At 38.9% G+C, this 72,089-nt stretch overlaps 4 protein-coding genes and 1 pseudogene across 5 annotated transcripts in view; all 5 read left to right on the forward strand.

Annotated features, from left to right (window-relative positions):
• LOC149223232 (uncharacterized) overlaps positions 1 to 2,992 on the forward strand; it is a 4,257-nt gene extending 1,265 nt beyond the window's left edge. The window contains exons 2-3 of the mRNA XM_089387839.1: positions 1 to 348; positions 517 to 2,992. The exon at positions 1 to 348 is cut by the window's left edge and continues 847 nt beyond it. Of these exons, the coding sequence (XP_089243965.1) occupies positions 1 to 348; positions 517 to 2,992 (2,824 nt within the window). The remainder of the gene's footprint in view (positions 349 to 516) is intronic.
• Positions 2,993 to 10,513: 7,521 nt separating this feature from the next.
• On the forward strand, positions 10,514 to 13,534 carry LOC149223233 (inorganic pyrophosphatase TTM2 pseudogene; annotated as a pseudogene). Its single transcript, XR_016249463.1, has 4 exons — positions 10,514 to 12,537; positions 12,679 to 12,853; positions 13,204 to 13,247; positions 13,346 to 13,534. The product of XR_016249463.1 is annotated as an inorganic pyrophosphatase TTM2 pseudogene (transcript).
• On the forward strand, positions 12,900 to 20,742 carry LOC149223234 (omega-6 fatty acid desaturase, chloroplastic-like). Its single transcript, XM_089385786.1, has 11 exons — positions 12,900 to 12,991; positions 13,204 to 13,247; positions 13,346 to 13,546; positions 13,654 to 13,797; positions 13,939 to 14,090; positions 14,858 to 14,983; positions 15,246 to 15,423; positions 15,598 to 15,716; positions 15,841 to 15,955; positions 16,119 to 18,524; positions 20,334 to 20,742. The coding sequence occupies exons 1-10, from the start codon at positions 12,967 to 12,969 to the stop codon at positions 16,278 to 16,280; spliced, it is 1,266 nt and encodes a 421-aa protein (XP_089241912.1). The 5' UTR covers positions 12,900 to 12,966; the 3' UTR covers positions 16,281 to 18,524; positions 20,334 to 20,742.
• A 1,854-nt stretch (positions 20,743 to 22,596) lies between these two features.
• On the forward strand, positions 22,597 to 23,214 carry LOC149223235 (uncharacterized). The gene has a single exon (XM_089383253.1). It carries the CDS (start codon positions 22,803 to 22,805, stop codon positions 23,085 to 23,087), a length of 285 nt encoding a protein of 94 aa, XP_089239379.1. The 5' UTR covers positions 22,597 to 22,802; the 3' UTR covers positions 23,088 to 23,214.
• Positions 23,215 to 30,397: 7,183 nt separating this feature from the next.
• LOC149223236 (uncharacterized) lies at positions 30,398 to 31,160 on the forward strand. The gene has a single exon (XM_089383254.1). It carries the CDS (start codon positions 30,637 to 30,639, stop codon positions 30,919 to 30,921), a length of 285 nt encoding a protein of 94 aa, XP_089239380.1. The 5' UTR covers positions 30,398 to 30,636; the 3' UTR covers positions 30,922 to 31,160.
• Positions 31,161 to 72,089: the final 40,929 nt, after the last annotated feature.

Raw genomic sequence — 72,089 nt, forward strand, 5'->3', positions numbered from 1 at the left:
AATGGATTTAATTCCCAATAGCGTTAAGGATTCGGACAATGTCATGCTGACTGCTCCGATCAGCTTGGATGAAATTAAGCATATTCTGGACTCTATGGACCCTGATAAAGCCCCAGGTCCTGATGGGTTCACTGTTAGGTTCTTCTTGGCCTGCTGGTCGACAATCAAAACAGATTTACTGAGAATGGTCAGAAAATCCCAAAATTGTGCAAAGCTGGGCGGTGGCATCAATTCGGCATTTCTAGCATTGATCCCAAAGGAGAAAGGCGCTGCCGACTTTAGCAGATTTAGGCCCATATCATTGTGCAACTCTAGCTACAAGCTGGTCTCCAAAATAATTGTCAACAGGTTAAAGAATATTTTGCCAGCCATCATCCCTGAAAATCAAGGTGGATTCATAAAAGGAAGGAAGATTTTGGATAACATTGTGCTGGTGCAAGAAGCTGTCCACTCAAGTTGTCAAAGGAAAGAGAAAGGTATGGTTATAAAGCTCGATCTGGCCAATGCTTTCGATAGGGTAAGACACGATTATTTGTTCAATGTAATGAAGAATCTAGGTTTCTCTTCCGATTTCATAAACTGGGTGAAAGCCTGTATTGCCTCGCCATGGATCGCTCCTCTGGTCAATGGCCGCTCATCAGACTTCTTCCAAGCCTCTAGAGGCCTCAGACAAGGCTGTCCCTTGTCTCCTCTCCTTTATGCTATTCAGGCCTCGGTTTTCAGCTTCCAGCTTGATCACAATCAGAAGACTCAAATTCTTCCTGGCCTTAGAACGACTCAGAGGGTGAAGGATATCAACCATGCTCAGTTTGCAGATGACACTTTGCTGCTTGGAGGAGCCAGCCTGATCTCTGCCAGATCCTTTAAGAAGGAGCTGGACATTTACAAATCGACCTCAGGAAGCAAAATTAACTATCGGAAATGTTCAATCTATGGCTGGAACTGCACGACTAAGGAGCTGTCTGACATTGCAAGGCTGTTAGAAATGGATGGAAATCGTAATTGGGAGTCCTTTAAATATCTCGGGATCCCAATCTTCAAATCCAAACCCAAACTGGCCCATTGGATGCCGCTGCTCGATAAGTTAAAGAACAGAATCCAAGTTTGGGGTGCCTCATGGCTGAATAATGCAGGAAAAGTCATATTGATGAAGTTAGTCCTTATAAGTATGCCGCTTTACCAAAACTCAGTCCTCCTCGCCCCCAAATCCTTTCTCAGCAAAATGGACAGTTTGTTGAGAAGATTTCTATGGGAAGGTGGAAACAACAATGACAGAAGGATCCATTTAGTGAACTGGGAGACCATCAAGAAACCTCTTCTGGAAGGCGGCCTCCATCTTCGTAATTTGGCTGCTCAAAACCTCGCTTTGGGAACCAAGATCTTGTGGAACTTAGTTTCCGGTAAATCTAGTTGGAGCAAAAGAGTCATCTGGAAGAAATACTACCAAGGACAACGCTTGAGATGCCTGGATAGGCCTCCAAGAACCTTAAAAGGATCTCCAATCTTCAATCTCTGCAGCCATGCTATGGAGCATTTCAGCAAGCATCTTTACTGGATCCCAGGTAATGGGAGGAAAATTAAAATCTGGGAAGATTCAATTCTGGGAGACCAACCTTTGATTCAAGTGGAGGGGCTGGAAAATATCAGAGCTTGGCTTCAGTCCTCCAACTTGTGCACCTTATGGGACATTTCCACCTGGAAGAACGATACTGATAGGCTCTGGGACAGTTGGAATTTGGGAGAGATTCCTCATATGTTGCAGGGGGAAGCTTCACTTCTGCTGGATCTGCTTCAAGGCAAGTCCCCCTCAAAGGCCAACTCTAAAGACAAAAGAGGCTGGGGCTCCCTCTCAGGCTCTTACACAGCTGCCGAAGGATACAAAAGAATTCTGGCTGTCCCTTATGCTCCTCCTAACCCAGCTATTTGGAAATTTATATGGGACTTCCCCTCTCTCCCCAAAATTGACTTTTTCTGCTGGACTGTTGCGCACAATAGCATCCTCACCAGAGACAATTTGAGAAGAAGAGGGATGGAAGGCCCCTCCAGATGCCCACTTTGTTTGGCTGCTGAAGAAAATGTAAATCATCTGTTGCTGCTCTGCCCCTTTGCTCAGGTAGTATGGAGGGGTGTTCTGAGGTTAAACCAAGCAAATTTTGTTCTGCCAGAAAGCACTCCTAATCTGTTCCGAAACTGGGTCATTCAATCTCCCTTTTGCCTTAAAAAAAAAGGTCTTCTCAAAATAAGCTGGATGTGGATCCCCAAGTTTATATGCTGGAAGCTGTGGTTGGAGAGAAATAATAGGATTTTCAGAGGAGAAAGCTGCAATCCTACACGGGTAATCTCTAAAATCAAAGCTCTGCTAGCCGAGACTTTGGAGGCCAATTCCACATCCAGGAATGAATTGAAGTTAGTCGAAGAAGAGGAGCATTGGCTCCGAGAGCTGGTACCAAACCTGAACGAAAGATCCACACCTTCTGCTCCTATCCATGCCAACTGGGAGATCAGACTGGAGGAACAGGAGTTTATAAAGTGGAGATCAACCTTGGATGAATATTGTTTGTTCTTTGATGGGGCTTCTAAAGGAAACCCTGGGGCGGCAGGCAGTGGAGGGATTCTCTTGAAACCTGGAGGAGCAACAGAATTGCTATTCCACTGGGGCCTGGGCAGCGAAACCAATAATAGAGCAGAGGCTCTAGCATTGTGGCAAGGGCTGAACCTGGCAATTAATCAAAACATCCTCTCTCTCTGTGTATTTGGAGACTCTAGGCTCATAATCCAGGCAATGTCTTCTCATAAGACTTCTCATCAGATCCATTTAGCCTCTGTTATCAAAAAAATTCAACTTCTTCTGCCAAAGTTCAGGAAAATCTCATTTTTTCACATATTAAGGGGGCTCAACTCTCAAGCAGACTTGGAGGCCAACCTTGGCTCCCTCTGCAACAGAAGAGCTCTGGTGGTTAATTCGAGGGAATCCTTCTGTCCTATTCCTTAAGGTTCTAGCTGTTCGATTTGCTGGTTCTGATCCAAAGGTTTTCAATGCTCTGTTCTCCTCTGCCTCCCTGGTCCTTCCTACAAGGAAGTTTCAAAGCTGTAAGAAGTCTTGATTTCAGGTCAGACAGCCCTCTTATCAAATCCTCAATTCTCCTCTAAAGTCATCTCAGTTCCAGACCTGAATCTACCCAGCAACAGCACAATGTTTTCCGCCCAAATCTGAACATTCTTAAAGCTCTGCATCCCATTATGGAGGCACCTGCTCTGTAGTTTCAAAGATCGCATTTTTGTGCGATGAAGACTTTCAAGCCACCTGTACAGACACCGATGATCCTCTTAAGCCCGATTGCAAGCTGGTACAGGGATGGTCCAAAGAAATCTGTTGACCTTAGTTGTTTCAACGCTCACAGCCGGGCAACTCACTCATCTAAGCGGATTCTTCTATTAATCTAAGGCTCTGTAATGATTCGTAGTGGCGCTAAATCCTGTTCTCGGCGTTAGCTTGACAGAACAGCTTTGATCTCTCTCCTTCAGACATGAACAGCAAGGTGCAGCTTTGACCTATCTCCTTTCTGAAATGTAATCGCCAGCGGCAGGCAGTTTGCCGCCTTAAATAAAAACCATAACCGTTAATGTCAAAAAAAAAAAAAAAAAACATTGTCTTGACGCTTATCGTAACAATTTTCTGTACGATCATTTGGGCAGGTAGCTAGTTCCTCAACTTATGAGAGGAATTAGAGCACATATGTTTTCATCCATTCATTGAAGAGAAATAGGTTGGGATCAAAGAAGGTTGAAAACTTAGTATACATTCATAGTACACTTTGTCTCATATCGTGTAAAGACCCAGCGTACAGGGAGGGTCCTTTCACGAGATGGGACCAATACACAGATGTTGCTACATGTGTGGACAAGGACACACAACCAAATGGTCTTATTGAGCTACCTCCAGTTATTATGGATGAGCAGGAGGCTCCATATTAGAGTGATTCCTCCCTAGAGAGCTTGTTGGCTGAAGATCTTAATGATGTTGATGACATGTATACTGTAGACATGGCTTAAAGAAGCCTAATCTTGTTCATTGTTCAGTTTTTTTGGAATTTTGAAAATTTGAAAATTCTATTTCATGTTTGGAAATGCCTCAGGAAATTTTTTAATGTAGTATAAAATGGACATATACTTATGATTCGAATATCTATTAATATCATGATTCACATCAATATGTAAATTGCAATTTTCAGTTGATATCAAATTTGAAATTTCAAAGTGAATGTTCATGTTTAAGTCCTTAAATGATTTATTTTTGTTGTTGTAAGTTGGAAGATTTCAAAATTCATATATATTATAATTTATAAAATATATAATACATATAAATTATAATATATCCCTGACGAACCCACGTACCCTGTTTGAAAAAATGACGCACATGTCTTGTACTCGTCCATGAACCCACATTTCTTGGCAATGTGTGTGTGTGTATCACAAATAAATTATTAGAATAAATTTTAATACCACTTTGTATAAGATCTTCTATTTTTATCTCTAAAGGACTAGTGTTGAGCCTAGCTCTCATACCACTTTGTAACACTCCATCGCATCTCTGTGTACTATCTTGAGTTGCAAGAGGTGTTATTTATACAATTGAATCAACCTCCAAGGTCTATTATGAAGATGGGGTCATAAAAACCTCCATTTTCTAAAGTTTGTGGAATTAAAATTTTGATACCACCATCGTATCCAGTGACATACATTTTATCTCAATCTGACTCCTGGATTGAAAATTATGCTCAATTGAATTTTAACCAATTAGATAATGTCACATCAACAAGTGACTCCCATTGTCATCCACAAGTAACCCATGTGACTTTGTCATGTCATTGCAAGTAGTCTACATCATCTTGGCTCTTATGTGGCATCCACGTGGCTCTATCATGTCAACACAAGTTGTTCACATCACCTAGTCCCATACATGGCATCGATGTGACCACTACCGAGTCCCCATGGCACTTGCCATGTCAATTCCAACACATGGATCTCATTGGGCCGTGACTTTATGATTTTTTCTTATATTTAGATTTGGATTCCCAAAAACTGGAGTGGATTCAACATCAATGGTTCCCTGTTTTATAACGCACCCCTTCCCCAATAGCTTACAACTAACCCGGGGGGGCCTAGGGTACACGATAAGATTTAAACCTCTTACCATAATTGTGTTTTTTCATTTGCATCCATATCTATGCCTATAGACACGCATCTACAATTTAACTTAACTAAATTAATGAAATTAATTACGTCATCTCCAAAATTTTCCTTCCTTACCGTAGAGGTGGCAGCCCTTCTAGCGACAGTTTTTCCTTGAGAATGGGTATATTTTTCTGCTTTACTCTCTTCATCTCTATTCGAGGTGGCCACCCTTCTAAAGGATTCGTATATTTTTCTGCTTTATTCTCTTCATCTCGCTTCGACGTAGAATTTGAAGATCTATTTTCACAATTTCAAAGAAGAATATCAATAGTCGTCTATTGTTAAATTTTATTATATTTAACAGAGAAATCGTCAGATGCACATTTGTTTCAAATTCGTTCATCGTACATTAACAACTCATTGTTCTCGTTTCTCATTTCTCATTTGTGCCGCACAATCAATGGCATACATATTAAAAAAATTGTGGTGGAAATAATTAAAGGCGTCGTCATTTTTCGGCATCCCAGAAACGTGGGGGGCCGGGGGCGTGCATAAAGTAATGAGAAATGCATGCAATACGTGTGACAACTTGTCTGAATTTTGTTGCGTGGGTTAGTTGGATGGTACTTGTGCCTCACGTCGTGGACTCATTCCAAACAAGTGTTTTGAAAGGCTCCATTCAGTGGAACAGTGAGCAACGACACTCCCCTTCAGATGTACAGACCCAAATTCATACTCGCAGTAAATAGATTAATTTAAAGAAATTTGATAAGAAATGTGAAAATGGAAATGTTCAATCAATTTTCCAAGATACCAGGAACGTGGGCGCTAAAGTTACAGGCCTCCGTTTGATAGTTTTTCTTCTCTCTCTGGTTTTTCTTACAGTCTATGCGGATCTTCTCTCATAGAATCATCTCTTTTTTGGATGGTTATCATGAACATGTTTTGATCTATGTTATGGTTTTTTGGACCTCTTTTGTATCAGCTCATTTTTTTTATCTGCTCAATACATCCACATCTATATGTCCCCATCTACTATCATCATCAGCACTATCATCAGGATCTGACGGCTAGATTTTTGGCCTTTTATGTAACAGCTCATTATATTTTCTTAATATAATATACATGATGATTTTCTCTCTGAAAAAAAGTTACAGGCCTCAGTTTGTCAAATTAACCTGTCACAACTTGGTTAGTTGGCGAGTTGAACTTGGTTAGGTGGGTGGGCAAGTTGCTCGTGTGCTCATTCCAAAACGGAAGTCAATTCCTGTAAAAAGTATAGTAGTCTTTAATTGTGGGTAGATTTTTGGCCGGAATCTATATAAAAAAATTATGGACAAATCAGTTTAAACTGTGTTTTTAATTGGATCAGTATTTTAAGAAATATCTGGGTATTGTTTGTCAAATTTTTGTTTTTAATGAATTTTTGTTAAATTTTAAAAAAGTATGGGCAAATTTTTTAGTTTATTTTATTTATTTATTTTTTTCCAATAAATCTGGTCAAATTCTAAATAAATTAGATTAGAAAATAAATCAGAAAAACTTTCCAAAAAATCACATTTAAATACTAGTCCAAAAATATATCCCAACAAGAAATCTCATATGCCAAAACCAAATTCAGACTTGTAATCCAATTTATCAGCGGAGCTGTCGAGATGGCGAAATACACAGAAATGGTAGATGCAGGTATAAGGATCGCCGCCAGGTTTAATTCTCATTGACCCCAGACATCACGTTTGTATTATCATCCAAATTCTTCCAAAAATGAGGCCGAGGCCGAGGCCGCCTCCTCTGGACAAGCACAGATCGCTACCTCTCGTGCCCTGCACCTCTCTGCATCTTGTGCCAATTCAATGTTTGAGATGCAGGGAAAGCAGGGAGATGGGGAGTGGCCCCTCATTCTATTCCCTAATTACTCTTATTTTTCTTTTTATATTTGATCATATCATGACAATCAAGATCAAAATATATGGCAGATGCTTCTATTCTTATCATTGAAAATGCTGCTATTATATGGCAAATGCTTTTGTTCATATGATATGGACTCGGGCTCATATATCGGGGACTTCCCTTATGGAACATATTTTGGAAAAGTTGGGCATCCTTCGAAGGGAAGTAAAAACATGGCAAAAAGAGAAGGCTAAGGAATAGCAGAAGGATCTAAAGGATATCCAACAAGAACTGGACTCGTTATTGCCCTGGGTGACTTCACATTTTCTTCGAGAGGATATTAGGACCCGTATTCATGAATTAGAACACAAGAAAAAGGGTATCTTAACTGCTATAGAAGCCACATGGCATTTGAAGAGTAGGGCAATATGGATAAAAGAAGGTGACAGAAACACAAAATTCTTTCATCGCTATGCAAATCATAGGCGCAATATCAATTCCATTTGGGAAATATATGATGCGGATGGTAAGTGCTTCCAGTGACAAGAGGAGATAAGTGGTGCCGCTGTTGCACACTTCCAAAATGCAACAAACCCACACTTTCAATCTCAACACAATCCCAAGCCTTCAATGTCCCTTCAACAAGCCTCAATAATGCCCAACAAACCTTTAATTTATGCTTCAAATAATTCCTAAGGATGCTCCTTTAAAGATTGCTCATAAGTTCTTCAAAGGTTCTCTAACTCTACCCTACTTTGTTCTCAAGAGAAGACTTCAACAAGATCTAAAGTTTCCAATCCCAATAAATCAACACCGATAGCTACAACAACTTTGACCACGAAAACTTAGACAACTTCGATCACGACAACTACAACAATTTCGACCACGACAACTATGACAAATTCAACCATGATAGCTTCAACCACGACAACTATGGTAACTTCGACCACGACAACTATGAAAGCTTCAACCACAACAACTACAACAAATTCGACCACGACAACTATGGAAACTACGAAAACTTCGACCATGGCAACTACGACAACTTCTCTTCTCCTAGCTTGAACCCGTGGGAGACTATTTAACCCAAAAACAATTCCACAAACTTGTCTTCCTTGCTTTTCTAGGTTGTGACTGCTTCTCTACCTCTTATCTTGTCTCCACCGAAAAATATGAGCTTGAATGGACGAATTGAGGTTTATATTTATAGTGATTTGTCTATATTCTGAAGGGACACATCTCTTTGCCAAGGGTTATGAGCCTACTCAAGTTGGCTTGGACAGTTTGACAATTTTTGACATATGTTGAATTCAAAATTTAATTTCTCTTCAACGATAAGGAACTAGGAGGCAAGTGAGTACTCATTGGCAATCTTATTACCTCCTCAATAATCTGATATAGTGTTCCCTTCAAGATATGACCTCTAATGATGGAAATTTAATTTTTCTTTCATCATATACATATTTTTTCATAACAACCCTATTAAAGAATTTCTTTTATGGAATTAGAGCATCAAGTGGATTAGATTTTTTCCACTATTTTGACATGCTAGTGCATGTGATCTTCATTCATTAGGATTTGCATAAGGAGAATCTTCAATAAGGTCAGGGAAACATCACAAAAGGGTTATTCATCCATCGCAAGTTTTAGGACATTTGCCATCTCCCAACAATGTCATATTAACATCAATAACAACTTTGACCAACAATGTCTATTATGAAGATGGGGTTATAAAAAGCTCCATTTTCTAAAGCTCGTGGAATTAAAATTTTGATACCACCATCGTAACCATCTTGTCAAGAAATTTCCATTGATATACATTTTATCTCAACCTGACTCCTGGATGAAAATTATGCTCAATTGAAGTTTAACTAGTTAGATAATGTCACATCAACAAGTGACTCCCATGTGTCATCCACAAGTAGCCCATATGGTTTTTCCATGTCATCGTAAGTAGTCCACATCACCTGGGCCCTTATGTGGCATCCATGTGGCTTTACCATGTCAACACAGGTAGTTCACAATTTTTTGGTCCTATATGTGGCATCGATGTGACCACTACCAAGTCCTTGTGGCACTTGCCATGTCAATCCTAGCACATTGATCTCATTGGGTTGTGACTTTATGATTTAGGCAGTGATTCCATGTTATATCTAGATTTGGATTCCCAAAAACTAGAGTGGGTTCAACATCGGTGGTTACCTATTTTAGACCCTTCACCGCCCCCATCCACCCCCCCACCCCCCCAATAACTCACAACGAAAAAGGGGGGACCCTAGGGTACACATGGGTTGTTGATTGGGCCCTGACTATGATTGCACCGCCATAAGGTGGCACTTTTTTAACGTTTGATCCTAAACAAGAATCCCCATGTCACCCCCGACCATCCACCTCGTTAACTCACAATGGACCAAAGGAGCCTGAAGTGAATAAGGGTTGTTGATCTGACCATGCCCCAATCATGTCATCTGATGAAGACCTCTTGTGAATGAGGGCCTAGAGAGGTCGATTAAACCTGTAGTGAGTGATCTCGTCAGTTAATGACCTCGAAAGACAAGAATATTTCACATAATTTTTTCGCTATCTACCGCCATTGATCCCCACCGCCACCAACGGAGAGCGGTCAAGATTGAATGTTGTTGAGGAATGATGAACTATCCTGTTAGTTGACAAGTCAGACAAACAAAACCATTTTACAATATCTTCCACCACCCCACCATTATTGTTGCCTATATCTTGGTGCAATGCATGTGTTACGGTGGTGAGTAGTGGGCAGTGAGCGGTGGTAAGGTTCCACCTCACCTCACCTCTACCATGTGGCACAACCACATCATATTGGCACATGGGCCCCTCCACCAGGCCCATTTCATGTTTTGTGGAGTCACTCTCGTTATAAAAGTTTTGGATTATGTCTCTATCTTAGTGAGTCCCACAGGGCACATCACATCGAACCGACCATCACCTCATTGATTTCCCCTTTGTAATTTTCAACAAACATGATGATTGTGGCGGTGTGTGGTCTATTGATCCAAAGTTCTGAAGAGGTGAAACCATGACTGGATCAGTGGATCGATATCACTCAAAAGAAGTGATAGAGTGCAAGGTATAGGCAACAATTAATAAACAATAGGTGGAGTAAAGAAAAAATAAAAAATAAAAAATAAAATAAAATATTAATATGAGAATAAAAACATTATTCTAATTATTAAATCATTAAAAACTAAATCAATTTAGAATTTATCTTTTTGCTTTTATTTAAAATTAAATAGTTAAAAAATATAAAATAAAATTTTGTTTTTAAATAAAATTGCTGAAATTAATTAGGCCGATAGGCCTTCCTTTGAAAGGGACCTTTCGTCGTCCTTCTCCTTCTGACGCTGACACCTGGCGAACTTCGTCTTTGTTCAGGAGACGCTGACACCTGGCGACTTTTTTCCTCGTTCAGTTACTCGTCATGGCGTTCATCCTTCAGTTACGGACGGAACATGGCGGAACATGGCCTTCATTTCTGTTATGGGCAGAGGGTTGTTATGGGCGGAGAGCTCTAGAACCATCGTCTTCGCCGCATATTTCAATTCGTTCGAGCCATAGGAAGGGCGGAGGCCTCTTGAAGAACCAGGTTGAGCTTGTGAAGAGGAAGGACTGCGACAGATAAGAAATTGCGATGATTCCTGATAGTCTGTCGTTTGAGAAGGGTTTCTATATTTTTATCAGGGCGTGCCAGCTCCTGACACAGAGGAATGGGGGGTTATATTGGTGGGATTGGCCGGGCCTTCTGGTGCAGGGAAAACGGTCTTCTCTGAGAGGGTTTTGAATTTCATGCCGAACATCATCTCTATTTCCATGGATAATTACAACGATTCCAGCCGAGTAATCGACGGAAATTATGATGATCCCAGGTTAACAGACTATGATACTCTGCTTCAAAATATTCATGATTTAAAGGCTGGAAAATCTGTGAAGGTTCCTGTCTATGATTTTAAACTCAGCAAACGCACTGGGTACAGGGATATTGACATTGCATCATCTAGGATTGTGATTATTGAAGGTATCTATGCTTTGAGCGAACGGTTACGCCCTTTCTTGGATCTCCGCGTGTCTGTCACTGGAGGAGTTCACTTTGATCTTGTCAAGAGGGTTTTGAGGGATATAAATTGGTCTGGTCAGGCACCGGCGGACATCATTTATCAAATATCAGAGACAGTTTATCCTATGTATAAGGCCTACATTGAGCCTGATTTGCAGGCTGCCCATATTAAAATTGTGAACAAATTTAACCCTTTCTCTGGATTTCAAACACTGACTTACAGTTTAAAGTCTAGCCGTATTGCCACAGTAGACCAAATTAAAGAAATATTGTGCAGATAATCCATTTATCATATCTCCAAATATTGCATTTGAAGTTAGTGTTCGTCTGCTTGGAGGCTTGATGGCTCTAGGGTACACAATAACAGCCATGTTGAAGAGAACAAGCCGTCTGATGTAGTTTAACTATTGTCCAACTGCATATCTTGAGATGAAGCTCTCTCTCATCCATTTTGCGAGCCCGTGCGCATAACCCCCTTAGATATGAGTTTTGCCTAATTTTTCTGCATACCTTGTTCTGCAACTGTTTTCCGTTCTAAGTTTATTCTGCATAACTTGTTCTCCAACTGATTTCCGTTCAGTCAGTGAATAACTTGCTGCAAATCTTGCAATGGAAACATCTTAAATGCAAATAATTTTTTCTATAACTGTTTGTAATGCAATTTATCCGAGATCTATATGCATCCTCTGCCCTGAAATCCCTCTCAATGCATTTTGTCACCATTTCATATGGCTATCTTGCACTGGAACTATTTGCAGGGTATTTTGCGTATGCTCTATATGCATATATTTCAATGAAACTGATCTTATGCAGTTTGTCTGTGCCTCTGGTTCTGCTGTATACTTTTCCCCTATGACGTGTCTCAGAGATTTGCTCTAAGTTTTAATTATGTCTTTACTCCGTATGCTGTGTGGTCAGTTTTTCGTCAAAGATTGGCTCATTTTATATTTTTATTTGGTTGGTAAATATTAACTCTTCCCCTTTGCTCATCAAGTCCCTTGGGATGGACAATACGTTTTCAAGTTTGTCACTTTGAGGTGTATTTGGATAGTATTGATATGCCTTGTGTGGAATTTTAGCTGTCTGGTTGCTTTGACCGCTTAACCATGAACTGCTGTCCCTTTATTTTGACCATTTTCTATACCAACCAGAGGCACTGAATTTTTGGTGACAAATGAGTAACTGCATATTGTTTGGCCTGATGGTATGTCTAATTTCAGGCAAGTAAACTTGTTTGCCTTAATGACTCTACTGCTTTATGTTTGCAGAAGTTGAAATGATGAAAGAAAGATTTTCAAAGTTGTTGCTGGGTGAAGACATGTCAGGTGGTGGTAAAGGAGTATGTACAGCCCTGGGAATATCTAATGCTATTACAAACCTCTCAGGTATAACATTTTTAATTCTGTTCTGGAATCACACAGGATTTTATGCAAGTCTTAAGACACAATTTTTTACTTAATCTTAAGACATAAATTTTCACTTAATTTCAAGATACTAACCCCTAACATGGGGATCTCTTGTGGCAGCTACTGTTTTTGGACAGCTTTGGAGATTGGAACCTCTGGTGCAGGAGACATTTCAAACAATCTATATAAATAGAAAGATGCAGAAAATGACAGTCAAATTTTGTACTCACAATTATGACAAGAAAGCCCCAAAGCTCCTCATAGATGAGAATATTTGCAGGATGTTAATATTGTTGTAAGTTTGTAGTAGTTGTGGAAAATCTCTGGTCACTTCTGATTTTGAGGATGGTAAACGGGGTGAACTGGCCAGTTGCAATTTTTGGCAACCTAACCTAGCCCGGACATTGAATGAGGCCCAATAATATACACAGAGGTAGCCATCCCGGGGACTTGACCCCATGACCTCCTGCTTGTAATGCACAGCACTCAACCACTTGAGTTAACCCACTGGACTAGATTAAAAACTAAACATGCAATACCTTATGTGGGGTTTTGCCCATGCATTCAATTTCCTCTTGTTTTGTTTTGCACTAATGCCCACTTTTTGTGATATTGATGTGTTAATAAAAGAGAGCTGATTTACAGGTATCATTTCAGGAAGGCATTTGAGTCATTCAATCAATAACGAAGTACATCTCTGTCTCCGCTGTTCCCAGTATTTGAATTTTCGCTGATGCTTGCTATTCTTTAAATGCCATAAACGTTACTTTGTTGGTAACCTGAACAGAGAACACCAACCCAACTATGTGGGTTAAGGAAGAAGGCATTGAGATTCATCTCAGCTGTGGCTGTTCCTATTCCTCCACCTCCAGTTAATGACAAAGAGGAAAGAATGCACCTTGCTGAAGATTATGGATTTACCCAAATTGGGGAGCCTGTTCCTGATAATGTGACATTGAAGCATGTCATTGATACACTACCTCAGGAGGTATCTCGTTGTCTCAGTTGTTTTGACATGTAATTACAAATCCTCTAGACGTGCAAGTTGTGGTGTATTTTAAGGTCACCTAATTCTGCTTTGTAATACCTGGACAGGCATTTGAGATTAACTATTTTAAGGCTTGGAGAACTGTAGTTACATCAGTTACTGCTTATTCACTAGGGATTTATATCATATCAAGAGCACCTTGGTACCTCCTCCCTCTTGCTTGGGCATGGGCTGGGACTGCAATCACCGGGGTCAGTTTATTTTTATATATCAAACGATGCTTTCATGACAGTGAGCATGTTAATTTTTGAAAAGAGGAGTTGTACAATTTGGGAATTTTGTCATCATGCCTTTTTTGTTTGTATTCTTCTGCTAATTGTTTTTGTTTGTAGTTCTTTGTGATAGGACATGATTGTGCACACAAGTGCTTTTCAAAAAACAAGATGATAGAGGATATTGTTGGGACGCTGGCCTTCTTACCTCTAATCTATCCATATGAACCATGGCGAATCAAGCATGACAGACATCATGCCAAGACAAACATGTTCTCTCTCTCTCTTTCTCTCTCTCTCTGTATGTGTGAAGTTTGAACAGAGGGAAATTAGTGAAGCAAATGGTATTTGTTTAATTTGGTTAAAATGCTGACTATAATTCATAACAAATAGTTTCATTTCTTTCTCATTTGCATGTAAGGAAGCAAATTATTATCGAATCTGCTAGTATGCCTAGAGAGGATCTACTTTGGATTTTTCTAGACAATGATGAGTCCTTTTAGTTGTTTGTATTTAGCCTACATTCCAGAAAAAGTTACAGTCTATATGATAACTCATCTGAGATTAAATGGACCTGATGCAATTATGTGAGAGTGGAATTCTTACTTGAGTTTATTATTTTTTCTACAATATTAGCCATTGGATAAATAGTTGCTACCAGTTCAGCCTGTAGAATGGTTTGGCATAAACAGTTATTAAATAACAAAAACCTAAGTGAAGAACATATCTGCCAAGCCTCAACTTATGGACAAATATGTATCTAGCATACTCAAACGAAAATAAATATTTGGTGTTTGTGCATTATTCCATGCATGTCGACCTGGAGGCTGGCTCTATATGTGTGTGAGAGAGATTTCCTGCAATCCACCTAGAAAAAGATGAGAAGTGAAGGTTCCTCCTTGACAGCGGATCACTAATTTTACACTTATAGTCCAGTAATGGCACGTTGACAAGAACAGTTACTAATATTTGGATATTGATATGATCTGTGACTAATTTCTTTGCACCTTGACATAAGTTGTGACTCTTTTGTGCCTAGGCTAGGTGAAGACACTGCATGGCACCCATTGCTAAGGGAAAATTATGACTGTTTACTGCTGTCTTTGAGGCCATTGTTTGATGCTGGATTTGGTCCATTACGTCAATGGTTATCAGTTGGTCACTGGTATGCATCTATATTAAAGGACTATCTTAATGGTCTCGGATGTCCATATTACAGTACGATAGGGCATGATGTACCATTTAATTCAAGATGATCTTTGACAAATAAGATTAAATGAATGTAGTTGACGTTTTCTATTTGTTTTTCCTTTGTTATGCTGAGAGCTTCACCTAGGAAGCATGAAAAACGATGAATCCAATCTCGTAACAGCTTTTGTCTGTATCATACTCTATTATACCCACACACATTTTCTGCTTTATGACAGGTTGAATTGCCACTTTGATTTGAACAAATTTAGAGCATATGAAAGAAAGAAAGTTCTTATAAGTTTGACTTGGGTCTTTGCATTCATGGCTATTGGATGGCCACTGATAATATACAAGACAGGAGTTATAGGCTGGTTCAAGTTTTGGCTCATGCCATGGCTTGGATATCACTTTTGGGTAAACTTCTCTTCTCTCATATTTGTCATCAACTCTATTCAAATGGGCATGTTCGTCCTATGATTTTCTACTGGTTATGTAGTTTATTTAATTTACTGCTTCTGAAATTGTACAAGGATTCGTTAAAGCTTGTGGCATTCTTTGTGTGCCTTTTTCTGACATGAAATTGTGCAGATGAGTACTTTTACTATGGTCTATCATACAGCACCTCATATACCTTTCAAACATCCCAAACACTGGAATGCTACACAAGCTCAATTAGGTGGAACAGTTCATTGCAGTTATCCACATTGGTGATGCTCAATTTTACTAATTCATCCTTTTTCTATTTTCATTCAATTTGTTTTTCTTCATCTTATTATTTTGTGTGTCAGGATAATGAGGCCTTTGCAGATCACCCATATATTTATTTTGCAGGATTGAATTGTTGTGCCATGACATTAATGTTCATATTCCCCATCATATTTCTCAAAGAATTCCAAGCTATAATCTACAGTTAGCTCAGGATTCCCTTCGCCAAAACTGGGGCAAGGTATACATTTTTTCAAATTAAAATTAAAAATGTACACTATATCTCATCCGTCATTCTTTTTGACTTGTATGGCTTTTAGAAAGGTAATGTGTGGCGGACAGATCCTTAGATTCATTTTATTTTCTTCATTAATGGGTTTTCTTTGGGTGGTATGTATGACCAGTATCTTAATGAGGCCCACTGGAATTGGCGATTAATGAAGACAATAATGACAAAGTGTCATATATATGACGAGGACAAGAATTATGTGGCTATGGATGAAGGTGCACAAGAGGAGTCAAAAGTCCTCAGACTTTTAAGGAGATTGATGCCAAACTCATCATAAGATGTAATGATAGTTCTATTACACCAATGACCTTGCCGACAACCTACGAATTGATGTTTGCTCTTGTTGAACAGGATCATCATACACTAAAGCATAAGGAAATTAGGAGGAATTTCCATGCTATAGGTAGATGAAGGTTTTTTCCATAGAATTCATGTGCCCAAGGGAGCACCCCACTTGAGCCCCCAACTTTCGTTGATTTAACAGATTCTTCAAAATGTTTGCGATATTTATGAGTGATGATTATGAAATATATTAATTGTTTTATTGTGATTAAGAGTATGATCTGTTTTCTATACCTAAAGAACAATGGTATCTTCATATACTGTGTTTCGGGATAAGTGCAAAGCAATGAATGATCCACGTGGATAATAATTTGCATTGAAATGCAATTAAGAGAAGATGCATATTAGCTTCAAGGGATAGCTCAGTTGGTCAAGTTTTTGTTGCTAAGTATCTTGCCAATTGGCAGGGTGGAGTCAAATCTCCTTGACGTCCTTGGGGTTAGCCCTGGCATATTAGGCTAGCGGGTAGATCCCTTCAGGTGGATCTGCCTGGATTATTGCTCAGGGATATTGTGATGTAGCGGCCACTTAGTGTCTGTGAACCACAGTGAAAAAGACAAGATGCACGTTGAGGATTTGCTCAAATTAGGTTCAAGATGACTTCCTTTCTTCTTTTTTGCACTTCGGAAATAGATGAATTTTATTTCACTCTTCAAGATTATGGTCATATACCAACATCCTAAAATCTTGCTCATGTTCCGCTTGTGGTCGTATATCAATAACAAAACATCAAGAAGAAGGAAGATCTCACCTCAACCTTTTCCCTTTTTCTGGAGCATAACTACCCTTAAATATAGTCCCTTACAACAGATTTTACAGACACAGTTCCAGCGATCAAATTCAGCCCTATGAGATGAGAAACGGTGAACGACATAGAAACGGTGAACCTTACATTGAATAAGCCCCTTAACTTCTTCCTCCTGACAGATTTTTGACTAGGCTTGAAGGGGATGTCCTTCCAAATCCAACCATCCTCAACAAATGAGAGGGCTTCTCTTTATATAGAATTTTAGCTCAACCTCTCTTACAATAAAATAAGAATAAGTGAATCCTAGATCCACATTCTCTCCTAGAACAATGTTAAATTATACATCATAAATGCTCTTCAAGGCAGGTCACTCTTTAAAAACAATGCATTATGCATGAACACGGGTTTGAATGAGTCCTTATGCCACTTGTTAGTCTCCTAGGAAAAGCACTTCCTGGCCTGCGTGAAAAGTTTAAATATTTAGTCACAGATAAAGAGCATTTAACTCCAGCATGTGGTTATCAGCACATAGTGATTACAAAGCAGTTTGCTTCTGTAAGATGATTGAAAAAATTGGACCAAACCAAAATAATATAAAAAACGGGAAAGGTCAAATATATAAAAGGGAAACTAATCAAGCACATGAGATAAGGAAAATGTTGCGAAAAAAAGGAAGAAGTTAGAAGTATACATTTTGTGTGGATGACTATAAGAATACCTCTTTCAATATGTCGATGTTAATATCAGAAATGTGAAAACCATCTTTTGCACATGGTTTGACACATTCCATTCCTAATTTTCCTTCCCGACGGGTTACCTTCATGTAGTTAGAAGTATACATTTTGTGTGGATGACTATAAGAATACCTCTTTCAATATGTCGATGTTAATATCAGAAATGTGAAAACCATCTTTTGCACATGGTTTGACACATTCCATTCCTAATTTTCCTTCCCGACGGGTTACCTTCGTGTAGGGAACTGTTGTGGATGCATAAGGATCAAATTTAACACCACGAGTTTGGACATGTTCCTTGTTCATTGTGAGAACCATTTGATAACCAGTGGGATCATCACCTACTTTACCCATAAATGCTACTCTACCTCTTAACCTTACAAGTGCAATAGTAACATTGGATGGTGGTCCTCCCGGTGCCCTGAAAAATTCTGGAGGACTCATCAGCCCAACCATACAAGGCCTTCAGTTTCTCTACTGCAACCTACGACTCTGGTTGTTGACTTTTCTTTCTTTATACACCAAGCCATAGATTTGTATTGAATATAAATGTCTGTCTAAATGGATGCTTTCATGGGTTGCATATAGGTACAACATGGCAGAGGATAGCGCAGATGATGATGATGATAAATCATCAATCAATGAGCTACAAAAAGCGACTGAGGAGGAGCTCAATCTGCACAATTCCTTGGCTGAGGTACAATTACATACTATGTTTTGCTGAGTTGTGCTTTTCTCTAAGATCAGATCATTATGTGTAGTTTCTGTTACATAAGCTTCCATATATCTAGTGCGATGCCTTGTATCTGAAGTTAAATGTGACTTTATGAGTTAATTGGTATTTGGATTCTGTGCTAGCTCAATGTGGTTTCCAGCAGGAAAAACGTTTTTAAACTAATTCCCCTCTCTTTAGGGTCGGTAGTCATCAAGAAAAAATAATCTGAATTGTATTCCATGCTTAAGACTACTTTAAAAACAGAGATTTCTGTTTTATTTCCGTGTCAACCCTTTCTTTAATATATATCTATATGTGCCCTCTTTTGCCCAATTATTAGTAATGAAATTGTGAGTTTAAAAAAATTTATGTTCTGGACTTGCATGTTTTGTAATGTTATGTTGTTTAATTTGAAAGATGGGATTTTCTCTGAAGCTTAGAGTCTTCATGCTTTGGCTTCATAAATGTGACAAAAATTGTTTGCAAAATCTTTTTATATTATTGTCTGTGATTATTGTCTGAAACTTACACTCTTCATGTTTTGGCACGATGAAAGTGACAAGAAGTTTTTCTAGATTGCAGCATGCAAAAGCACATCTGAATGAGAGGGTTCTGCTAGAAGGAAAAAACAAAATTTCATTGAGAGTTTAAGAAAAACTTGATTCCCTTGAGTGTAGTTGGCAATCTTTATTGGATGTTGAGAGTTTTCCCACGGAAACTGGGATCACAGGGAAATTGGGAAAGAGACCACAGCTTCTTCAGCAATCTCCCATTCACCAACCCTCTGATAAATCCAGTGCTCTCATATATATGTGTGTGTGTTGTGCCATACATGAACTCTTAAGAAATTTCAAAAGCCTTCACCTAATGCAATCCTCCAGGTTTTTCAAGACACCAGAGAAAACTACTTACGATCAGTTTCTTAAACATGGAAATTTTACAACACACTGCTTCCAAAACAGCCATCCAAAAGGTCATTACTATAATAGCTTGATTAGAAATAGATTGAATGAGAAGGTCCAGATGGTGTATTCAATCATCTCCATCCATCTGTTCTGCATCCTCAGTGCTTACTTGGACAATATAACAGCCTTCATATTTATCCCTTGCAGACGTGCTGAAAGGATAATGACATGGAAATTTTCCTTGCTTCTCTGATTCCGTCCAATGATGGGCCAGCTGCAAATTTTCCTGATTGAAATTTCCATTTGACCTCTTTGCAATGTGTTTGGAATCTCTTATCACCTGTAGACAATTTAAACCTTTCTCTATTGCTATTTTCAGAATCTACCAAAAAGCATAAAGTTCTGCTCTGTTGTTTGATCCATCTCCTACAACGCTTCTTTGAAACTGATCTCGTAATTGTCTCTTAAAGTAATGCCTCATGATCCACAATAGCTGGGATTACCTTGACAAGCCTCGTTGAAATAACTCCACACTATTGTTATATATATATATCTGGGGATCTTAGTATTATTGGTTTCTTTTCCTTTAAAGGTGGCTGTGTCCCTTAATATGCATATCTATTCTTGTGTCAAACTTGATTAGTAATAACATCTTTGTTTTGAATTCTTTTCATTTCTTGCTAGCCAAATAGCTTAAGTCACTGTACAAGGACAGTCTGATGCCCACACGCAGTTAATACAGAATGTATTTTAAAAACTAGAATTTAGCTTTGTAGTGCTTGAATCATCATTTCATGTTGGTTTTCATTTGTTAGTAGCCAGATCATTTCTCTTACAATATGATTGTAATATCTTTTGTTTCTCTTCTGTGGGAAATTTTGTACAGGAGTTCAAACAATGTATATAAATAGAAAGATGCAGAAAATGACAGTCAAATTTCGTACTCAGAATTATGACAAGAAAGCTCCTGCAGGGTTTGTGAGGAAAGAGAGCTTCAACACCAGTTCTGTCTCCAACCGCCAAGATGATCAGTGTGCTACTAACATGTTTAGTGAAGAATTTCTGCTATTCTCTTGTAATCTATAGGCCCCCAAAGCTCCTCATAGATGAGAATATTTGCAGGATGTTAATATTGTTGTAAGTTTGTAGTAGTTGTGGAATGGCTTACTTTTGTGTTGCTTCTCATCTTCAACAACAAGAGTTTCTGTGGTGAATAAGCAGAATCCATGTCTTGCCTTGTGACGCAGCTCTCCATTGTGATAGTGTTCTTTGTAATGTCTCTGATAAATCCTTTAGACTTCTATTTCATTCTGTAATATGATGAGATTCACTCTACAAGATTCGGGGATTCACTCTACAGAGTCCATGTCATACCTTCTGAATCAGCTCTCCACTTGTGCTAATTTTCTCTGTAATGACCCTAATAAATCCTATATAATGAGATTTCATTTTATAATATGATGGGATTTCACTCTACAAGATTGCTTTCAGTTTTACTTGTATTGTGGTATATGAAATTTCTCAGTTTTACTTGTAATAGGATGGGATTTCATTCTGTAATATCATTAGATTTCCCTCTGCAATATTTGCTACTAAATTTTACCATTCCAAATTAATAATCCTATCGGCCTCTCTTTGTACCTTTTGGGACAATTGCTAGTTATTAATTATGTTCATAAATGTATTTATTTAAAAGAGCGAGTGTTCAATTTTATTTCAAATATTATCGGTATATTTTAGATTCAAGAAGAACAAAAGTTTAATAAAAATTTTGTGAGTACATTTATAAATTGCATTTTATAAATAAGAATTTGTGATTATTTAAATTATTAAAAAGTTTTCTTTTGCGACTACTACCAACCATCAAATTTAAATCTCTTATCATAATTGTCTTTTTTATTTAAATCTCTTATCATAATTGTCTTTTTTATTTGCATCTATATAAATGCGAAATGCGAAATACAAATTTGTGATTAATTAAATTATTAACAAAATTCTTTTGCCAACCCTAAAATTTAAATCTCTTACCATAATCTATTTACATCCATACTCCATCAACATGCATGTACCATTTAACTTAATTAAATTAATGAAATTAATTGCGTCTACCTCCAACTAATTTCCCTTGCTAATCGTGGCGACCCTTCTAGCGACATTTTTCTGTTAAGGATGGGTTTATTTTTCTGCTTTACTCCATTCCACGCGGCCGCCCTTCTAGGGACATTTTTTTTGTCTAAAGGATGTGTATATTTTTGTGCTTTACCCTCGAATTTGAACACGTATTTTCACAATTTCAAAGAAGAATATCAATAGTCGTGTATAATTTTTAATTATATTTCACTGAGAAATCGTCACATGGCGACTAATGAACACACTCAAATTTGTTTCAAATTCGTCCATCGTACATTAGCTATTCATTGTTCTCATTTGTGCCGCACAATCAATGTCATATGTATTTTAGAAAAAATGTCGTCGGAATAATTAAATCATTTTTCAACATCCCAGAAGGGCGGGGCGTGCATAAAGTAATGAGAAATGCATGCAATACCTATGATATCACAACTTGTCTGAATTTTGTTGCGTGGTTTGGTTGGATGGAACTTGTGCGTCATGACGTGGACTAATTCCAAACAAGTGTTTTGAAAGGCTCCATTCACTGGAGTACAGGGCCATAAATGAACGGCGGGTGTATATGCCCACCGTTCGATTTTGCTAAGGCCGAAATCGAACGGTGGGCATATACACCCGCCGTTCATTTATGGCCCGATAGCAAGGAACAACACTACCCTACCTTTCAGATGTACCGCTATGTGCAAACCCAAATTCATCCGCACAGAAAATGGAATTTTGTAAAGAAATTTGATAAAAAACGTGAAAATGGAACTGTTCAATCAATTTTCCAAGATACCAGGAACGTGGGCGCTAAAGTAATGAGAAATGCGTGACAGGCCTCCGTTGGTCAACTTGGGTAGTTGGCGAGTTGAACTTTGTTAAGTGGGTGGGCAAGTTGCGCGTGGTCTCATTCCAAACTGTAATTTAGTAGTCAATGCGAGGCAGGAAAGTCGCATAACGCGGCGAAATCGCATTCCCACCTTCCCCTCAAATTATAAATTCCAAACTTTGCACTCTCATCAAGGGATTGCGTTTTCTCTGTTCCCATGCCCACAAAGGCCTCTTCCTCCTCGGGCTGCTATTGCTGGTGGTGGAAGCCTGTTTTTTATTAATTAATTACAGGGCACAAACCATCTTGATCTGCTGCTGTTGTTCAGTTTCGATCCGGGGTTTCTTCTGGTGATTGCTCACGCTTTCTTTGTTATTGGAGCAGCAGAACCAATTTATTGGCGGAGCCGTCGAGATGGCGAAATACACAGAAATGGTGGATGCGGGTATAAGGATCGCCGCCAGGTTTAATTCACATTGCCCACACACGTCACGTTTGTATTATCATCCAAATTCTTCCAAAAATGAGGCCGAGGCCGAGGCCGCCTCCTCTGGACAAGCACAGATCGCAACCTCTGGTGCCCTGCACCTCTCTGCATTTTGCGCCAATTCAATGTTTGAGATGCAGGGGAAGCAGGGAGATGGGGACTGTCCCCTTATTTTATTCCATAATTACTCTTATTTTTCCTTTTACATTTGATTATATCATGACAATTAAGACCAAAATATATGGCAAATTCTTCTGCTCTCAGACATTTCACTGATTTGTATCGATTAATTCATTGATTTATATAAGGCTTAAATAAATAATGGAAATTGTTATCTAATTGCACCATTCAAGTTGTGGATTTCCATATTTTCAGACCGATTTATCCTTGGGCTGACTTGTGTCTTAGTGAGCATATTTTCTACTGATGATTATCTAGATGGCGTTTAAAATTCTTAAAAATTGTATAAAAAATCATATCAGTTGTTAATAAATGGATGTAAAGGTTTTTTTCGGGCGTCTCATGGAATGGGTGTGTGCGATATGGCTTTTCATAATTTGCGTCTTTCTGTAGCTTTTCCTGCAACATTCAGAGTTACTGATGGAGGGGCTGCCACAGAAGCTATTGTCTGTATATTCTTCTCTTTCTTCTTGATATGGCTTCTGCACTTGAACCAAGAATGATTCGTCAGGAAGAGAAAGTTGTTTCTTTTCTGTTGTTTTTCCTTTAAGATAGTTCTTCCATTGATTGTAAAGCTGGATTATTAAGGCAACATGTGGAGGATTAATCTTTCACAAAATGTTTTCACAGTGGTAGATCCTTATTTTGATTTTTGAATTAGTCTTTTTATATCTGGAAAATAAATTGGCCGCGGAATTATGGGGTTTACTCAGAACCATGGGTCGACTCGGGAGCGTTTAGAGCCACGGCGAACCAGAACCAGAGCTACTATATAAGGATTGTCATTTATGTATCAGTGCCCCGGCGGTTTATGTGACCAGATTTGATTTCTCATGGCTATATGTGACTTATATGTGGGGATGCATCTGAATTTCTGATGTTCTTGGAGCGTGGAAGCCATTTATATTGCTTGGATTCCCATTGTTACCAGGGTATGTTTATTCGGCCCTGCATATGGGTAATGTGGTCGGAATTGTCCCACATCCTATTGTTATTTGCCTTTTCCATCTTTATCCTATATCGTCATAGACACTGCTCACTATTCACCCACTCTTAGACGCTCACATGCATCCAGGATTTGAGTCTTTTTTATGCCATTGTTTACCTGAAACTCTTGAGGGGCATTCCTGTCTGTTTATTTCTTGTTTGCATCTGCTCTGCCGAAAGTGTTTTAAATTTTTTTATATCTCTCAGCCATGCAAACAATTTGGTTTCCGTTTGGGTGATATATGGTTGACATGTAAGGGTTGTTACTGTCTTTGTTGCTGTGTCGGAGATTAGCTCTTTTATTTCCTATGTAGATGTTTTGGGATCTCTGGATATTTTTTTCATTATAGTCTCTGATACTCAGCTTTGGTATCCCTGTGTTTTCTAACATCCTCTTCTGGTATCTTCTCGGTATTTTTAAATTGTTGGGGTGGTAGGTGGCAATATATCCTTTCATAGATTTGATGCGTGCCATACCTTTCCTGCGATGATTCGGATCTACCTTTCATGTTATGTAAGGCTCCTCGGCAATCTCCCCTTTCTGACCTATCATTATTATATTCTGACATTCCTTTTTTATCTTGTTTTGGGAGATGTTTTGACGACGTCTCCTTAAGTGGCATTATTCCATGACCATGTCAATACCTAGAAGCTTGTGTTATATGACATCATTGTACTTGGAAGGGTCACCCGTATTAATTCTCTTAATTGCGTTCATCTCCTAGAGATACTCCTAGCTATCTCTATCTCTTGTTATCTGTATTAATTCCACACATTTGGCAACATGCCATGGCTGTTTGGGCTGGGGGGAGTCATCGCTGTTGGGACACATTGGGTTGGATGGTATGGATATCCTGGATTCAGACACGTCGGCCCAGGAGGTGTACATCAAGGCCACCATGGAGGCTGAGTCACTCCAGCATAATGGTTATGGAGGTGGGTGCCGAAGTGGCACACAATCACTTGATGACTAGCACAATATTCTAGGGGATGTATCTGTGCCAAATGGTGACCATGCGTCCCTTGATCTGTGGGGTGGCACTCATGCAAGGCATGAACGACAATCTGGGCACCAGGTTTGATTTATTAGAACAACGTCTGCGCCACCCGCCCTGGGTTTCGACATTGTGAAGTTAAGTGATCGAATTACTACCTGTAGAAACACACACTTGTTGGGCATTGGCATTTCTCAGAAAGGAGTGATTCTGACATGAGAATATGGGTAGAGCAGAAGTGGAAGTCTATCCTGGGTTACATGCCAACAATTGTGAGGTTGCTTTGGGGCTGGTATAGCTTCCACTTCCTTAGCCAAGAAGACCTGCAGAAGATTAAATCTATCCCGTGGATTGATGGGCACAGTTTCTGGAACTCCACTCTTGGTTTATTGGATTCAATTCCCTTAACAACACCCCGCAGAATAAGTTAATTTGGGTGAAGTTGCCCGGCTTGCCTATCGAGCTATGGACAAAGCAGGCTTTGGAGGATATTGGTAATGCTATTGGGAAATTTGTGTATGTGGATCCTCGGTGCCTGGGGGCCCCTAATAAACGAGTTGCATGGATTCTTATTGAGAGAGAATATAGAGGGGGCTTCCCGGATCATATTGGGCTTCACTGGGGGGAGACTAACCTTACTCAAAGGTTGGATTATTGGGGGGTGTCGTTTCGTTGCTCATTTTGCCATCATACTGGACACGTCTTGGCAAATTGTCCACGGCGTAGGGGTGGTAGATCCAATGGATGGAATTGTATGGGGGCGTCGAAAAAGCTGCAACAAGGTGTTGAATTTCACCAAGGCAAAGGTCCACGTCGATATTCAGGTACACATCATGGTTCCCATCCTCCGCGTTTTTCTGTACATGGATCCTCGCAATATGGAACTTCTCCCGTCACCATCCTATCATCCCCCTTTTCCTCTGAGAAATCAGATTTTCCTGGATCTAGTTGTCCTGGTCAGTCATTTCGACCTCCATCCTCGGGTCTCACTTCTCTTGGTCATGACATTCCCAAACTGTTTCAGGCACATGACATCCCATCCACATCATATGTCACCTACTTTCCGTCTCCTCCGGGTATACCTAAGTCAAAGGGTCTATGCAATAGTAGTAGCTCCCCAAACACCTCACTAGCCTCTTCTACCAACTCCGTGGGTAGTGATTTGGACTATCTTCTACCAAAGAAAACCCTTGACTTACGGTCTCTTACCATACATAAGCCGTCAAGTATATTTTCTCCTCATATCAGTCCCACCTCGGTAGGGAATATCACTGTCAGACGTAAGAACAACCGTGGAAGTCACCATTTTAGGGGTCGTGCCAGACAAAATATTTCAAATTCTCCTATTGACAGATTTCTAATTGATGTGCCTATTGTTGATGTACCTACCTCTTGGGCCCTTGGAGCACGGATGCCCGCACAGGGTGTGCCATGACTTCCATCTTATCGCTTAATATTCGGGGATTGGGAACCCCCTCTAAGTTCCTAGCTCTTAAGCATCTTTCTCTCTGTACATCCTTGTATCATTTTACTTCAAGAAACTATGCATTCGGTTTCACACGTTGTTGATTACTTCCGAAAAATGTTCCCGGAATGGTACATTGCTGCCATGGCTACAGCTGGTCTATCTGGAGGTCTTGTGGTATTATGGGATCCTCACTAGGTTCGGGCAAAAGCTTTCTCATGTTCGGTCGGAATCTTAATTGAAGGTTATTTTCATGGGCAAAGGGACCGTATAAAGTTTGTGGAATTAAAATTTTGATACCACCATCGTATCCAGCTTGTTGAGAAATTTCTATTGATATGCATTTTATCTCAATCTGACTCTTGGATTGAAAATTATGCTCAATTGAAGTTTAACCAATTAGATAATGTCACATCAACAAGTGACTCCCATGTGTCATCCACGAGTAGCCCATGTGGCTTTTCCATGTCATCGCAAGTAGTCCACATCACCTGGGCCCTTATGTGGCATCCACGTGGCTCTGCCATGTCAACACAGGGAGTTCACACCACTTGGTCCTATACGTGGCATCGATGTGACCACTACCTAGTTCTCGTGTCACTTGCCATGTCAATCCCAACACATGGATCTCTTTGGGTTGTGCCTTTATGATTTAGGCAGTGATTCCACGTTATATCTAGATTTGGATTCCCAAAAAATGGAGTGGGTTCAACATTGGTGGTTACCTATTTTAGACTATTCCCCCCCAATAACTCACAACGAACAAGGGGGAACCTTAGGGTACACATGGGTTAGGAGGGACCCTAGGGTACACATGGGTTATTGATTGGGCCCTGACTATGATTGCACCGTCACAAGATGACACTTTTTTAATGTTGGATCCTCAATAGGAATTCCCATGTCAACCCCGACCCTCCACCTCGTTAACTCACAGTGGAGAGGAGCCCAAAGTGAATAAGGGTTGTTGATATGACCATGCCCCAATCATGCCCTTTGATGAAGACCTCTTGTGAATGAGGGCCTAGAGAGGTCGATTAAACGAGTAGTGAGTGATCTCGTCGGGTAATGACCCTGGAAGACAAGAATATTTCACAGAAGTGTTTGCCTATATACCGCCACTGATCCCCACCACCACCAACGGGGAGCACTCAAGATTGAAAGTTGTTGACAAATGATGAACTACCTGTTAGTTAACAAGTCTGACAAACAAAACCTTTTGACCATAGCTTCCACCACCCCTCCACTATCGTCACCTATGCCTTGTTGCAATGCATGTGTTACGGTGGAAAGTAGTGGGCGGTGAGTGATGGTAAGGTCCCACCTCACGTCACCTCTACCATGTGGCACAACCACATCATATTGGCACATGGGCCCCTCCACCACGCCCATTTCATGTTTTGTGGAGTCATTCTCGTTATAAAAGTTTTGGATTAAGTCCCTATCTTAGTGAGTCCCATGGGCCACGTCACATCAAACCGTCCATCACTTCATTGATTTCCCCTTTGTAATTTTCAACAAACACGATGATTGTGGCGGTGTGTGGTTTATTGATCCAAAGTTTCGAAGAGGTGAAACCATGACTAGATCGGTTGATCGATATCACTCAATACAAGTGATAGCGTGCAAGGTATGGCAACAGGTAATAAACAATAGGTGGAGTAAAGAAAAAAGAAAAGAAAATATTAATACGAGAATAAAATCATTATTGCAATTATTAAATCATTAAAAACTAAATCAATTTAGAATGGACTTTTTGGCTTTTATTTAAAATTCAACAGTTAAGGAATACAAAATAAAAATTTGTTTTAAATAAAATTGCTGAAATTAATTATTAATTATGTTTATAAGTGTGTTTATTTAAAAGAGTGTGTTAAATTTTATTCTAACTATTATTCGTATATTTTAGATTCAAGAAGAACAAAAATTTAATAAAAAAGTTGTGAATACATTTATAAAGTTACATTTTATAAATGAGAATTTGTGATTATTTAGATTATTAAAAAAGTTTTTTTTTACGATTACGACCAACCATAAAATTTAAATCTCTTATCATGATTGTCTTTTTGTTTTTTTTTATTTGCATCTATATAAATACGAATGTATGATTAATTAAATTATTAAAAAAATTATTTTGCTATATTATTAACTACCACCAACCAAACAATTTAAATCTCTTACCATAATTGTCTTTATTATTTACATCCATATCCTATCAACATACATGTACTATTTAACTTAATTAAATTAATGAAATTAATTGCATCTACCTTCAAATAATTTTTCTTACTCATTGTGGCCACCGACATTTTTCTGTTAAGGATGGGTTTATTTTTTTTCTTTACTCCGTTCCACGCGGCTGCCCTTCTAGGGACATTTTTTTTGCTAAAGGATGTGTATATTTTTCTGCTCTACCCTCGAATTTGAACATCTATTTTCTGCTTTACCCTCTAATTTGAACATCTATGTTCATAAGTGTCTTTATTTAAAAGAGTGAGTATTAAATTTTACTTCAAATATTATATGTAAATAAAAATTTGTTTTTAAATAAAATTTTTGAAATTAGTTATTAGTTATGTTCATAAGTGTGTTTATTTAAAAGAGTGATTGTTAAATTTTATTTCAAATATTATTTATATATTTTAGATTTAAAAAAATTAATAAAAAAGTAAATTGCATTTTATAAATGAGAATGTGTGATTATTTAGATTATTAAAAAGTTTTCTTTTTGCCGTATTATTAATTACTACCAACTATAAAATTTAAATATCTTATCATAATTGTTTTTTTTATTTGCATCCATAGAAATGTGAATTTGTGATTAATTAGATTATTAAAAAATTTTCTTTCGCCATATTATTAACTACTACCAACCCTAAAATTACATCCATATCCTATTAACATGCCTGTACCATTTAACTTAATTAAATTAAATTAATGAAATTAAGTGCATCTACCTCCAACTAATTTTCCTTACTAATTGTGGCCACCCTTCGAGCGACATTTTTCTGTTAAGGATGGGTTTATTTTTCTGCTTTACCCTCGAATTTGAACATCTATTTTCACAATTTGAAAGAAGAATATCAATAGTCGTGTATAATTTTTAATTATATTTCACAGAGAAATCGTCACATGGCCACTAACGAACACACTCAAATTTGTTTCAAATTCGTCCATGGGACATTAGCTGCTCGTTGTTCTCATTGGTGCCGCACAATCAATGTCATACCTATTAAAAAAAGATGTGGTGGAAATAATCAAATCATTTTTCAGCATGCCAGAAACGTGGGGTCGTGCATAAAGTAATGAGAAATGCATGCATGCAATACCTATGATATCACAACTTGTCTGAATTTTGTTGCGTAGGTTAGTTGGATGGAACTTGTGCGTCATGACGTGGACTAATTCCAAACAAGTGTTTTGAAAGGCTCCATTCACTGGAGTACAGGGCCATAAATGAACGGCGGGTGTATATGCCCACCGTTCGATTTTGCTAAGGCCGAAATCGAACGGTGGGCATATACACCCGCCGTTCATTTATGGCCCGATAGCAAGGAACAACACTACCCTACCTTTCAGATGTACCGCTATGTGCAAACCCAAATTCATCCGCACAGAAAATGGAATTTTGTAAAGAAATTTGATAAAAAACGTGAAAATGGAACTGTTCAATCAATTTTCCAAGATACCAGGAACGTGGGCGCTAAAGTAATGAGAAATGCGTGACAGGCCTCCGTTGGTCAACTTGGGTAGTTGGCGAGTTGAACTTTGTTAGGTGGGTGGGCAAGTTGCGCGTGGTCTCATTCCAAACTGTAATTTAGTAGTCAATGCGAGGCAGGAAAGTCGCATAACGCGGCGAAATCGCATTCCCACCTTCCCCTCAAATTATAAATTCCAAACTCTGCACTCTCATCAAGGGATTGCGTTTTCTCTGTTCCCATGCCCACAAAGGCCTCTTCCTCCTCGGGCTGCTATTGCTGGTGGTGGAAACCTGTCTTTTATTAATTAATTACAGGGCACAAACCATCTTGATCTGCTGCTGTTGTTCCGTTTCGATCCGGGGTTTCTTCCTGGTGATTGCTCACGCTTTCTTTGTTATTGGAGCAGCAGAACCAATTTATTGGCGGAGCCGTCGAGATGGCGAAATACACAGAAATGGTGGATGCGGGTATAAGGATCGCCGCCAGGTTTAATTCACATTGCCCCCACACGTCACGTTTGTATTATCATCCAAATTCTTCCAAAAATGAGGCCGAGGCCGAGGCCGCCTCCTCTGGACAAGCACAGATCGCAACCTCTGGTGCCCTGCACCTCTCTGCATCTTGCGCCAATTCAATGTTTGAGATGCAGGGGAAGCAGGGAGATGGGGACTGTCCCCTTATTTTATTCCATAATTACTCTTATTTTTCCTTTTACATTTGATTATATCATGACAATTAAGACCAAAATAAATGGCAATTCTTCTGCTCTCAAACCATTTCTGGTTCATTTCACCGATTTGTATCGGTTAATTCATTGATTTATATATGGCTTAAATAAGTAATGGAAATTGTTATCTAATTGCAGCATTCATGTTGTGGATTCCCATATTTTCAGACCGATTTATCCTTGGGCAGACTTGTGTCTTAGTGAGCATATTTTCTACTGATGATTATCCAGATGGCGTTTAAAATTCTTAAAAATTGTATAAAAAATCGTATCAGTTGTTAATAAATGGATGTAAAGGTTTTTTTCGGGCGTCTCATGCAATGGGTGTGTGCGATATGGCTTTTCATAATTTGCGTCTTTCTCTAGCTTTTCCTGCAACATTCACAGTCACTGATGGAGGGGCTGCCACAGCAGCTATTGTCTGTATATTCTTCTCTTTCTTCTTGATATGGCTTCTGCACTTGAACCAAGAATGATTCGTCAGGAAGAGAAAGTTGTTTCTTTTCTGTTGTTTGTCCTTTAAATAGTTCTTCCATTGATTGTAAAGCTGGATTATTAAGGCAACATGTGGAGGATTAATCTTTCACAAAATGTTTTCACAGTGGTAGATCCTTATTTTGATTTTTGATTTAGTCTTTTTATATCTGGAAAATAAATTGGCCGCGGAATTATGGGGTTTACTCAGAACCATGGGTCGACTCGGGAGCGTTTAGAGCCACGGCGAACCAGAACCAGAACCAGAGCTACTATATAAGAATTGTCATTTATGTACCAGTGCGCCGGCGGTTTATGTGACAAGGTTTGATTTCTCATGGCTATATGTGACTTATATGTGGGGATGCATCTGAATTTCTGATGTTCTTGGAGTGTGGAAGCCATTTATATTGCTTGGATTACCATTGTTACCAGGGTATGTTTATTCGGCTCTGCATATGGGTAATGCGGTCGGAATTGTCCCACATCCTATTGTTATTTGCCTTTTCCATCTTTATCCTATATCGTCATATACAGTGCTCACTATTCACCCACTCTTAGACGCTCACATGCATCCAGGATTTGAGTCTTTTTTATGCCATTGTTTACCTGAAACTCTTGAGGGGCATTCATGTCTGTTTATTTCTTGTTTGTATCTGCTCTACCGAAAGTGTCTTAAACTTTTTTATATCTCTCAACCATGCAAACAATTTTGTTTCCGTTTGGGTAATATATGGTTGACATGTAAGGGTTGTGACTGTCTTTGTTGCTGTGTCGGAGATTAGTTCTTTTATTTCCTATGTAGATGTTTTGGGATCTCTGGATATTTTTTTCATTACAAACTCTGATACTCAGCTTTGGTATACGTGTGTTTTCCAACATCCTCTTCCGGTATCTTCTCGGTATTTTTAAATTGTTGGGGTGGTAGGTGGCAATATATCTTTTCATAGATTTGATGCATGCCATACCTTTCCTGCCATGATTCGGATCTACCTTTCATGTTATGTAGGGCTCCTAGGCAATCTCCCCTTTCTGACCTATCATTATTATATTATATTCTGACATTCCTTTTTTATCTTGTTTTGGGAGATGTTTTGACGATGTCTCCTTAAGTGGCATTATTCCATGACCTTGTCAATACCTAGAAGCTTGTGTTATATGACATCATTGTACTTGGAATGGTCACCCGTATTAATTCTCTTAATTGCGTTCATCTCCTAACTATCTCTATCTCCTGTCCTCTGTATTAATTCCACACATTTGGCAACATGCCATGGCTGTTTGGGCTAGGGGGAGTCATAGCTGTCGGGACACATTGGGCTGGATGGTATGGATATCCTTAGATTCAGACACGTCGGCCCAGGAGGCGTACATCAAGGCCATCATGGACGCTGAGTCACACCAGCATAATGGTTATGGAGGTGGGTGCCAAAGTGGCTCACAATCACTTGATCACTGGCACAATATTCTAGGGGATGTATTTGTGCTAGACGGTGACCATGCGTCCCTTGATCTATGGGGTGGCACTCATGCAAGGCATGAACTGCGATTCGGACACCGGGTTTGATCTATTAGAACAACGTCTGCGCCACCTACCCTGGTTTTTGACATTGTGAAGTTAAGTAATCGAATTACTAGCTTGCAGAAACACACACTTTTTGGGTGTTGGCATTTCAGAAAGGAGTGATTCCAACATGAGAATATGGGTAGAGCAGAAGTGGGAGTCTATCGTGGGTTACATGCCAACGGTTGTGAGGTTGCTTCAAGGCTGGTATAGCTTCCAATTCCTTAGCCAAGAAGACTTGCAGAAGATTAAATCTATCTCGTGTATTGATGGGCGCAGTTTCTGGAACTCCACTCTTGGTTTATTGGATTCAATTCCCTTAACAACACCCCACAGAATAAGTTAATTTGGGTGAAGTTTCTCGGCCTGCCTATCGAGCTATGGACAAAACAGGGTTTGGAGGATATTAGTAACGCTATTAGGAAATTTGTGTATGTGGATCTTAGGTGCCTGGGGCCCCTAATAAACGAGTTGCATGGATTTTTACTGAGAGAGAATATAGAGGGGGCTTCCCGGATCATATTGGGCTTCACTGGGGTGAGACTAACCTTACTTAGAGGTTGGATTATTGGGGGGTGCTGCTTCGTTGCTCCTTTTGCCATCATATTGGGCACATCTTGGCAAATTGTTCGCGGCGCAAGGGTGGCAAATCCAATGGATGGAATTGTATGGGGGCACCGAAAAAACCGCAACAAGGTGTTGAATTTCTCTAGGGCAAAGGTCCACGTCGATATCCAGGTACACATCATGGTTCCCATCCTCTACGTTTTTCTGTATATGGATCCTCGTGATATGGAACTTCTCCATCACCATCCTGTCATCCCCCTTTTCCTCCGAGAAATCAGATTTACCTGGATTTAGTTGTCCTGGTCAGCCATTTCAACCTCCATCCCTGGGCCTCACTTCTCCTAGTCATGACATTCCCAAACTGTTTCAGGCACATGACGTCCCATCCACATCATATGTCACCTACTTTCCATCTCCTCCGCGTATACCTAAGTCAAAGGGTCTACGCAATAGTAGTAGCTCCCCAAACACCCCACTAGCCTCTCCTACCAACTCCGTGGGTAGTGATTTGGACTATCTTCTACAAAGAAAAATCCTTGACTTATAGTCTCTTACCATACATACACCATCGAGTATATCTTATTCTCATATTAGTCCCACCTCGGTGGGGAATATCACTATTAGACGTAAGAACAACTGTGGAAGTCACCATTTTAGGAGGCGTGCCAGACATAATATTTCAAAATCTCTTATTGACAGATTTCTAGTTGATGTGCCTATTGTTGATGTACCTACCTCTCGGGCCCTTGGAGCACGGATGGCTGCACAGGGTGTGCCATGACTTCCATCTTATCGCTTAATATTTGGGGATTTGGAACCCCCTCTAAGTTTCTGGCTCTTAAGCATCTTTTTCTCTGTACATCCTTGTATCATTTTACTTCAAGAAACCATGCATTCGGTTTCACACATTGTTGACTACTTCCAAAAATGTTCTCGGAATGGTACATAGCTGCCACGGCTGCAGCTGGTCTATCTGGAGGTCTTGTGGTATTATGGGATCCTCACTAGGTTCGGGCAAAAGCTTTCTCATGTTCGGTCGGAATCTTAATTGAAGGTTATTTTCGTGGGCAAAGGGACCGTATTCACATATTGAACCTATATGGTCCATATAGGAACATGATGGTATTCTGGGATGAACTATTTGCATCTGGTATTATGGACCTTGCTTCTCTAATTATCACAAGGGATTTTAATTGCACTGTTGGTCTGGACAAAGTATGGGGGATGTCTAGGAAAATTGACCCAATGGCAGGTTTGATCCGTGAGGCTATTATTGAGCATAATTTTATTGATATATGTCCATCGAAGTTAGTTCCCACCTGGGATAATGGTAGAAAAGGTGCGGCATACATTGCGAAAAGGCTGGATTAGTTCATCCTTCACGAGAGCTTGATGGAGCACCTGGGCAATGCACATACGGAAGTTATCAACAATTACCTCTTTGATCATAGGCCCATAACTCTGCATTGGCGGGCAGAGGGTTATCAGTTTGGGATTCCATTTAAATTTAATCGAATATGGCTAGAAGACCAAGATTTCAATGGTTTTGTTCATATGATATGGACTCGGGCTCATATATCGGGGACTTCCCCTATGGAACATATTCTGGAAAAGTTGGGCATCCTTCGAAGGGAAGTAAAAACATGGCAAAAAAAGAAGGCTAAGGAACAACAGAAGGATCTAAGGGATATCCAACAAGAACTAGACTCATTATTTCCCTGGGTGACTTCGCATTTTCTTCCAGAGGATATCAGGACCCGTATTCATGAATTAGAACACAAGAAAAAGGGTATCTTAACTGCTATAAAAGCCACATGGCATTTGAAGAGCGGGGCAATATGGATAAAAGAAGGCGACATAAACACAAAATTCTTTCATCGCTATGCAAATCATAGGTGCAATATCAATTCCATTTGGGAAATATATGATGTGGATGATAAGTGCTTCCAGTCAAAAGAGGAGATATGTGGTGCAGCTATTGCACACTCCAAAATGCATATGAACGTAAGCGGGAGGCTGTCACGGGAGATATGTTATGGGTTGTTGACCTGTATCCTACTATGTTCGACACTGGTGATAATGAAAATCTTTTCAAGGCGGTCACTAAAGATGAGCTACTGGAGGTGTTAAAATCATTCAAGAGGGATAAAAGCCCGGGCTCGGACGAGTGGTCGGTTGAAATTTTTACACACTTTTTTGATATATTTAAAAATGTTCTTCTGAATATGATGGAGGAGTCAAGGATCATGGGGGAAATCCATCCGCGCATAAATTCTACATATGTTGCTCTCATTCCAAAGCGCTGCCCATCTTTGACTTTCAATGACTTTAGGCCCATTTCATTGTGCAATCTTATTTATAAGATCATTTCAAAAACCATAGTTGTCCGGATGAGGAGTATACTGTCTAAATTTATTTCACCTGAGCAATATGGTTTTCTACAGGATCGACAAATTCACGATGTCGTTGCCATTGCTCAAGAATGTATGCATTCGATACATACAAAGCACATAAATGCTATGAAGGTGGATCTTCAGAAGGCGTATGACTGTTTGGATTGGGGCTATCTGCCACTGGTCTTGCACAAAATTGGATTGCAACCCAGATGTGTGAATTGGGTCATGGCCTGTGTTTTGAATATAAACTATGCAGTCATTATCAATGGATACCCTACTCGTTTTTTCAGGGTTGGACGTGGACTGCGACAGGGTTGCTCACTCTCTCCTCTCCTGTTCATCCTGGCTATGGACGACTTGAGTTTGCGGATCAAAAAAGAGGTGGATGATGACCAATTTCTGGCACTGGTAATGGGGAACAATATCAAAATTTCACATGGTTTTTTTGTTGATGATGTGCTCATCATGGGTATGCTGAATCGTCTCTCATGGCTGAATCTTTTTCATATATTTAATAAATTTGCTAATGAGCACAAATCTATAGTATATCATGATATGGGTGATATGGAAGTCATTGATTATATTAAAAATCTCTTCGGTATTGAGGCGGAATCAATGCAGAATGGTATGCAGTATCTCGGTTATCACATTAAACCAAACTGCTATAGAAACATAGATTGGCAATGGCTGGTCGACCGGTTTTTTAAACGAGTTTCTGGTTGGGAATTCCGCTACCTGTCTCTGGGTGGACGTGTGATTCTCACACTAGCTATTCTTACCCAACTGGGGGTATATTGGGCACACCTATTTCAGATCCCTATGGCCATCATAAATAGCATAAACCGTATTATTGCCAATTTTATATGGGCTGGTAGCTATGGACAGAATAAATTCCACTTGTCCAAATTGTCTCATATTTCTTGCCCAAAAAGATTGGGGGGCTGGGGCATTATGAATCTTAAAACATTTGGGGCTTCACCGTTGGTGAAATCCTTATGGCAAGCTATCTTTGGGTTTAGTACATGGAGCAAGGTGATCAGACAAAAATATATGAAAAACCAGGATTTTCTATATTGGTTCCACAAGCACAGTGTTGGTATTTCATGTGGATCAGCCATATGGCGCAGTTTGCAAAAGGTCGCAAATTTTTTTATTCAACATTTGGTGTGGAATATGGATTCTGGTCACTATATCATCATTGGGGTGGATCATATTATAGGAGCAGGTGGGGATTACTGCGTATCTGATTCCTTACTTGCTTTTCTATATGGAAATGGCATATACTTTTGGAATCAATTAATTAATTCAGGGCGGGAAAGATCCCCCATATGGAAACACCACAAGAACTCGGGATGGTTGGTAATCTGGCTATGGAATGGAAGCAAATCAGTGTTGGATTTAAAACACTGGGTATATGCCGGGAGGAACAATGTGATAAATTGATGTGGTCGGGAAGAATGAAGTCCGGAAATATTATGGTGGCTGATGTATATATTACTCTGTGTGGTAGAGGTGGCAGGTGTATGGAGAATCCGATTTTGTATGCCCTCTGGAAAAATCATATTCCTATCAAAATCATCTTGTTCTCATGGTTAGTATACCACAACAAGAACCTCACATGGGAGAACCTGCAAAAGCGACAATGGCACGGGCCAAGCATATGTGTGATTTGCAAATAGGAGGGGGAAAACAACGATCATCTATTCCTCAAGTGTCATCATGTGATCTAGGTATGGGAAAAACTTGCAATACATTATGGTTTTCCTTATAATCATTTTCTTGACATTGCAGATTGTATGGGGTGGATGAATAAACAGAAGCCTGCCTAGAGGATCATTCCACTCCTTTTCTTCTGGACTATATGGAAATGGAGAAATAAATTCATATTTGAGAACAAGGCTAAGGATTTCGGACTGGTATATGAAAATATTATATCATTATATACATTGTTTCCTGTACAAGAAAATGTTCCAAAAGAAAAGCTACAAAGGAGAAACTGCCCTCTCAAGGTGTACCCGATTGCTTTTTTCGATGGTGCGGCACAAAATAATGTCTGCGTCTGTGGATTCTGGATAGCAATGTCAAAGGAATTACAATACAGAGCCCACTGGAATGCTGGTATGGGATCTAATAACAAGGCTGAGGCAATGGCTCTATGGGGCATCTTATGGCTCATAAAATTTCTCAATATCCCCGAGATCCATATATATGGGGATTCAAAGATTATCTTGGATCATGTAAATGGTAAGGCACAGATCAAACAATCAACTCTTCTTGGCTGGTTAAGGAGAATTGAAAGTCTTTGGTCACAGCTAGGGAGGCCTCCAATCAACCACATTGGTAGAGAACATAACCAGCTTGTGGATGAGCTCTCAAAGAAAGGACTGCAAGGAAATGTTGGAGAAGTGCAGATGGATATAGTTATGGAAGATAATAGTATAGGTGCCGTGGAGTTCACGTTTCCAGGATAGTCTTTACATATTGTCTATAACTTTTTTTGTATAATCGTTTTTCCTTTTTTGTATGTAACAGGTAAAAAATGGAATCAGAGGGCGATATAGTTTCTTTATAAGATTCACTATGAATATGGGTTGATAAGGTTTCATCACAAAACTATTTTGATGGAATTAACTATTTTAATTATTCTCTTATATACCTGCTATATTCCATATGCAGCTCTTATCTGGTTTCTTTTCACTCAATGTACATGACTGTATAGGGTCAATTTATAGGGGTTGGTTGAACAAGCAACCTGGATTTTCAGGGTTTTATGATGATCCAAGCAAAGGAATGTTGCTATGATGTACATTATCCATCTGATTAATACAAATATAGCTATTTTCATTCTGAAAAAAAGGTAACTAATTGGGAGCCTATCATATCGAGGAGTTGTAGTGTGAATTAATGGATTTGTAATTTCTTTTATGGTTGTTATTTTGTTTTTGGGTTTGTGTTTTTTATTTACATGCATTTAATCTTGAATTTTATGTTTTACATATATTTTAAATCATTTATATTTCAAAATTAAATGTAAATATTATTTATTGATAAATTAAATATATATTTTAATTTGCCCATGGGGCTTTGGATTGATGATGAATGGGTGCACTGTTAAGGCACTCCTTGTGATAGGTCACTGGTTCAAATCCCCCGTGGGTGCTTACCTACCAAATATATATATGAATTGTAGATATTTGATCTTTTTTAGACATTCAATAAATTTATGATTTATATATAAAAGTTTATGGAAATTTTTATGGTGATTAACCTCAGGAAGTTAAGAGACTCAGATTTGGTAGTTCCATCTATGTATCATAAATTGATTAGCTCCTCAATGTATTTGGTTAATACCATATGAGACATTTGCTTTGCAATCAACACCTTGAGCCAATTCCAAGTGGAACCGAGACATGACCATTGGATTGCAACAAAACATGTATTGAGGTACTTATGTGGTACAATTGATTATGGGTTGAGATATGTATCAAACAATGATATACCATTGCAGGGTTATATAGATTTAGATTGGGGAGGAAGTTTGAAAGACAAAAATAGTTCATCTAGAAATTGCTTTAGTTTGTGCTCCATTATGATTTCGTTGATGAGTAGGACGCAGACATTTGTTGCACTCAACACTACCGAGATAGAATATATTGCATCCATTTTGGCGAGTTGTGAAGCGATGTGGCTTCAGAAGTTACTCGTAGAACTATTTCATCATGTACTAGAATCGATTGTGATATATTGTGGCAATCAAAATTTCGTAAAACTTGCAGAGAATCCAGTTTTCCATGACAGGTCGAAGCACATTGATATCAAGTAGCACTTCATTCGTGACATGGTGTAGAAAGGAGCAGTGAAACTCCAACACATCTATTGATGAACATACAATTGATATTGTTACTAATCCTTTGTCCATAGCGAAATTAGTATACTTCAGGGACGAGCTTGGACTTGTTGAGAGTGCTTCCCTTAGTGTGGAGTGCTGATGAGATATCATCAAGGGCAAACATTCTCCCTGTGTCATGTATGACTAGAATTAGGGAGAATGGTCTAGTAAAGGACAGTTATTCTTCCTGTGTCAAGTATATTGACAAAAATTAGGAAGAATGGCCCTTTCAAATCAAGCTCAATGAGCTCACTTAGCATCAGACCCATAATTACTTAGATAAAGTTTGGCCTTTGGAGATTCACCATGTGTCAAGATATTGGCTAAAATGATGGTGAACTAAGACTACTCTATATACCATGTGTCAGATAGACCAAAATTATGGTGACTATTTGATTCTAAATATGTACCATGTGTCACGAGTATTGACCAAGATTATGGCGAGGATAAACCATATGTCAGAGGTATTGACCAGAATAATGGTAACTTGTTGATGTTGATCTACCATGTGTTAAAGTTGTTGACTAGAATTATGGTAGTTGAATGATGTTGATACTATTGATGATTAATTATAGCATTTTCTTAGAGAAATATGTCAACATGAGAACATCTAAATAGTCATTATCAATACCTCCGTAGCTTAGACGAAGTATTGAATTTTGTTGCTATGGTCGCTCTTCATAATTTATATTTTAGGCCTCGATGAAAATGTAATACATGTTCTTTATGTCATTTTTTTCTTTAGTCCTTGAAATAATTAATATAAGACATATTCTTCATGTTGATATAAAAGGAGGAAATTTCGAATTTTGAATATTCGGCTCCAAACTTGTCAAGTTAGCCCTCCTTCATGTAAAGTTTTCCCAAGTGAAGAGATACCCATTCGGACAAGTAGAACACTATATATATAGCACTCGACTTCCTCCACAAAGCACCATTCGACCTCACACACAAGAAGACATATTATGGGCATGCGAAGAAGACGAAGGATGAATTCATCTTAAGCATCTTTGTCTCTCTCTCTCTCCCTCTCTCTACTTTGCACACGTGACATTTTAGGCATATTCTGGGCACCAAGTCGAACTTCTAGGCAACATGGTTGAATATCTAGGTAAGATATTTTGGGAAGCAGGGCCAAGTTTCTGTGCATATTCTGGGAGGTTGAATTTCGACCTAGGAATATCAAAGAGGTTGGAGTTTGTTGGGTAGAAAGTTGACATGAAAAAGGATCATTTGATTGGGTTTGACCATAGAATTGTACAGGGAAAATTTTAAGAACCGTCCTAAATTTATATGTATAATAAATGGGTGAATCCCCATGATACATAGGAAAAATGGAAGGCGATTTTATCAATAATATAATATGTATATATAATTTTTTTGGCGAATCTCTCACCATATTATATTATCTTGTAAAATCAAGGCGAATATTTCACGGAATTATAAAATTTTATAAGAACTTGGCGAATCTCACTAAATAATAAAGACTTTGTAAAGGGCTAACAAAATTCATAATGAGTATTTCTTGTAATGACTTCAAGCCTTGTTAAGAAATCCATAAAAAACCAAAACAAGTATATTCCTAGGTCAAAACCCTAGCAATAGAAGGGTTTTAGGTTTCCATAATACTAGTAATAGAAGAATAAGGATGGGGTTTGTTTATTTGTTTTTTCATGTTGGTATATCATCTTGTTGCTATTATTTCTAAACAATGAATGAATTCAATAGTATTGGATAGGTACAAACCAATTCACTTTAGCTTTAAAATATCTCATCTATTAATTTTATTCTTTCACATTTTTTATCTTCTAACAAATAATATAAAATAAAAAAATGTTGAGTATTAAACTTGTTTTTCATAAAATAATAAAGCCTTGAGTATTAAACTTGTTTTTCGTTTTCAACATATCATTCATGAATAACAAATTTGTCATGTGTTTGTTACATATTCTTGCTCCATGCTTTTATGTATTGCTTACATAGTTTTCATTCTTGATCACTCTCTACCTCAAGTGAAGAAGAGTTAATTAGGAAAAAAATTCCATGTAATGGCACTCATGACAAACTAAAACATGTAAATCCAGATGTTATCATGGTTGGCAGAAGTAATATTGTTATGGGACCTTCATTCTAGAGCCTAGAGGAAAGTAGCAAAACAAACTCATCCTCTTATTGTTTCTTTTGCAAGGATCGTCTCCTTGGGGTCATATGAATTCCTCTCTCTCTAATCATTCTAAACATTTTATATTTTCCAACCAACACTAGATATCAATGTTGACTATGTAACTAGCTATTCAACCAAAAAAAAAATCTCTCATACATGTAATCCCTATTTATGCATTTCTTTCCAATTAACTTTTAATGCACTGGATTATAATTCAAAAATTAAGCAAGAAAAAACCATTTTGTAAAGTGCACAAGGGATTAACTATTACTTGTTTTATTTATACTAGGTGCATGGACTATCTAATTAAGCGATCGTTGCATAATTCATGTCAACTGGCAATCCTTATGTTAGAGCTTTATGACATTGATGATAAAATTTTGATCAATTGATCTTAGTTTTAAACAAAAAATCATATTGCAATTCCCACTAAGGAAGTGGGGAGCACTTAATAAGGAAGGATGATAGATTCCCCATCTTTATATATCAATAGGTGTCTATCTCATTAAGTGTGCAACTTTTTAACAACTAACTTAATAATCACCATTGCGACTTCACCTTTCTTTTGTGCTTCTTTCTTTCTAATTTCCCAAGGTGGCCATCGAATTCACAACAGGACTAATGTGTGACCACTTAAAAAGGTATTTCCATTGTTGCCTAGTAATTCAAATGTGGTATGTATGACTAATGTGCAAGCATATAAAATTATATTTCAAATCTATACAAGTCCAAGAGGTTAAATCAACTAGTTGTTTCCAATATCGTTGGACATTTGGCTAGTTCTATGCCAATAGGTACCAAAATCAAATCTTCCTAGATGAAACACATTAATCAATGTTACAAGTTTATTAGTCATATCATCCACAAATATGGTGTCACTTGGATATGTTCATGTGAATTCCCTCGAAAAAAAATTCAAATATATATCCAATTCCAAATTAAAAAAGACTTGTATACATCCACTATACATCATTGATGCCCTGATTCACTCTACTGTTTAACCCATTTTAATATTTCCTCTCACTGCCTACTGTGCATGTAATCTTGGTAGGATTGGAGGCTTGTAAATCTTACTGCTGTTGAATACAAGAAATTGTGCTTCTAGAATCTATTTCCTTGTGATATTGTGTTGAGTTGGTGGTCAAAATTATATGTATCAGTTGTATGTAAATTTTTGAGTAATGAATATATCACATTGAAATCTTTTTGGGCTTCAATGGTCTGTTATTTTTTCAGTATCGTAAGATAACACCTAAAACAACATCTATATGATGTGTTTGAAAAAATTTCTAGCTGAAATATTCATTGAAAAACTTTGAAATTTGTGGTCAATTGGGAAGTTTTCTTGTTTGGAATTTTACACCTAGTTATAAGCAATCAAGTGCAAGCAAGACATTGATGATCGAAACAAGAGCATTCAATGATTGCATAAGGTTTGTATTTAAGGTAGTGAAAGCCAATCACTTTAGGGAACATGCACCTAAACTCAAAGGAGAAACTCTTCAGGGAACATGCACTTAACCACAAAGCAACTAAGAGGGTCAATGTTGTTAAAACTTCACACAACTTGATCATAACCAAAACAACTTTAGCAAGAAGACATGTCAATCACCAATGCAACAATGTAAGAACCTAAATTCAGGCATAATTTCTTACACAAACAAGAGAATGCTACATCTATGGTGGAAAAACAATGATCAACTACTTAGCCAACCTCTTCTGAAGAAGCACAGGATCACATGAAGCAACAAGCAAGGATCATCTCCATCATAATCCAAAGAGCTCAATAATGCAGTGATACCCATGAGCAAACAACACCAACAATGAGCTATCCATGTAGATCAAGATAATCACAAAGTTACTTCATCATCAATGCAAACATATGGTGCATGAAATCCATTGAAGAAAAGACATCAATATCATAGAAGATACCCTTATTCTCAACAAGGCACCCCTAGCATTCATTCAACAAGGAATACAATGTCACTAAAAGCCTTTGTAAAACCATCAAGAACAAGCAGGTTTAAATTTTGAAATATAACTGGAAAACAACTATGCCTCCCAATCAAAAAACGTGCTTCAAAAACAGAGTCACGAGTATATATCATATTGCAAATTTTAACAAGACTTCTTGCTCATCAACAAACATCATTTATATACAACATTTCACCTTTTTCTATGGGTTGGACTTTTGAGAAAAGTTTCATGGTTAGAATCCAAAATAAGTGTTCCCTTTCATGGTTCACCATTGGAACTTTGCATGATTCAAAGCAAGGGTTTCATCACCATTGAGATGTTATCATCAAAACCAGCATAAAAACCTCTTGAACATCATATCCTCTACACATCACCATAACAAGTAAATACTTGCGCTATAAAGCACAGAAAACCAGATTGCACAATATTATAAAATACCCCGTCAATAACAACAAATGGCAAAGAATTTCAAATGATCAGTCATATTTGACAATCGTAAACAACTTAATTTCCAAATAAAGTTTTGTTCAATAGTCTTGAAGAACTAGAACCACCACAATCCAGCTACACCAATAGTGCAAATCCTTAACAAATGTGGCAATTTTTTTTTAAACATGGTATACTTGATCATGTTACTTATACAGGTTTCCATCTAGTTTACCAGTCTCCAAAGAGCAGCTCACTGGTGAGATGATGCCTGCTACGCTACAACAGGCCAATAATCTTTTTATCCCCACAACTAATATACAGGTCAGGGTACAAAACCTAGATCTTTGAAATACTCGTGCTCCAGAGCACTAGGAGCAATGATGCATCTACTGGGCTCCAGGCACATCATTTTCTGGGAGGGAACATGGTGGCAGAAAAACAAAGAAACAAACAGCAAAGTTGTCAGCATTAAGAAAAATTGTTACTAGACATCCTTTGATCATATTCCAAAGAACAAAGATAATGTTTGTCCTCATTGAGAGAAGATCAATTCCTGTTGGCTCAAGACCTGGAACTACAGTTGCCAAATCCTGTTGAATGCAAAACAAGTGAAGAAAGTTTTAAATCATGCATCAATATCACCATGTCTCCTGTTGTCCCTTAGGAAACCAATTTCCTGGCTGTGTAGAAATTGTGCCTAAGACATTAATAATTTATTATGCTTGTCACTTATATCTCTGTTCAATTCCTTATTTGAAGAGTCTGAAGGACTTGACCTTAAATTCTCAATATTTAGATGACTTGGAAAGTTTCAAAATGCCATTTTATGAATGTGATGAGAAGAATATGTAAGGAAATTAAAGACAATATGTTGTGTTTAACAGGAACTATTCTCTGTAATCTAGAGGAAACATATGAAAAGAGGTTTTAAATATGGGAGCGCCTTTAAGGATTTTAACTTCATTTACATTAGTAAATAAAGACCAGCTGCTTCATTACCATATTTAAAAAGATGAATAAACAGAAATGACACACAATTGAGAAATAACAAAATCATACCCAACATGTATGGAAACTCTTGATTCTTTTATTAATTATCAATTCATTAAGTACAAAATATTGTTGTCTCCAGGTTCTCCAAAATTCGGCCCCCTTTTTGGGCTTTTTCTCTCCCTCTTTGATTAACTATCAAATCAGTTTTAGAAACTGATTTCTCAAAAGAGTTAGTAAATTGGTTTCATAACAGTTATAAAACTATTTCTTGTTTGAAATTATTTGAAACTATTACATATATAAAAATTATAAATATATATATATATATATATTTAATATAGACCTTATTCTCTAAAATAAACTCATGGCCTTAACATATACATTTTGGGTCTTTAGGTATATGCATTTAATATGCGGGCCCAAGTCTCGAGGATGAATATCGCCGTGCGTCCCAACTGTTTTCACGCATATGTCACTTATCAAAACCGGAAACCACTTGCAGGAGTACCTCTTGTGGTTTTGGAAAATAAGGATGAGTAATGCCGTAGTAAATATTGACCTTTGATCTTTTGATAAGTGGTTTGGGAAAAACCAACCCCGGAGGCACTTCTTCACATAAATCCCATGCGGTTTGTGCTGTCGGGCTTCCGTTGATTTAGAACACTGTTATCACGAGCCATCGATTTGGAAACTCGAACGCTGCTTAGATTGCCCAGAATTTGCACGGATGCTCAGTTATCCCTTCGTTAAAGGTCTACCAAATTTTAGAATAGGTAAAACAGGGACCAGGCTCATTTGCCTAGATGACACTTCTGAAGAAATTCCTCTGACATTAACATCAAACCCTGAAGACAATGCAGATGACGGTGCTATGGTATCATTTACAATAATTTCCAACACGAATTAAAGCTTTGTCCCTACAGTCCACCCTATTAGAGGATTAGTATAAATTTCCTAAATGGCTCTTACTCGATTCCCCTAGATAAGAGTCTTACAGCGCCAAACATCTCACCCAAAAATAGGTTTGTCGCTGAGTTTATCTGTGAGGTTAGAGACATGCCAAAATCAGCGTTTTCGATGACTTAGGTTCCTTTCACAATAGTAGTGCCAAATCAAATATTTTCCCATGTGAAATTTGTTCAGCTCGTCTCTAAACAATTTCGCTTGTTGACTTTCCACTTTTCCCTTTTTTCAAAATCGAAAAGACAAATCGAATTCCAGTGATCATACATTTTTATAAAAATGGGGCGAGTCCCACTTACAAAAGCTTTATTAACCCAAATTCACAATTTGTACATATATATACATATTTACAAAATTCCAGTGATCATACATAGTTTTCAAGGGCACGCGATGTGCATGTTATGACGGTCGGGGCGGATGGTTTGCACACCCCCCGACCCGTTTCGAATCCTGCAGCGCTGCTGCCGCAACCCATTTGCCCTGATGCTGGCGTTCATGTGTGTCCATGGTGATTAATCAATGATTTGACGGTTGTCAGCGTAGTTCTGACACGTATTTGTAATATATGTATAAAAAAAGAGGGCCCATGATGCCTCTGTAGGGAACTAGCCTCGCCCATTTTATAAAAAAAACATAGTTTGCAGGGCGTTTTTATAAAAACTAGTGTTTGAAAGAACTCAGAAAATATGTGAAACCGCTTTGAATTTCTAGAAATTTCCCGAGTTGAAGTCAATTAGGGCCTTTCTGCACAAAACCCAGATCGTGGAATTTTAAAATTTGGCTTCGTTTGCCAATAATAAGCAATCGAAATTCACCCACTAAGCCACCTGCGAAAATTGGTTGCTTTCTTCTGTTCGCTGGCTTCATATGATCTTTCATATTAATTTTTCCATTAATGCAATTATCTATAATAGATGCTTCCATGGCTGTCCTACTTGACTGCCTGATGTTAGTGGCATTGTGCGAGAAGGAAACTGGCTTCACAAAACAGTGCAAGTCCAGAGCATGCGTATTGGGCAAACATGTTTTCGCTAGACATGTCATGCAAAGATCTTGTATGAGATCTAATATTTTTATCTACAGAAGCATTAGCACTTCCTGAAGGATCTGAACTTCCACTCCCATCATAGTCCTGTGCCGGACAAGAATGAGCCCAATTATTCCACTCTTCGGCTAGTGGTGACTGTGCAAATATGGACCTCCTGTAGACCGCCATTATGTACACTGGATCACCTTCAGATCGAGTAGATCCTACTGTTGGGTCTATCCTATCGTCTATAAAGCTATCTGATTCTGATTCTCCTTCAATGTTATTATCACATTAATCATTATCATCTGTAAACAAGTCATCATTTGAAGAAACCTCTGCTTCCTCATCAATGAATAGTCGGGCAGAGATCTTTGAATAGCTTTTTCTGTTTCAGCAGTGCTTAAATGCCAATATTCACTACAACTATTGCTTATTTGAGTGACCAGTTCTGTGTAGTTAAACTTTTCATTTTAAAGTTGTTCGACTTCACTATTTCTGGTGAAACATCAAAAGAAATAACAAAATGATTCTCTCTTGTCTTTGACATTTTAGCTGTGCCAAAATGAGCTACAACATCTCCCATATGTATTTCAAATGGAAATAAAACTTGAATGTCCACTAAGTTCAATAGAAAAAAGGTAAATGTTATTGATGGGATGATCTATGCAAGAATAATTGTAGAGCTAATTAAGATCAATGATGCTTGGCCAAATTAAGATCCCTGTCGAGTGTTCTGCAAAAGTTATGCAATACAATGGATCCCCAACTTCCCTCTCTTCAAGCCCATAACTTCACCCCAACTTCCCTCACTTTTAAAGATCTTGTATAAGACCCAAAACATGACACATAGTCTTAATCATTAATCCTATTAAGAAGCCCTCTTCTAACCTTCTCTAACAGGGGACTGGAAAATAATTTAGGAAATCATCATTTAATGTAGTGCAAAAATTCCATTATTTACATTCAAAAGGGAGAAAATGCAAGTCACAGAGGCATCAAACATGGAAAATAATACTGGGAGCAACAGACTTGTGTGAAGTTCAAATGAACTAGAATCCCAACAAGCCCCTCATAGTCATTGCTCTATTTATGGAACGATTTACTAGTAGAATAGTATTTCATTTGTCACTTGGAACATGCATTGAAAGACAAGTGGATGGATAAGCTCTTTTGGGACTCCTGGACTGCACCTTTTTGAAAATCAGTAAGGTGGGACCTCCTAGAGAAGTTTTAAGTTAGTAAGACTTTTTTTTTAGTTTGGCTAGCGTAATGTTATCACTCAGGTTGTCCTTAAGCTATGGAAAAGGATACGGCCGAGGTAACCACAGACCAACTTTGGACTGCAGGTTCTAGCCAACCTGCAATCAGAGAGGGCTCTCTCTTTAAGATTTAGCTTTGTTGAAAAGGATTTTAGGCTAGGTCTCGAGTTCAGAGGGTTTTTGTTTGTTTTTGGTGGGAAAATTGATGTTTTTAGACAGAGAGGCAAGGCACAGTTTGGAAGTTTCAAACCATTGGGCGTGGAGTCGAGGAGGAGAACTGCTGGTGCATTTCTTTGGTCACAAGAGAGGTAAAGTGGAGCAAGATAGCTGAGCATGAAACAATATTTCAGGTTTAAATGATGGTAAGAATGCTAAGTAATGAGAGGCAGTTAAGAATCTCTCAATCAGCTTAACAGAGGAGGTAACGGAGCGCTACCTAGGGGCAGTAAAGAATCCCTAGATAATTGGCCAACACAAGTGAATCGGGGTAAACATGAGCCAGGAGGAATTCATATTCATAACCAATTCAAACAGAGGAAAACATAAAGAAATAGCAGAAATTGAGCATAGAGTGTATGTAAACAAATTCTAAGCTATTCTTTCTTTCTACTATTTAGATAGTGGTAAACAATAAACAGAGGTAAGATGCACTTATTGCTTCAGGCTGCAACACAAGAATTCCATCTTCATATCTCCAAAAACATTCATTTACAACAGACAATTTGCTCTCCAAGCTTTCAGCAATCTTTGATTATAGAAAAAACTCAGGTATACAATGCGAGTCTCTAAGGAAAATTCTCAATCAACCAACCCTTGAAACAATGTAGAGGGCGGTATATATAGGGAAAAACTATCTACAGAGTTCCTTTATTACATCTTGACCTAATCAGGTCTGAAAGAAAGATGATTACTTAACCTAATCCTATCCAGAAATAAATGCTAAAAATATCTCGGGCTGCGCTCAGGGCCGACGTATCAAAACTGAGTAAATGATGTTGTCCTTGGTGGCTTTCTGCAGTGTTTTCTGAAATAAATGTGTATGGGTTTCTGCATCTCTGCTATCTGTCTGCATTTAAAGCTTTAACTGTGATTTGAGGGCAAGGATGGGCTTACGCTTCTTGATTTGACTTTTTGGGGGGGGCTCATCAATGTTCAGGTGCTTCGAGCCCCTAAAAAATCTTCGGTTGATACTCTTTGGCTTCTCTTATTCCTCTGATACTCTTTGGCAATAAACTGATGCTGTTCTAACGTGCTGTGTGTTAAATCATCATTTATTGGTCGTTGTTCGGCCTCTGTTTTCTTCAAAACTGTTTTCTGGTCCTTCCGGCAAGCTTCGCGAAGAAAAATGGTTGATTTGGCGCCTTTCGGGCCTGCTGGGGGCTGTAAAACGAAAAGATTCCCTGAAGATTCCCCATTTTGGCTCAAAAAATCTAGCAATGAGCGATTTGCGCTCATCAAAAACTGCCTCAGAATCTGATTCCAAGGCTCCGAAGTGCGATTTTTGCCCTTCGCGCCAAAAAAAGTGCTGAGGTGACGTTGTATGGTGGGTGAAGTCAGCGATGACGTCAGCATGATGATGTGGCGGGATGACGTCAGCATGACGTCATCATGTACGGACGGTGACGTGGCATGACACGTGGCAAGGGGCCACGCAGGCAGATGACTCGACATGTGACTGGGCAGAGGGGGGTGACGTAAGCGGTGACGTCACCGGGCAGGAGGCGGTAAGTGGTTTTGTGGCGCACCACCTTTGGGGGGGAGCGGTTTTGTCAGAGGGGGCTCCGCCACAGCCCAGGAGCTGACGCGTGGTGGGAGGTACGGCGGTAATACCGCCCATCTCCCAGACGCTAAAGCTCAGGCGTTTTGGAGATGGGACGGCCCGCCCACCGTCGATCTGCGGGGCGGACGATCGGACGGCTGGCGGGAAGGACGAGGCGACGGCTGGTTAGGGCGGGGAATATGCGCAGAATATTCCCTTTTAAATATAGCGCGCGGTGGGTTTAAAACTTAGGTTTATGTGGGTTATGGGGGTTATATGGGTTTAATACGCGCGGGTCAATGTATTTGTGCACAAAACTTTGGTTTAGGGGCGGAAAAGGGGGTTTTTGAGGGTTTAGGGCTAGGGGAGAGGTTATTAATCTGGCCAAGTGTCGAATTAATCCCTTTTAAGACACGGATGGGCTAAAAACAACCCCGGATGGACCGTTTTTTCCTGGACTTATAAAAATATGGCTATATTGCCAGGGAAGGGATATTTACATAGGGAAGTTCTATATACATAGTTTAGTAGGGGAATGGGAAAACTGATAGGGAGTTTATATAATACTGTTAGTAGTTAATATGAAGGTGACCAGTAAGCGCTAAGGTAAGGGATCTTAGGCTAAATTTTGGGAAAAGAACTTGTAGAGAACTGAGATCCTTGAGTGAAGCAGATCTTCACCAAGGCAACTGGTATGGATGATGATGAGATGGAGAGGAATCAAGCAGATCTTGACCTCTTTGGGAAATTAGTAAGTGACTTGGGGAATTTAGAAGAAGGGGGAGTTAGTGATGTTCACCTTTGAGCTCCTTTGCCTGAAAACTGCCTGCACTGTGATTTGTAAAGATAAAGCACTTTGTAACACAAAATTGATCATAAATTTTCATTCTGCAACCACACAGATACCTACTCGGCCTACTCACCTAACATTTTTTCTTCTTTTTGGTTTGGGTGCACTTAGACTTGCAGACCCAGATTTACAATTTTTCTTTTGAATTTTTCCTATCTAAATCTACACTTATTTCTGCCAGGGCCCAGATTAAACAGTTGGGTCCCTATGATTCTCTACCTATCTACAAATCTGCCAAGATTAAACTGTTTGGAAAGATAACACTCTCTATATTCTAGAACAGGAAACTGAAACCTAGGGAGACCAAGATTACACTGTTTGGACCTCCCTTAAATGAAAACTCTTCAAAACTGGAACAACTCATCAAAAATTGGAATCAGCAGTGGCATTTGGACTAGCACACTTCATGGCATTTTTCTTTGGTCTCTTCTGGAAACATGGAACACTGCAGCTTGCAAATTATGACATATTTGGCATGTAAAAATGTCAATCATGAAAAATGATACCCTGTTGCAACAGGAGGCTAACAGTGGCTCCACTTGGGGATGGCCTTCCCTTACGGAAGGCCAAGAATAGCAGGTCAGATTGCCTTGATCTTCTGTGGTTGTTGTAGACTGGAAACACTTCTTTGTTCTGGCTTTTAAAAATATAAACTTGGAACTATAAACAACCTCCTCCTCAACTGAATTACTGTGAACTGTACAGCATCGCCTGCTTTCTTCTGCGTGCTTGATAATTATGTACAATGTTGCTGGAACATGTCTTTGATTGCGGATAGTTCTTTTCTACCATGAATTGCTTGTAATGTGACAGTTTTCCTTGTACTGTTTTGTGCATTGGTGCAAAGACAAAGGCTTTAAAACTGGAACACTTGTTTTGGCTCTGCCTTCCCAAATTTTCTGCTGCTCTTTGAACAATCGGCTTGCTTATAAAAATGAAAACAAAGTGCTGATATATACAAATAAGACTGTACAAAGATATATACAAAGCTGCATTGTGTCCTTTTAAAAGGGATCATGGTAATGCTTCAACATACGGCCATTGACAGGGTCTTCTTCAGTAGAACAATCCTCTACAGATTTGAGAAAATAAGTGTTATTTCCCTGAACAACAAAAATAACCAATGGACCTCTCCATAGAAAATCAAACTTGGCATGTTTGCCCTTGTCTTCTCTTCTTGAGTCCCATCTTAGAACTTTGTCAACAACATTGAAATCTTTAGCCTTAGCTCTCTTATCAAACATTTTTTTGAGCTTTTCTTGCACAATTTGAGCTCTGTCATAAACTTGTTCTCTGGTTTGCTGCAGATGGATGGTCTGATTGATTCTTCTTTGAATGTCATTCGGTTTAGCCTGAATCTCTTGTAACAGCTTGATAGTAGGAATGCCCAGGGATGAAGGAAATCTGGCCTCCATGCCATATACTAGCTCATAAGGGCTCATCCCAATGGATCTTTTGCTTGACAGTCTGTCTGCCCATAGGGCATTTACCAGCTTTTTGTGCCAGTTCTTCTTGTTTTCTTCCAACACTTTCTTTATGATGTTGATGAGGCTTTTGTTAGATGACTCGGCCAAGCCATTGCCTTGAGGGTAATAGGCTGTGGAGTGGCCCAAGGTAATATGAAATCTGTGGCAAAAATTGATCATCTTTTTGGACTTAAAGGCAGCGGCATTGTCAGTGATGATTTTCTCAGGGCAGCCAAATCTGGAAAGGATATTGCACTCAAGGAATTGGATAATGATGGTGTCATTGGCTTGTCTACAGGGAATGGCTTCAACCCACTTAGTGAAATAGTCGATGGCTGTTAGGATCCATTTGTGCTGGCCTGAGGAAGAGGGATGGATTTCTCCAATGAAGTCAAGACCCCATTGTTGAAAAGGTTTTCTGTGGAGATGGGTTTGAGGGGCAGGGGCAATAACTTTCTCTTGCCCTCAAAAATTTGGCATTTGTGACATGACATGGCAAACTTCTTTACATCTGCAAAAAGGGAGGGCCAATAAAAATCAGCCCTTAGAATTTTATCAGCAGTGGACTTCCAATATAGATGTCCTCCACAGTCACCTGCATGGAATTCTTTCATGACATTGTTAGTTTCATTCATGGTTAAACAATTAAGCAATATACCTTCATGATTCCTCCAAAATAATGCACCATCTATTACACAAAACTTTAAAGCCTTCATTTTCAAAAATCTTTTCTTGGTTCTGGACAATCCTGGGGGAGCACACAGGTTTAACAATACAAAGCATATATCAGCGTACCATGGGGATTGTAAAAAGATTTCACTGATCTGTGGAGTCGCCAGCTCCAGTTCATTGTCCAGCTGGTTAATCTCTAAGGCTTGAAAATTTGTTTCAGACATCAGTTTAGCTAAACCTTGTCCTTTTATCAGCTTGGTTGGTTTTATCTCTATGTCATATTCAAGGATGTTTGCAATCCACTTGCCTCCTTTGCCTTCTAATCCCTCTTGGGTCAATATGTCTTTTACAGCAGCATGTGGGACATAGGCAATCATGTGTGAATATAGTATGTACACTCTGAAATCCTTGATGGCCTTAACAAGTGCGTAGGCCTGCTTTTCCATTATTGGGTATTTCAAAGGGGTGTCTCTTAAGGCTCGACTGAAAAAAGCAATTGGTTTTTCAGCTCCCTATTCATCCTTTTGCAAAAGGACGGTGGCTATAGTGTGATCAGATGCAAACGAAAATATGATAAAATCTTTATCAAACTGTGGGCTAGTTAGGACAGGGGTTTGTGTTAAGGCTGATTTGATACTCTCAAATGCTTGCTTGGTTTCAAGCGACCATTTTACCTTGGCATCCTTCTTTAACATGTTGCTTAACAATCTTATCAGCTCAGCTAGATTTGGAATAAATCTTCTCAAGAAGTTGATCTTCCCAAGGAATGCTTGTAGCTCTTTAATGTTTCTTGGAAATGAGATTTGGAGGATGGCTTGTATTCTTTCAGGATCAATTCTGATCCCATCCTTTGATATGATGTGGCCAAGTAATTTGCCTTCTTCAAGGCCAAACAGAGACTTCTTGGGGTTCAAGGAAATGTCGTATTTCCTACATGTCATGAAAATTTGCCTGAGATGCTTGAGGTGTTCTTCATCGGATTTGGAAAATGGGGTTAAGTCATCAAGGTAGACAACTAGGAAATCATGTATTTCTTTGGCAAAAGCAATATCCATTGCTCGTTGAAAGGTAGCACCAGCGTTTTTAAGACTGAATGGCATCTTTACATACTTAAATGTTCCCCAGGGTGTAGTAAAAGCAGTTTTGTCTTGGTCGTCTGGGTGAACAAGTATTTGGTTGAAACCTGAAAAACGATCTAGCAAAGAGATTCTAGATGATCCCAGTACTCTTTGCAAGATGTGGTCCATTTTAGGCAAAGGGTAATGGTCTTTTAGGGAGACTTGATTTAAATTTCTGAGGTCTACACAAAGTCTGATTTCACCTGTCTTTTTTCTCGTAGGAACAAGGTTGGACACCCATTCGGAAAATCTGATGGGTGCTATGATGCCTGCTTCAAACATCCTCTTTACTTCCTTCTCGATCGGGGAAAGAAGCATAGGGTTAATTCTTTTAAGTTTCTTCTTGAAGGGTTTCTGGTTTGGTTTTAAAGGAATGGTGTGTTGGATCACCGAGGTGTCATAGGATTTCAGATCCTCATAGCTCCAAGCAAATACATCTTGGAACTCTTTGAATAAGTCAATATACTTGGGCTTTTGATCGGGTGGTAAGTTTTTGGACAATTTGATCATTTTTGGCTTTTCCACTGTCCCAATGTTATGTTCCTCTATCTCAGTGTTTATGGGCTGCAATTTTGGCTTTCTTGGCACGTCATTAGCATCAAACATGTCTTCTAATGGGGTTAGGCTAGCAGGCAGAAAGTTATCCTTTAAGTCAATGATGTCTGCCTCTGTTTTGGCTATATCTTCCAAGTGTATTTGTTTCAGTTGTTCTATGTTTTCTTTGTAAAAAATAGTTGGTTTCAGGATTTGCTTGACTGTTGCAGCTGTTACATCTTGCAGATTTTCATTTGTTTGGTGTTCCGTATCTGTCATAACATCCATGTCGATGTTAATGTTCGAAAACTCATGCTCAAGGGTGAGGAAATTGTTAATCTGGGCATCATTTTCGAATACTTGCCAATCTTTAACGTTATTTGGGACTGCGGACCTATGTTTTATTTCAGCCGTGAAGTGATGGTTTGGGTCAAAAGGAAGCTTGCATGTACTAGCAAAGGTGGCTAGGCTGTGTGCATGAATGTTGTGATTTCTTGAAATCTTGTCAAGCTTGAATTCAGTGAATGCCTGGAGTATATTAGTAGCTGTAGTCCTATAGGCTCTCATTCTGTTGTCGTTGGTTACAAAATTGCCTTTCATCTGTTGTATGATTAAATCAGGGTCTCCCAAAATAGACACTTTTGCAGCTCCTAGAGTTTTGAGGAGTTTAAGGCCTAAAAGCAGAGCCTCATACTCTGCCATGTTATTTGTGCATTTAAAGTTTAGTCTGTAGGCATGACCTTCTGCATGGTTGTTATATGTGTTGTGAATCCAGACACCTGCCCCTGCTCCTAACTTGTTGACAGAGCCATCAAACTCTAAATACCATGTGATTTCTCGCTTATGGTCAGTATCAAGAGATTGAGCTGTTTTAGGATTGGGCAGATTTAAAATTTTTGTTTGGGGAACTTCTTTTGGTAGGCTGGTTGCATCAATTGCTGTGACAGTTTCGTGGGTATTTGCAACCGACTCTTCGTTGATGTGTGCTTGTTGCTCTAGAGCGAAGGGCTCATTATCAATTGAAACATTTGTATCATCATTAAACAAAATAAAAGAATCCATATCAGAGTGGATTGAGTAAATGGGAAAATTTTCAGGCTTGCTCTCACTACTTACCACATATTTCATGAGCGTTTCTCTATACAGTCTCTTTGGTTGCCCAAACACTGAAATGGTGGCATCCTTGGAGTTTTGCTCCCCATGATCTTGACAGGAGCATACCGTACTTTGGTGGAATGTAAGCAACCACTACATCCATGAGGATGGTCTTGTTTGGGTATTGAACTAAGGAGACACACAAGTCTTTGATGAGGCCTAGACATTTCACTTGACTTGAGTCAAATGAGTACAGATCTTTGTAAGGTCTGGTAACATCAAGATTCAGTTTTTCCATTACTGCTTTGGGCATAAGATTGTGCGATGCCCCTGAGTCAAACATAGCATTGTGCAAAACCTTATCATGTATATGCAAACTGACATAAAAGGGTGGGACAGGTCCATGTGTTGATTTTCCGTTAACTTCTGGGCCAAACAGCGGCTCTAGGGTGTCGTCTAAAACATTTACATCATCCTTGACCTCTGGCATTTGAAGTGATCTTTGAATTTGCTGCCTATATACATCGTGTTTGGCAAGTTCTGAGAGGGGAATAGATATTTTTAACTTAGCTATTTATGTCTCTAAGTTAAATGGCTTTTCCAGTGGAGTTTTGGTGTTGATAATGGCAGTTTTTTCTGTTTCATTTGAATTATCTACGTTTTGCTCTTGTTTATCAACGTTATGGGAAGTTTTTGCTTGCGGTTTTTCAACTTCAGGAAAGTTTTTTGGAACCCTGTTTGAGCTTTCTTTCGAGGAAGAAGGTGGCAAAGGCTGATCTTTGGAAGGCTGTATTTCTGTTATGTCTTCTACAGTCACTTGATGCGGGTTTGGAACAGGTATATCAGCTGGTTCTGTTATGATAGCCTTGCCTTTAGTCTTGCTGGGTTGTTTGTCTTCCTTTGTTTTACTAGGTTCGGAAATGTCAATGGTCCTAGTTCTCAACTTATATTGTTTGTGTACTTCATACACAGCGGTATCATGTCCTTGTTTAAAATCAAAAGACTCGCCAGACCTAGTCTGAAACTGATTGTAATCGGGTTCATTTTGGTCTTCTTGGGACAGGACAGTTTGGTGCTCACCCTTTAGATCCATTAAGTTCATGTGAGTGTCTTCTATGGGTTCACTAGATGTAGATCCTTCAACATAATTATCTTGGAAAGGGGGTCTTATATCATGGTCTTGGTTAGGCCTACCAGCATTTGTGTTCTGTGTTTTTCTAAAATTTGGGTTCCTTATGGTATTAGACTGTTGTCCTTCCCATGATGCTTTTCTCTCAACATTTTCTACTCTTTCTCCCAGCCTTTGCAGGCCACTGATGATAGCATCAAGCTTTTGATCAAAAGATGAGGGTTCTTCCTTAAAGGTGGTTCTTCTTTCCATTCTAGCTCTGTTTCTTTTGGCAATTAAATTGGCTTCTACGCTGACAGCAACATTTTGCATGTCCGTAAGGGTTTGAGGAGCTCTTTCTTTTAACTGGTATGCCATATCCGGGTCGAATCCATCGGGAAATTTGTACAAGGCCAGATCAGGTGGAGGCCTTAAGTTCTATGGTATTGCGTTATATACATTATTGAATCTTGCACAGTACTCCAAAACAGTCTCTTGAGGACCTCGTTTGATCGCATCATATTCAGCTAGTATGTGCAAAGGGTCTTTCTTTTTCTCCCATCTGTTGGTAAAGGATTGGTAAAGCTCATCTGGGGTGGTTGTGGAATTTGCAGCAAGTGATCTGAACCAAGTTCTTACATCACCTGTCAAACTCTGAACAAAAATTCTCATTCTTACACTATCATCGTCTATCTCATAGTTTTCGAAATAGTCTTGCATCTTTTTGGTGTGCTGAAGGGCTGTGAAAGGACCGGTGGAATCAAAATATGTGATTTTCGATTGGTACTCCTGAGGTAAAGCCCCAGCGTTAGTAGGTAATTGCAGGGGTGCATATCTATTAGCCATATTGGCAGGTATAAGTGGAACAACTGGGATAAGTGGAACAACTGGAGTAACGGGGATCACAGGAGTAACTGGAACGTTGGAAACAACAGTAGTGCTAGTATGTGCAGTGAATGAAGGTGTGGAAGGAGTACTACGGGATGTAGATGATGAACTAAGGGAAATAGGGGTTGAATGGAACAAAACCTTGACAGGAGTCGGAATACTGCTAGGGTAAGCTGTTTCAGGGCTCAAATCAGCAAAATTTTCCTGTCCTTCTTGCTTCCTAATGATTTTCGAGATTATGTTCGGGTTTTCAAAAACAGCTGGAGGGTTGGGGTCTGGATTTGACCTTGTATATCGTGGATTTTTCTTGGGAGCCAGCTTCTGAATTGTTTTTTGGGTAATTTTCTGGGGAATGTTTTTGTAATCAACAAGGGACTAATTAAAATATGAGACAGCTTGTTTGTAACTTAAAACTAGCATGAAGATTGACTGAAGCAACATTTATTTACTCCTGTTAATGCAAAGCAAAAAACAGTCTCAAAGGCTTCCTGGCTGACATTCAGGCTTCATCTGTAGTTTTAAGAGATAAACAACAGTTGGAAAGTTTGATTTATGGTCTCAGCAGAGCTTTCTTACCTTCTTCGTGAAACTATCTGAGGAAGTTCCCCAGTGGAGTCGCCATTATGTTATCACTCAGGTTGTCCTTAAGCTCTGGAAAAGGATACGGCCGAGGTAACCACAGACCAACTTTGGACTGCAGGTTCTAGCCAACCTGCAATCAGAGAGGGCTCTCTCTTTAAGATTTAGCTTTGTTGAAAAGGATTTTAGGCTAGGTCTCGAGTTCAGAGGGTTTTTGTTTGTTTTTGGTGGGAAAATTGATGTTTTCAGACAGAGAGGCAAGGCACAGTCTGGAAGTTTCAAACCATTGGGCGTGGAGTCGAGGAGGAGAACTGCTGGTGCATTTCTTCGGTCACAAGAGAGGGAAAGTGGAGCAAGATAGCTGAGCATGAAACAATATTTCAGGTTTAAATGATGGGAAGAATGCTAAGTAATGAGAGGCAGTTAAGAATCTCTCAATCATCTTAACAGAGGAGGTAACAGAGCGCTACCTAGGGGCAGTAAAGAATCCCTAGATAATTGGCCAACACAAGTGAATTGGGGTAAACATGAGCCAGGAGGAATTCATATTCATAACCAATTCAAACAGAGGAAAACATAAAGAAATAGCAGAAATTGAGCATAGAGTGTATTTAAACAAATTCTAAGCTATTCTTTCTTTCTGCTATTTAGATAGTGGTAAACAATAAACAGAGGTAAGATGCACTTATTACTTCAGGCTGAAGCACAAGAATTCCATCTTCATATCTCCAAAAAAATTCATTTACAACAGACAGTTTACTCTCCAAGCTTTCAGCAATCTTTGATTATAGAAAAAACTCAGGTATACAATGCGAGTCTCTAGTGAAAATTCTCAATCAACCAACCCTTGAAACAATGTAGAGGGCGGTATATATAGGGAAAAACTATCTACAGAGTTCCTTTATTACATCTTGACCTAATCAGGTCTGAAAGAAAGATGATTACTTAACCTAATACTATCCAGAAATAAATGCAAAAAATATCTCGGGCTGCGCTCAGGGCCGCCGTATCAAAACTGAGTAAATGATGTTGTCCTTGGTGGCTTTCTGCAGTGTTTTCTGAAATAAATGTGTATGGGTTTCTGCATCTCTGCTGTCTGTCTGCATTTAAATCTTTAAATGTGATTTGAGGGCAAGGATGGGCTTACGCTTCTTGATTTGACTTTTTGGGGGGGGCTCATCAATGTTCAAGTGCTTCGAGCCACTAAAAAATCTTCGGCTGATACTCTTTGGCTTCTCTTATTCCTCTGATACTCTTTGGAAATAAAATGATGTTGTTCTGACGTGCTGTGTGTTAAATCATCATTTATTGGCCGCTGTTCGGCCTATGTTTTCTTCAAAACTGTTTTCTGGTCCTTCCGGCAAGCTTCGCGAAGAAAAATGGTTGATTCGGCGCCTTTCGGGCCTGCTGGGGGCTGTAAAACGAAAAGATTCCCTGAAGATTCCCCATTCTGGCTCAAAAAATCTAGCGATGAGCTGCCTCAGAATCTGATTCCGGGGCTCCGAAGTGCGATTTTTGCCCTTCGCGCCAAAAAAGTGCTAATGACGTCAGCATGAGGTGACGTTGTACGGCGGGTGATGTCAGCGATGACGTCAGCATGATGATGTGGCATGACACGTGGCAAGGGGCCACGCAGGCAGATGACTCGACATGTGACCGGGCAGAGGGGGGTGATGTAAGCGGTGACGTCACCGAGCAGGAGGCGGTAAGTGGTTTTTTGGCGCACCACCTTTGGGGGGGGGAGCGGTTTTGTCAGAGGGGGCTCCGCCACAGCCCAGGAGCTGACACGTGGCGGGAGGTACGGCAGTAATACCGCCCATCTCCCGGACGCTAAAGCTCGGGCGTTTTGGAGATGGGACGGCCCGCCCACCGTCGATCTGCGGGGCGGACGATCGGACGGCTGGCGGGAAGGACGAGGCGACGGCTGGTTAGGGCGGGGAATATGCGCAGAATATTCCCTTTTAAATATAGCACGCGGTGGGTTTAAAACTTAGGTTTATGTGGGTTATATGGGTTTAATACGCGCGGGTCAATGTATTTGTGCACAAAACTTTGGTTTAGGGGCGGAAAAGGGGGTTTTTGAGGGTTTAGGGCTAGGGGAGAGGTTATTAATCTGGCCAGGTGTCGGATTAATCCCTTTTAAGACACGGATGGGCTAAAAATAGCCCCGGATGGACCGTTTTTTCCCGGACTTATAAAAATATGGCTATATTGCCAGGGAAGGGATATTTACATAGGGAAGTTCTATATACATAGTTTAGTAGGGGAATGAGAAAACTGATAGGGAGTTTATATAATACTGTTAGTAGTTAATATGAAGGTGACCAGCAAGCGCTAAGGTCAGGGATCTTAGGCTAAATTTGGGGAAAAGAACTTGTAGAGAACTGAGATCCTTGAGTGAAGCAGATCTTCACCAAGGCAACTGGTATGGATGATGATGAGATGGAGAGGAATCAAGCAGATCTTGACCTCTTTGGGAAATTAGTAAGTGACTTGGGGAATTTAGAAGAAGGGGGAGTTAGTGATGTTCACCTTTGAGCTCCTTTGCCTGAAAACTGCCTGCATTGTGATCTGTAAAGATAAAGCACTTTGTAACACAAAATTGATCATAAATTATCATTCTGCAACCACACAACTACCTACCTGGCCTACTCACCTAACATTTTTTCTTCTTTTTGGTTTGGGTGCACTTAGACTTGCAGACCCAGATTTACAATTTTTCTTTTGAATTTTTCCTATCTAAATCTACACTTATTTCTGCCAGGGCCCAGATTAAACAGTTGGGTCCCTATGATTCTCTACCTATCTACAGATCTGCCAAGATTAAACTGTTTGGACAGATAACACTCTCTATATTCTAAAACAGGAAATTGAAACCTAGGGAGACCAAGATTAAACTGTTTGGACCTCCCTTAAATGAAAACTCTTCAAAACTGGAACAACTCATCAAAAATTGGAATCAGTAGTGGCATTTGGACTAGCACACTTCATGGCTTTCTTCTTTGGTCTCTTCTGGAAATATGGAACACTGCAGCTTGCAGAGTATGACATATTTGGCATGTAAAAATGTCAATCATGAAAAATGATACCCTGTTGCAACAGGGGGCTAACACGTACTAAGGGCCATCTACCATTACTGAACTATTTTTTAAGATCCATTAAAGTTTCAAGTAAAAAGGAAAAAGAAACAACTGCTCTTTTCCAGCATACTAGAAAACAACCAAAATAAGAGCAATCTCTGACTCTCCAAAAACACCAAAAAGCTCATTAACAAAATTCCTACACCTTTGTCTAATTGCAAACACATCTGATGTCAATTGGGTCTAGCTCCACTAGTTAGGTGGAATGATTGTTATCCTCCCTACAATGGTTCTATTCCTGCCAATGACATGTTGATATGGCCTTTGGCGCTAAGGAATTTGCTTAAGCCTGGGTGCCATCCTCAGAATGAGGCAAAGTTCCCTGGGTTTTCTCGGGATATATTTTGCAAAAAGAATTTTAGTCAATTGGGTCTAGCCCAGGCAATTGAGGAGGAATGTTATCCCTCCACACCCAGGACCAATTCTCACAAGTGAAATGTTGACCTCTTAATGAATGTATTGTTGATTGCCCTGAGCCCCAAAGAATTTGGGTTTACCCTGGATACCATCCTAAGATAGAGCACTTGATGCAGGCTCTAGAGATAAGAATAGATGGATTTCCCTTTAATTTTGACTAGATGAAACGTGCAAAAATCATCAATGTTCGTGGAATATACTGTGGAGACAGTGCAAGGATCTCTCCACTGAATTTTAAAATAAATAAAAGCACAGTTGGCCTGAAAAGTAGCTTTGTTAAAAGGAATAAAGCTAAACTGAGAGGGTTTTGTTTGAATGGTATGACCTGAAGATCTGTCTATATGCTACCCATCCATGGAGAAAGGCTAAATATGAGACAATGTCAAGTGTGCATTATAAACATAATAATCCAAAACTCAAGATTCATATTATAGGCAACGGTGTCCCCCCACCCTTCCTTGTTTGGTTATCCCATTGATCCCTTATCACTGGAATCTCCCCCGACAGCTTGAACCCATGCACCAAGCCCTGCATGTGCTAACCCTAGGCCTCAACAAAAAAAATGAAAAAGGTATGAAGCAACATCCTGCTCAACTTTTAGATTAAATCTGTGTAGCCTATGCCTAGATCTAAACACGCATTTGATAATGAGGAAGGAATAAGGCGCCAATGTGAGGTAATGGGAATACACCTATCATAGGTTTTTTGAAGATCATGCTAATACGTCACCCTTTTGAGACGTTGTTGACTCTGCTCATAACATAAAATATATTGCATAAATTCCAATGTAATTTTAAAAACACAACTGATTATTCAATTAAATACTACCCATGTATAGAGTAAAACAATAAAGTCTAGGAAGAAATTTATAGGTTAATCTGAGACTTTGAGACTTTGGTAAGTTGTATTACCACAACTGGACCTTATTTGAGACTTTGGGGGCCTTATTTGAGACTTTGGTAAGTTGTATTACCACAGTTGGACGTAGCTGTGATTTACACTATTGCATGGAGGATATATGGACCCTTTGGGACTAGTTAACATAAGGAACAAGTGTGAAGAAATTGTGTGTATCAGTTAGGAGCCCTGGATGAGTTTCACTGCCTACTGTGCATGTAATCTTGGTAGGATTGGAGGCTTGTAAATCTTGTTGTTGTCAAATACAAGAAACTGTGCTTCCAGAATCTATTTCCTTGTAATATTGTGTTGAGTTGGTGGTCAAAATTATATGTATCAGTTGTATGTAAGTTTCTAAGTAATGAATATATCAGATTGAACTCTTTTGGGGTTTCAATGATATGTTATTTGTTCACTATCGTAAGATAACACCTACAACAACATCTATATGATGTGTTTGACAAAATTTCTAGCTGAAATATTCACTAAAAAACTCAGAAATTTGTGGTCAATTGGGAAGTTTCCTTGTTTGGAATTTTACACCTAGTTATAAGCAATCAAGTGCAAGCAAGACATTGATGATCGAAACAAGAGCATTCAATGATTGCATAAGGTTTGTATTTAAGGTAGCGAAAGCCAATCACTTTAGAGAAAAAACACCTAAACTCAAAGGAGAAACTCTTCAGGGAACATGCACCTAACCACAAAGCAACTAAGAGGGTCAACACTGTTAAAACTTCACACAACTTGATCATAACCAAAACAACTTTAGCAAGAAGACATGTCAATCACCAATGAAACAATGTAAGAACCTAAATTCAGGCATAATTTCTTACACAAACAAGAGAATGCTACATCCGTGGTGGCAAAAAAATGATCAACTACTTAGCCAACCTCTTCTGAAGAAGCATAGGATCACATGAAGCAATGAGTAGGGATCAACTCCATCATTAATCCAAAGAGATCAATAATGCAGTGATACCCACGAGCAAACAACACCAACAATGAGTTATCCATGTAGATCAAGATAATCACAGAGTTACTTCATCATCAATGCAAACATATGGTGCATGAAATCCATTGAAGAAAAAACATCAATATCATAGAAGATACCCTTATTCTCAACAAGGCACTCCTAGCATTCATTCAACAAGGAATACAATGTCACTAAAAGCCTTTGTAAAACCATCAAGAACAAGCAGGTTTAAATTTCGAAATATAACTGGAAAACAACTATGCCTCCCAAGCAAAAAACGTGCTTCAAAAACAAAGTCACTAATATATATCATATTGCAAATTTTAACAAGACTTCTTGCTTAGAAACAAACATCATTTATATACAATATTTCACCTTTTTCTACAGGGTAGACATTTGAGAAAAGTTTCGTGGTTAAAATCCAAAATAAGAATTCTCTTTCACGGTTGACCATTGGAACCTTGCATGATTCAAAGCAAGGGTTCCATCACCATTGAGATGTTATCATCAAAACCAACATAAAAACCTCTTGAATATCATATCCTCTACACATCACCATAACAAGTAAATACTCGCGCTATAAAGCATAGAAAACCAGATTGCACAATATTATAAAATACCCCGTCAGTAACAACAAATGGCAAAGAATTTCAAATGATCAGTCATATTTGACAATCGTAAACAACTTAATTTCCAAATAAAGTTTTGTTCAATAGTCTTGAAGAACTAGAACCACCACAATCCAGCTACACCAATGGTGCAAATCCTTAACAAATGTGGCAATTTTTTTTTTTAAAACATGGTATACTTGATCATGTTACTTATACAGGTTTCCATCTATTTTACCAATCTCCAAAGAGAAACTCACTGGTGAGATGATGCAGGCTACGCTACAACAAGCCAATAATCTTTTTATCCCCACAGCTAATATACAGGTCAGGGTACAAAACCTAGATCTTTGAAATACTCGTGCTCCTGAGCACTACGAGTAGTGATGCATCTACTGGGCTCCAGGCACAGCATTTTCTGGGAGGGAACATGGTGGCAGAAAAACAAAGAAACAAGCAACAAAGTTGTCAGCATTAAGAAAAATTGTTACATGACATCCTTTGATCATATTCCAAAGAACAAAGATAATGTTTGAGGCTCACCGAGAGAAGATCAATTCCTGCTGGCTCAAGACCTGGAACCATAATTGCCAAATCCTATTGAATGCAAAACAAGTGAAGAAAGTTTTAAATCATGCATCAATATCACCATGTATCCCATATGTATTTCAAATGGAAATAAAACTTGAATGTCCAATGAGTTAAATAGAAAAAAAGTAAATGTTATTGATGGGATGATCTATGCAAGAATAATCGCAGAGCTAATTACGATCAATGATGCTTGGCCAAATTAAGATCCCTGCCGAGTGTTGTGCAAAAGTTATGCAATACAATTGAACCCCAACTTCCCTCTCTTCAAGCCCATAACTTCATCCAACTTCCCTCACTTCTGAAGATCTTGCAGTTTCACATTGTATAAGGCCCAAAACATGACACATAGGCTTAATTATTAATCCTATCAAGAAGCCCTCTTCTAACCTCCTCTAACAAGGGACTGGAAATTAATTTAGGAAATCATCATTTAATGTAGTGCAAAAATTCCATTATTTGCATTCAAAAGGGAGAAAATGCAACTCACAGATGCATCAAACATGGAAAATAATACTGGGAGCAACAAACTTGTGTGAAGTTCAAATGAACTAGAATCCCAACAAGCCCCTCATAGTCATTGCTCTATTTATGGAACAATTTACTAGTAGAATAGTATTTCATTTGTCACTTGGAATAGGCATTGAAAGTCAAGTGGATGGATAAGCTCTTCTGGGACTCCTGGACTGCACCTTTTTGAAAATCGGTAAGGTGGGACCTCCTGGAGAAGTTTTAAGTTAGTAAGACTTTTTTTTGTTTGGCTAGCGTACTAAGGGCCATCTACCATTATTGAACTATTTTTTAAGATCCTTTAAAGTTTCAAGTAAAAAGGAAAAAGAAACGGCTGCTCTTTTCCAGCATACTGGAAAACAACCAAAATAAGAGCAATATCTGACTGTCCAAAAACACCAAAAAACTCATTTCCAAAATTCCTACACCTTTGTCTAACTGCAAACACATCTGATGTCAATTGGGTCTAGCTCCACTGGTTAGGTGGAATGATTGTTATCCTCCCTACAATGGTTCTATTCCCACCAATGACATGTTGATATGGCCTTTGGCCCTAAGGAATTTTCTTAAGCCTGGGTGCCATCCTCAGAATGAGGCAAAGTTCCCTGGGTTTTCTCGAGATATATTTTGCAAAAAGCATTTTAGTCAATTGGGTCTAGCCCAGGCAATTGAGGAGGAATGTTATCCCTCCACACCTAGGACCAATTCTCACAAGTGACATGTTGACCTCTTAATGAATGTATTGTTGATTGCCCCGAGCCCCAAATAATTTGGGTTTACCCTAGGTACAATCCTCAGAATGAGAGGAAGTGCCAGGATATATATTCCAAAAAAAAATTGTAAATTGGGGCTAGGCTAGGTGGTTGTGAGGAGTGTTAACCTTCCAACCCAAGAGCAATTCCCACAAGTGACACGTTCAGCTCTTGATGACCATATTGTTGTCACAGTCTTCACTCCAGTGTTCTTCACTGTTGTGGTAACTGTTTCAAGTGTGACTGCTTCTCACTATTCTTGCTATCACAATCTCTTACTTGCCAGAAACAGACTCACAAATGCTTCAATGTTGGTGATGGCTACTGCTCCCTTCAAACGATGTCAGATGAAACTTTATTTTTCCCCTTCACAGAATTGTTCTTTAGGATGCGTTATGTACTTGATTAATTCATCACAGGTCCGAGCCTTTCAAATATTAACCCAATCAATAGAATTGCTTCGTCCTTTGTCTTCCTCCTGTCCTACTGGACCTTCGGCTTCCTTCTGTCCTGCTGGACCTTCGGCTTCGTTTTTTCTTGCTGGACCTTTGGCTTCCTTCTGTCATGCTGGACCTACGACTTACTTCTGTCCTTCTGCTCACTTCTATCTCACTCGATCTTCGGCTTCTTTTGTACCTTCATCGTCTGCTAGAGCTTTGGCTTTTCGACCTTTCGACTTCTTCTTTCGTTCGCTTGACCTTCCGGTTTCCTTTGTTCCTTCAAGTTCACGAGTTGTGAACTGTTACCTCTTCTCTGTGATAGATGCCTGAGATACGTTACCCATATGGAGGTCCCACATGTCACGTCATCACCTTTAATCGCAATCACAACTTCTAGAAGTCTTCTCATAACATAGTCGATCCCCTACGGCCGAAGGAGTAGATACGATATGATCTTAAGCAGTTATTAATAAACCCGTTGGGTCCACAACCTTATCGCAATCGATGGTTTGTGGGACTTCGATTGGCACGTGGATTAAAAATGGTTTTAACCCCCGCAGTTGACCCTGATCTAAGGGTTGACTATGAGATCGACGACTAGGATTGAGTGCGGGACTTCAGCCATGATCAAGGAAGTCCATACTTTCCTACCCCCGCTCTTCCGATAGTTGTTTCTCCTATGACTTCTCTTCACTCTTCCGCTCTTCCGATAATTTTCTTCTTTACTCCTCTATTATCATTGTTGCTCTTTGTTCTTTCGATAACACTTACTCTTGGGCATATGTGATAACCTGCTTCTCTTGCTCCGATGACTTGTTTCTTTGATGGCTTTTGATAAACTCTTCATCTTACTCTGTAGCTTCTTGCTCCTATTGCTTTACTGGATCTACTGCGTCATTTTCTGTTCAATTGTTGTTCAATTTCTATTCAATTGACCTCCTGCATCATTTGTTGTTCAATTGACCTCCTGCGTCATTTGCTGTTCAATTGACCACCTGCTGTTCAATCCATTTGGGTCCTCCATCTCATCATATCATCATATATCAAACTTTCATCACTATGAGCATTATGAACAATGGGCATCAATGGGCAATCATGTATCAAATAATTAGCCATCATAAACACTACTATATTGACATCAATGACAACCTAGATTAACACACTGGTGAAAAATATTTTATCATGTATATTAATGAATTTTAGTTGTACCTTGTCAAATACAAGGCAAAAGATCTTGGAACATTTCTGAATTCTACATTAATAAAACTATAAGAAAGGCCCATTGTTGCAAACTTTTCTACATAGCTCAAGGTGTCTACTATAGTTGTAATATCGTTGCTTTCCAATTTTTGATAAATGGAAAACATCAATGCCCTATTTTTGTAAATCTACATCAGTCTAAAAAAATCAAAACATTGAAATAAACTCATTTCTAATAGACCTAGCATGTTTCCAATGGAGAAATTAGGGCCAACTTCTCTTCATATTTAATATGAAAAGTATTTATATGCCTATCTAAGGTGAATTTTATGGCTTCTTCAGTGCAACAATACAACATATTGATGATTCGGCCTTGTTGTAGATTCCTCACTCTTGTGCATATTTGATCTTGCTCTAGATTAGTCTTTCAAGCTATTTATGACATCACTCTGTACTTGAAGTCTGGAAGGTGAGTATTATGCAAGGCTACTTGCATTACGACTAGAATGGAGCAACATTTCTCGGTTTAAGCCTATTTTCTTCCCAGGATATGTTTCAAACGACACCTATAGCAACATCACATATTATTCCAGCAGTGAGGCCCCATGAACAGTACTCTGTGACAACTTTGTGAAAGTGAATTTGAAGGTGACATTGGCATGAGAAAAATCACTTATATTCATTAAAGTTACCAGCAGTATTCCCTAATCTTATATAGCATCTCAGCCCTCCACATGAGCACCAAGTGATCTACTTTCAAATGATGACTATGTAGTGGTTTGAGAATTGGATTATGGCAACACTTTGGAAACTCTTTTTAGGAGATAGAAACAACTACTAACAACACTAAGGAATCCATATGTATACCTCACTTCGGGACCTTCTCTAAGAAATTTTTGTAATTATACTTTGACCAACAGAAAAGGTATCATGCCAGCATTTTAAGCAATACTAGTTATGGGCTTGGATCTATTGACAATGGCAGAAAAAGCGCCTATTTATGAGTAGTTGCAGCAATCCACTTGGAATAGTCTATATTGTGTAAGGATGCTCTCATTTTAAGAAAAGCTGCCAAAATTTGTTCCACTTTAATAGGTGTTATTCACATCGCTTTGAAAAATGTTCTTGGACTAGACGAGATCTGGTGGCTAGAGAACAAAAGCTAATCAAAGAAAAATGTTCTTGGACTAGAGTGTGTGAGAGAGAAAGGGATCAAACTGAAGTAGAATCTTCTCTACATGGTGAACTAACTGCCTTTCTGCATGATTGTAACTCACCCATCACCTCCCTCACCCCCTTGATACTCTTCCTTTCTCCAAGATAAACAAACTTAATTGCATGCTAGAAGTATGAAATCTGCTCAAAATACCCTCATGTGGAGTGCACCTCTTCTCACATTGTTGCTTTTATCTTGCATGTGTTAACCATGGTCCAAGTCGATTTTACAATGACAGTATTGTTCTATGCATGCTCTAAACCAATTGGCAGTAAACTGAAACAACCTCTATTAGAGCGCAACCTTTCTAAAGTATTGGCTTCTTTCTAGTTATGATCACAAACCTGTTGGCAATTACCTACACTGATTTCCAATAATAATTACAACCACAGGCTGAAAGTAGGCTCTTCTAAAGCACATCCCTCCCTCATAATTGTTGTTTTCCTTTAATAACCAGAGAAATATGCTGATAAACATCTTGATTAGAGGGTAGAGCACTAGTCCTCCATGGATGTCACTCATTTCCCTTTTTAATAAAGTGAATAGATGCATAAGATAAACAACGAAATCTCGTGGGAAGACAAGTTGCACTCATGCTGATTTTACTTGAGTAGGAGGGCGAACTCCAATATTATGATACATGCAATCTACTTAACGGATTAGGATATATATGTAATGAAATATATGTGGGAGATTCTTGTTTGAATTAGAATGGCAGCTCGGGCTGAGAACAAGATGAGGTAAGTGTGTAAAACTAGCAAGAAACCTATTCTAGATATAGTGTTCCACCCTAGCCTAGGAATGACATTTTTAAGGGTTCACATGTGTGCATAAAAAGCACCTCACCTCACCTCAAGCCTTGCGCTCCACTATCTGAGCAGATCTTCCATGAGGTCAAGTAGTAGGGAGAATTAGCTCTAGGGGAAATTATAATCCCCCCTACAGAACTCAGTTGAAGTTGTAGAGGTATAAAGTCACAGGTAAGCACTATCCATAGCAACATATCGCAAGGTTCCATAGGGATTTTGAGTCGTCATTTTTGAGTGAGATGTGTGTCCAATCATTTCTTTGCAATTCTTCAATCTAGCTTTTATAGTACTTGAACCATTGAATCTAGCTTCATCGAATATCCCTAAGCCTAACCCTAACCCTAACCCTAATGCACCTAGTGGATATCACCATCACGTGTGGATAACACTACTTCAAATTCAAGACCTAGTAGGGTAGACTGAACACATGAACTCATGCACCCAACACACTTAGAAAACTGTACCATTCACAAAATAGACATTCATGCATGCCCTCCCTTGGATGGGTAACTGTGCCTTCCTAATTGAAGACAATACATTCATACATGTGCCTCATCGAGTGATCCTACTAAACTACTGCACCTCCATTAGAGGATCTCTTATGGGCCCTCTACTAAACATCAACTTTCCTCTGTACAAGTTGGAATGTATTTGTTGAAGGATGATTTTTTTGCCGAAGGAGAACAACTATGGAGAAATAGGTAAAATCTAAGACTACCTCCAATCTTGTATCATATAAAAGTAAAACAGTTTTCAAATTAAGCAATACTGTTAAATATTTTTCTCTTTGTATATTTAGCGAGCCAAAAATGAAAAAGGATAATTGTACTTTTCTTTCACCTGACGAAATAAAGAATATAGAACTGATTTCAAAGTGTTACAATTATGTGGGTAATATAATATATCATATGTGGGTACATGGAGTAGTCAAAAATTAGTCTATTGCCATAGAATGAAATGGAGTACAACCCTATTACAAGGCCTATGGTACCAAGTGCAACATCTAGTTTAATCACAGTAATATTCATTGGCTTGTAGCAATCTTCTTCTGGAAAGCAACTAAAAGAGCTTTATTACGCTTTGAATTTCAAATGCTTGTTAAAGGATCAAGTGGTGGCTGCAAAGAACAACTCAAATTGGGTGATCTCAGAACAAAATAATTTAGTATTTCCAAGACAAAATAACATTACTGATGTATCTCTGAATTCCATGAAAACAGAACAATTTGATGTATTGAAATGATATTAGGAGATTAGTAAAGAGGATCAAATTAAGTGATGTTATGGCCATACCATTGTATCCATTGATGCTTCAAGCGAAGAGACTCGACAACACCAAGAACATCGAGTGCCCTCCAAGCATTGGTCATCCAAGACAATGTAGTCCTTGTGGTTTGTAGAGAGTCTTCTCGCTCTAACATCGGGCTCTTCAAACCAACTCTGCACAAGGTCATTACAAATGTAAAAAATCAACAAGACACAAATTTGGTAGTAAATATGACCAAAATAAGAACTAGTGCAAACAATTTTCACAATCTTGCTTTTGAAACCAACATTATAATCTCCTTAGCATTATGATCAGCTGTCACTGTTCTTCCCAGGTCAGCGAACTTAGCTCCGCCTTGACAAAGTGTAATTGCATAAAAGGAATGTCGGTCTCATGCCAATAGGTCTCCTACAATGAATGTGCAGGAACCTATTACATAGACCATTTTTCTCTTCGCTTAGCTACCTAGGGCTTATTTCCCTTTCCAAATATCAATAATTCTTTTCCAAGAAAACATAAAATAAGAATAATATTTTACTATATTCTAAAAGGTGAAGATGCTGAAATCA

The sequence above is a fragment of the Pinus tabuliformis genome, chromosome Q (genome assembly GCF_031772625.1).
Source record: "Pinus tabuliformis cultivar Carrire ecotype Pingquan chromosome Q, CPIR1, whole genome shotgun sequence".
NCBI lineage: Eukaryota > Viridiplantae > Streptophyta > Pinopsida > Pinales > Pinaceae > Pinus > Pinus tabuliformis.

Excerpts from the sequence above, each read along its gene's own strand:
- LOC149223234 (XM_089385786.1), top strand. The coding sequence starts at position 12,967 with ATGAGGCCCAATAATATACACAGAG. Across the intron at positions 12,992-13,203 it reads GCCCAATAATATACACAGAG|GTATCATTTCAGGAAGGCAT; the intron begins GTAGCCATCCCG and ends GCTGATTTACAG. Across the intron at positions 13,798-13,938 it reads CTGGGACTGCAATCACCGGG|TTCTTTGTGATAGGACATGA; the intron begins GTCAGTTTATTT and ends TTTTGTTTGTAG.
- LOC149223235 (XM_089383253.1), top strand. The coding sequence starts at position 22,803 with ATGGCGAAATACACAGAAATGGTGGATGCGGGTATAAGGATCGCCGCC.
- LOC149223236 (XM_089383254.1), top strand. The coding sequence starts at position 30,637 with ATGGCGAAATACACAGAAATGGTGGATGCGGGTATAAGGATCGCCGCC.